Source organism: Monodelphis domestica, chromosome 7, assembly GCF_027887165.1.
Source record: "Monodelphis domestica isolate mMonDom1 chromosome 7, mMonDom1.pri, whole genome shotgun sequence".
Classification (NCBI taxonomy): domain Eukaryota; kingdom Metazoa; phylum Chordata; class Mammalia; order Didelphimorphia; family Didelphidae; genus Monodelphis; species Monodelphis domestica.
In genome coordinates, this window is record NC_077233.1 from 33,871,637 (window position 1) to 33,943,725 (window position 72,089).

Consider the following 72,089-nt stretch of genomic DNA (forward strand, 5'->3'; position numbering starts at 1 on the left):
TAGAACCAGACAGATCATAAGGATTGCCTTTTAAAAGAAATTTATTTTAGAATACTGAGAAATGAAGTGACTCCCTGGTTTCTATCTATGAAAGGGAGAATTTGAAACCAGGACTTTCTAAAGCTGCTCTCTTCTGAAGTCAGACTTCCATCTATTACCTTAGGATATTTTTTGTTATCCTAATAAGTATTAAGGTCCTTCTCCTATCCTATGAAAAATAACCATTTCCCAGTTCCAGGATGCCCTTTTGGACCTGCAATCATCCCTACATGTATTATACTATATCCTCCTGCCATCATCACTTTACATACTACATCTATAAATTGAGAGAGTAAAGGACAAAAAAAAATTGCAGGGCAAGGTAGTGGTCAGAGTGCCAGGGAAGATTCAGAGTGATTTTTCTGCTAATCTGCTTCAATGAACTGGGCTCACCAGACCACATTCATACTCTTATACATCTGAATTCTGATCAGACATAACCAGCCTTTCTCAGTCTCCAATAACAGCTTTCAGTTTCTGAGTGCTAACTTACCAAAATGGTACATCATTTTGAATGGGGAGTCCTGGGCTTGAATGTTCCCTTCATTCATAACCTGTGGAAGTCTGAGCAAATCACTGAACCTTAAGGCTGATAGGTGGAATAATGGCTAGAATCCTGGACCTCAAGTCAGGAAGCTCTGAATTCAAATCCAGCCCCAGATACTTACTAGCTGTGTGATTCTGGTGGTCACTTATCCTGTTTACCTCACTTTTCTCATCTGTATAAAAGAATGAGTGATAGTACTTACTTCACAGGGACTTTTTGAGGATAAAATGAAATAATATTTATAAAGTATATTGCAAACCTAAAGGCACTATATAAATGCTACCTGTAAATTAACTATGTAAATTAGCTATAAGTTAACTCTTCTGTGCCTCAGTATCCTCATCTATACAATGAGTTAAGATTTGAGGACAGCTAGGTGGCTCAGTGGATTGAAAGCTAGCCTAGAGATAGGAGGTCCTGGGTTCAAATTTGACCTCATATACTTCCTAGATGTGTGACCTTGGGCAGTCATTCATCTCCCATGGTCTTGCCTTTAACACTCTTCTGCCTTGGAACCAAAAACCAGTATTAACTCTAAGATGGAAGGTAAGGGGTAAAAAATAAATGAGATGAAATTGCATAGTTTCTAATAGAACCTCTCTCTAGCTCTAAATCGATGAACTTATGATCCTTAAGAAGTTCATTTTCCAAGTGTTTTCCCCTTCTTTTACCTTTTAAATTTATTTTTTTATTTTTCCAGATTACATGTCAATTCAATTTTTAATATTCAATTTCTGACATTTTGCAATGTATGTTCCATTCCTCTTCCCCATCACTCCCTTCTCCCCAAGAAGGAAGGTAATATGATATAGGTTGCACGTACATGATCACACAATATATATTTCTGTGTTTTTCGTGTTGTGAAACAAGACACATTATTGCTTGCACTAGAGAAAAAATCACGAAGGAATTAAAGTAAAAAAATCTGTCAGTTCCTTTTACATTGGTACATCCTTTTTCCTCATGAGTCCTTTGGAGTTATCCTTCCTAAATATGATTTTTAAAGGCCTCCTGCATTGTCTCCTGGGGCTAAAACGTCTTTTTCCTATTAATAATAACCCCTGGATTTTTAGAACAAACTGATGAATCTTGTCCTTCTCTGTCCCCACTTCAGGGGACTCCCAACATCTCCTTCCCATTCTGAGTTCTCTCTCACCCTCCCTTCTTGTGCAGTTTTGACTTTTATTTTATTTTCCAAAGTTTCCTTACAAACAAATGCTTAATAATGAAAGACATAACTCATGCTTAGGCCAGGCTATAATCTGTTTCCTTTTTTGTTCTTGGTACCAGCTTCTCATCCCACCTGGTCGGACCTGCCAAGTTTGCGGGAATTTTTTCTTCTTTCCTAGAGGATATTTTGTTTTGTTTTAATTCAGTCTGCTTGTCTGCACTTGTATACAAAAACCTGTAATTATATCATAGGTGAACTCATTGTTGTGCTATTGTACATTCTTTTCTTTTTATAAACCAGCTAAATTGGTCCTTTTTTAAAAATACTTTTGGTTCTATTGTTAGTCACTTTTATAACTGTTAAAGCTTCCTTTCCCCTTGTCAGCTGGTTCATTGGCATTTCCACAAATAGCTAAGCACTGCTATATAAAGTATTTCAAATAATTTGACTCTTTTTATTTATTGTTGAGACTTTGGTAATCCTTAGTTTTTGGTGATCTGACCAAATATGGAATTTTAATTAAATAATAATCATCTTTCCATAATATGTTTAAAAGTCTTTGTTATGGGGAGATGGTCCCAACCAAAGCCATTCTCAATGAACATATATGAGTATCCACAGGAGGAGGATCATGATTCCTACTCTATAACATTCCTTTCAACTCTTCACCAGCAATCAGTGAATTATTTACAGTTGTTGGTTGAAACAACATGACTGCTTGACTGTATGACTAAACTAAAAGATATACTCTATAGTGTGGCTATTCCATAAAGAACTGTTGAATGAACCACTCAAAATATAACCTTTATCCTCAGGGAGCTTACATATTAAGGGGAGGGGCAGAAATGACCTAATTTCTTTGCCTTTTATGATGCTTTTAAATTATTTTCAGTGGAGATGAGCCCTTTAACAATCCTTTACCATCTAATCAAGTTCATGGCTCCCTTTTCTAGATAATCATCTAGCCTCCTGTGACATTTAATACAAATTTATTTTTTTCCATTATAAAATTCATTTTCACACACATTTTGGTTCCCTCTCTTTCTCCTCCTCCTCTCTTTGCTCTGTCCCCCTGGCTCTATCTTTCTGTATCCTCTCTGTCTCTCTCTGTTTCTGTCTGTCTGTCAATATGACTATCTGTGCATTGATCTCATTTCTCTACATCGGATTTTATCAGTATAGAAAATTCCTCTTGGAAAAATTTCTTCTGCTTATGCAGATCAATAGCTTGTTTCTAAATTATAGTCATAAGGTTACATATTTAGAATTGAAAAAGCCATCAGAGACCAATCGTTTCTACCCCCTCATTGTTGATATGAGGGAAATGAAGCACAGAGTTGATGAGTGAGTTTCCCAAGATCATTCAGGAATTAAGTGTCTGAGATGGGATTTGAACCTGAATCCTTTGATTTTAGCCCTGATGGTCATTGCAATGTTCCACGATGCCTCCCTGAGACTTGCAGCCTTTGGGTAGTGAGCATTTAAGTAATTTACTCATTGTCCTACATTGTGCATCAGAGATGAGACTTGAACTGAAGTCTTCCTGATTCTTATGCCAGCCTTCTATCTGTTATATCATTACTATTTCTTGGTGATTTAAAATATACTTTCTCTTCATTTGTTAATAGATTATTTATTCACAAATTGCTTGAAAGAATAAATAGAAAACTATGGCATACTAGAACCAGCTATTCTGGGAAAAAATACTGATATCTTTGTAAAAAAACACAGTATGTCATTTATTGTTACTGCCACTACCACCATCACTACAATTACTACTACTACAACTATGACAATAATGGTGACAACTAATACTACTACCACAATTAGGACTGTGATTATGACTACTACTATAACTAATTCTACCACTACTACTAATATAATAATAGTGTACTCATGGTCTCCCAGTTATTAATTAATGAATTAACATAATTAATTAATTAAATCAATTTGTAATGCAGATAGATATTCTATCTATTCTTTCATTCAAAGCCCCCAGAAGAAAAAAATAATATGTATGGCTTTAAGTGGACTACAAGACCAGTATGAGGCACTAACATGATATGACAGGTAGAAGAAAATGAAATTTATTCTTGGGCTGAATTGAGAAATTACAACTTCCTTTGATAATGAAGTGATTATACTGCTACTTGACACCTTGATAATTCACATCTGGAGTACTGAGTTCAGTTCTGGGTACTACCTTTTTGGAAGAATATTGATAAGCTAGAGAACAACCAGAAGAAAACAAGAATGGTGAAGGGTCTCGTGCTACATGAGGATCAGATGAAGAAACTGAGGCTGGAAATCTTTAGTTTTTAGAAGAGAAGACCTAAGGGAAATATGTAAGGTGTTGTTAAGTCTTAAAAAAATGGTATTATAAAGAAATTACAAGGAAGTATGCCAATAAATATTTATTAAGCACCTACTACGTGCCAGACATTGTACTAAGTAATGGGATACAAATACGAGAAAAAAGTCAGTTCTTGCTCTCAGAATATGTGTAAGCCAATGAGAAACGATAATATACAATGTCCTTGTAGAATTGCTTTGATCACCAGGACTTGAAGTGATTTCTCCTTGATAGGTTGTTCAAGACTCACACAGTGAGGATGGGTGAGAGGCTAGGTCTTTTTGATTCTGAAATCTGTTCTCTATTAACTCTTCTATACCATTGCTCATACAATAGTTATTCCTATGAAACAATACTTAATTACAGACGACCTAAATAAAAGATTGGGGAAAACAAAAGCCAATCCTGAACTGAAAACTAGAGTAGAATTAGATTCATCAGCCTTTGAGTTTGGAAGTGTTTAGAGGTTGGGCTACTGCAAAGTTTATGTTTTTAAGTAATTTTTTTATAACTTTTCATTTTCCAGTTTTGGCAGGTCGAAAATATGAAATTATGGAGCAAAAAGCTAAAAAATAACATTAATTCGGTGTAATTGATTATACTTTACTATCTTTTGTTTTAAGAGAGGAATAAATTCTACTTTTCTTTGTAACCAAACTCAATTTAAATATTAATAGCTAGCATTTATACAATACTTTAAAGTATTACTTAAAATACTTTACATGTGTTGCATAGTTTATTCTATGAGGTAGTTGTCAATATTATTGACAATTTACAAATAGGGAAACTGAGGTTGGAGAAATTACATAATTTGTTCAGGTTACTCCATGCTTTATATTCTCTGAGGCAGGATTTCATCTCAGTTGTTCACACTAAAAACCAGTGTTCTACCCATTATGATGCCTAGCTGACTATCTCAGCACTGAAACTTAGAGTCTTAGAGAGTTCTCTTGGTCATCAAAAAGTCAAATGTCTTACCCAAGGCCCTATAATCAATTGATTCCAAAGGAAGAACTTGAACTCAGGTCTTTCTAACTCTCACTCTGATTCTCTAGTAAATGTCTATCTTCAAAAAGAAATGAAAAATAGATGATAGACAGATAATAAATGAATAGATCATAGATAATTGATAGTTGATAATTGATGCTTTGTTTCAGATTACAACATTTTGTAAGCTTTTTTTCATTAAACAGGTTAGATTTTATAGATAATGAATAGCCCTGGGATAACTGTAAAAGGACCAATGCTTGCCCACTCCCTCTTACCGTAGTGTTGGTCCTGGTTTTTCTGCACCAAATAACTCAATTCCATTCCATCTCAGTAACTGCCTCCGATATCCCCTTATGTGTACCATATCTGAGATTCTTGATTCATTTTCTACTTTCATCTTTTATGATCTCTTTCCCCAGGATTTTGCCTCCTGAAAGGTGTCAGTGGTTAAGACTGAGTTAATTGGACCAAACCAGTTCTAGTTTTAGCTGACTGTGATCATCCTCCAGGGTGATACAGTGCTTTAACATTTAAATGAAAGTCTCTAGAAGGCCTTGAAAGAATGAATGTATTTATTTGTTTATTGCTCACTGAGTTTGGAAGTGTAATCTATAGTCTTGATACGAATCCCACTGTTGATTGCTCAGAAGTTTAGATTTGCCCTGTTTCTACCCTGTTAATTTGCCCCTTCTTTGGCAAATTGGGTTCCCAACTCCACTCCTAGAGAGTCACCATATTGATGGTGGACCTTGTGAATACTCAATTAGCTTGGTCTACTGCTACACAGAAAACGCCAAACCAAGCAAACTACACCTCTCTGGCTCCCTAGAAAGAAGATTATTATGGATATGAAACACCACACCTGGCTAAGTGATAAATTTTAACTGGAGATTTTAGTTGGCAGAGCAATATAGATGAGGCTGCCAATGGAGAGAGCAATCCAGCACCCTTCAACCTATCATATAAATGGATTCTTTCTTCATCTGTATCTTTAGTAACTCTTTGAATCTCAAGGCACTTCAAAGTAATGAGAAGCTATTTGGTTAGAGTGATAAGGCTGGGGTCAGGAAGACTCATGTTCCTCAGTTTAAATATAACCTCCCCCTTGCTTCACCATCCTGGACAAGTCACTTAACCTTGTTTGCCCCATTTTCCTCATCTGGAAAATGGACTGGAGGAAAAAATGGCAAATCACTCTATTGTCTTTGCCCAAATGGGGTCATAGAATTGAACATGACTGAAGATGATTGAACAACAAGTCCTTGGAAATTAGCCAGTGTATTCTAGAGACACTTTCTTTCTTCTCCCTTCTCTCAACATGAACTATTAAAACATCTCCGCACACTTGAGATAGGTTGTGTTCTCTGTGCCTGTATTATAGCTTCAAGACTAAGATTTGTATCTCTCTAATAATTACTGTTATTCAGTGTCATCCATAGATAATTAGCCTCAAATCATAATAAATTAACTGATATCCTGTTCATGGAAGTGAAATCATTTTATTATTATGTTTTTTTAATTAATATAAAAACACTTTAAAACTTGTCAGTTTAAATAGAATGGACTCTATTGTCCGAAAAGAAACTGGCATGCAGAAAAGATAACCTTAAAGATGGAAGGAACTCGGTCCACACTGGCCACATTCTCAAATGTAAGGCTTCCTCTACAACACCTGCTGCTTCCTCCCTCCATTCTCCCTTTTCTTCTTTTTTCAACAAATTCCATTTTAAAGAGACAGATGACCTCAGTGCTCTCGAGGTGAGAAGGGAATGTGAAAAAAGACTTAGTAGAGATACTCATTCATCTCCTTTATTCCAGGTGACTCATAAGCATTGAAACAGAGACAGATATATTTGCCATAAAAAATTGTCTTGTCATCACGAGATTATTCCTAGTCAGAATCCAAGTAATACATATCTCTCTGTATCATCTATTTTTATGACTTGAATGCATTTAATGTTGTGTATGTGCATGAACTCAAGGTGGAAAGAATTGCAGATCATAGATATTTTCTCATTCACAAGCATATATACAAAATAGCACCAGACAGAATACATTTGGAATTGGATTGAATTGAATACAAAGGGTAATGATAGGCCCTCCCCTCTTCTATTTTTCAAAAAATTTCCACAGTTTCAGCTTTGGTAAAAATGCTCAAAGACTTTGAGTGTTCTAATATTTAGTTACTGTGCCTCATTGCATTACTTTGGAAAATATCTTATCTAAAGAATAAACATACACTTATATATTTTATATGCATGCATATACACATAGTTATATCTATATGTGTGCATATATATGTGTACTTGTGTGTCTGTGTGTGTAACAAGCAGCTATTATAAGGGTGACAAGACTTTGGATTATTTTTCACAACTGGAAAAGCTTAAGACAACAGGCTTCCAGGGAAAGAATCACAAAAAAGGACCTAAAATAATTTTTTAAAGACAAACTCAATTGGTCTAGTACAGAGCAAGGCTGTTGCTTGGGAGAAGGAAATGGTCAGCTGGAGTGTGGAACCAGGGGAGAAAAGTTGCCATCTGGTTACTTCTTATTTTAACCAAGCATTCTTCCCACCCAGGTTCTAAGATCAGTTTTTCCTCATTGCTAAAAGAGAATATATGTTGTTAGTACCCTCTAAGCTTCCATCAGTCAATAATTATTTAGTAAGTTCCTACTGATTCTATACTATGGAGATCAAATACAAATATAAAAAGTGAAACAAACACAAAGATCCTTGTGGCACAGCCTAGATAATCCCATATTCCTTACATTTTTTTTATATTGCATGTTTAAAGTTCATAGCCAATAAATTCTCCTATTTCCAAGGAAAAAAAAACTTTGACCTGAAAATAGGACACACCAAGATATAAGGAGAACGGAGTCACCTACTTTTGCTGAATGAGTTTGATGTGTGTGTGTGTGCATGCATGTATATTGAAGAACCTTCTAGGAAACCTCATACCTATTTAAATAAATACCCAATCTGATATAACTAATCAGACCAGTCAGTCAATCAATATTTATTAATGACCTACTATGTGCCAAGCACTTTAACAAGATTTGGGAGTATAACAAGAGATAAAAGAGTCCCTCTCCTCAAAGAGTCCAAGCTGGAGATACAACAAATAAGCAAATGTGCTCAAACCATCTCTACAAAGGATTTATAGAGAATAAGTAGGAATACTTTAATTTGGGAGAGTGAACTTTTAGATAGTTCTTGAAAATAAAAATAAACTAGGTTTAAACGAGAAAAGTGAATGCCTCTCTACCCACCATCTCTTTTCCATTCTATAACAATGAAATGATGGTACATTGGAAAGGATGATGGACTTGAATTCAGGAAGAATTGGAGTCTTATTGACCTCCATACTAATTAGCTGTGTGTTCCCAGGCAAGTTATGCCATCTCCATGCATCGCAAATATTGTCATATATTTAAAAAAGACGGTTGAACTAGATAGACTTTAAGATCTCTACCAGCTCTATAATCTTATGATACACGACACACAGCTCATAATATTCCCAATACATAATATGATATGTCCCGTGCTTATTATTATGTGCTTTTCCTACAAGTGCCTTAAGGTGGTATCTTGGGAGATTTACATAGTAGAAGACTCCATCAAGACTGAATCTGATAATTTCATTATTTTTGCCTTTGTATGGCCACATTCTAGCAAAACATGGAACACTGAAGGCATTTAATAAATGCTTTTAGAATTTCAGAACTGACATATCACTGTTGAAACACCTATATAATTACATAGTTAAATGAAATTTCTCAGACATGTAGTACACTGTTCATAAAATGAACAATGAAACCTAGGAAATCTTGCCATTAGTCAAAAGTAGCAAAATCATGAAAAAATATACTGTTAATTAGAACTACTTAGAATTAGAATACATTGCTTTGGGAGACAGTTGTTTCTCTGTCACTTTTGGTCTTCAGACAAACTTTTGATGACTATGTGCCAGGTATTTCATAGAGGAAATTCTTGCCTCATTGAAGGTGGGATTATATAGTCTCTGACATCCTTCCTGACTAAAGATTCCATGATGTAGTATCTTTATTTTTTCAGCCCCAAATTTTCCCCAACTGTGAATTTGTTTTAACCTCATGTTAGACTTAACATTTATTCCTATTAAAGAATCATCTTATTAGATTCGGTCCAACATTCAGCCCATCAAAGAACTTTGGGAATCTTGATCAGTGTCATGTTCATTAATCCTCTTGGATTTCTTTCATCTGAAAATATAACAAGCAGGTTATCCATACTTTAATTGAATTCATTGATAAAAAATATGAAATAAAACTGTGTATTATTTATTTAAAAAGTGGCCCAGTATGTGTTTCAAACAGGAAGTGCAGTAAGAAAATCTTGCTAACAACTAGACCAATCCCAAAGTAGAATAGAATACCTTTAGAGATAGTGGTAACTCTTTCATCTGAATTTTTCAAATAAGAATGAACAACTACTTGGTAATTTTATAGAAGAGATTATTTTATTCAGTACAGGTTGTACTAGACAGTATGAGGTTCAACTCAATTCTGAAATTCTGTGATTCTAATGTGTGAAAGCATTAAAGTGTGACAATTAAATCTAACTTTCCCCTGATTATAATAATGAAATTAATTAAATCTTCCCTGATTGTGAAGATTAAATTATAACTCGTGACTATTTTTAGAATACCCTACTTAACACACTACTTAAAGTTGAGTATGGAGATCATCCCATTTTTAGATTTAATCACCAAAAGTATAAACATCCCATTTAATCATTGAGTGGGAGGTCTGTGATTCATGTGTATGATAGTGGGTGATGAATAAGAATTGACTGACTCATATTGCAGAGCATCAACTGTGAGTAGTAGACATAAAATTAAGCGAAGAGACAGGAAGTGACACAAGAGACAATGTCTTTAAAAGGGAGCGACAACTTCCTAAAGGAATTCAATTCTTCATGCTTTTGAGTAGAGGCTGGTGAAGAGGGGCAGAAAGATCTGCTGACTGGACCTGAGACCCTGTTCCTTAGACTGACACATGGTAAGTGAAAAGCTGAATCTTAACTGCTGAATTTTTCTAAAGAAACTTTCCCAGGTTCTGGGCTACAAGGGCCAAGGTATAGCAGGTTGAGAACTAAACTACCCTGCCTGGGTTGAGCCAGGGGGCCAGAGATAAATTACTTGGTGTTTAGGCTAGATAGCTTACCTTATCCTCTCTCTGATTCCTTACTTTACTCTTTCTACAATTTGTAAATAAATTGTAAATAAATCTCTTTGGAATTAATTAAATTCCTGGTAACCTTAAATAATCCAGTCCAACCCTTTTATAAATAACCCCTTCTCCTCCATACAAAAGGTACTTTATGTACCTGGGAAGGCTAAAAATACCTAGATATATGCCAATGCTAACAGTTGTTATTTAGATCACATTAAATGTTGCCTCTTTAGATCTTTCACTCTTCTTCTTAGTCTTATCTTCAGGAGATGATTCAATCCAATTAAGCAAGAATTTAGGAAGTAGAACTCATATGACAAACACTATATTACATTCCAGCAATACAAAAAAGTAAAACATGGAATAGTGCGTGACCTAAAGAAGCTTATTTTGTATTGAGGTAAGCAAAATGTACAGGCATAACTAAATATTTAATATATATATATATATATCAAATATTTTTGAAGGAAAGAACATTAATAATTAGGGGGCAAGTCAGGGAAGGACTTAAACATAACGAAGCATTTGAGATGGCTTGGTACAACTCACTTAACCTCTGAGATCCTTAGCTTTTTCAAGAATGAAGTTTGAATAATACATGTTCTACTTACTTTCTATGGTGGCTGTAAGAAAAGTACCTTGTGTTCTAAAAGTATTACTGTACATATCCATGAGCATTTATTAATATATCTCTTATTCATCACTGGTTTGTGCCTCTTTACACAAAAAATATATTGTAAATTCATTGAGCAAAGCAATAGTCATACTCAGGGTAAATATCACAAAGGAAGTCCTCATTTGGAGAGGATAGAAAAAAAGATTTCACCAAACAGAGCAAATACAGATTCACTGGTATGTCACAGATGAATCAGGGAAGATGTAGAGGAGAAGGGTAAGACTGTTGGAAAGTTCACCTAAGATAAATTATATAACATAAAGAGTCATGAAGAAATGATTAAACTGGCTTAGAGGGTAAAACAAGTATGCGCAGTGAGGTATAGAATTCTATCTTACCCTAATCAGTTGGATATAGAATTCAATCTTACCCCATAGAGATGTAGTAGGAGAATAAGTCAAGGGAAGGGAAAAGCAATTGGAAATAGGGGGAAGTAAAGGGCATGACAAAAAGCAAAATACTGGTGAGGAAGAATGGAGGGGAAAGGAATAGAGCAGAATTTAACAGGGATAATGCAATGGAGGGCAATACACAGTTACTAATTGTAATAATTAAAATTAAATAATATTTCTTGCTACCCAGAGATATATATTTTAATAAATTTATTATAAAGGGTAGACAATCATTCCTAAGTAACCTGACCACAATTAGCCTAACCTGCCAGTTCCTTTCTCATTTCCCCTCACCTCCTGCACTGTCTCTTCTCCTCATGCTTCTCCCCTGGTCTTCTCATCCATCTCTCCCTTTCTCTCATTGGTCTCCCTTTTTCTGCCCCCAACCTTAACTTTTATTGACGTCCAGAACATACACCAACACAATCCTGGCGTATACCTACGCAACCCTGGCTCAACTGTGGTATGTCAGAAATGTTTGGACATGTAAAGTTACTCAGGAAGGGGGGGGGGGTGATAAGCTTCCTTGACACATAATCATAATGCTCAATGTGAACGGGATGAACTCCCCCCAAAAATGGAAGTGGATAGCAGAGTGGATTAAAAAAACAGAATCCTACTATGTCTTGTTTACAAGAAGTATATTTGAGGCAAGGTGACAAACAGATTCAAGGTAAAAAGCTGGCACTGAATTTATTATGCATCATCTAATTTAAAAAAAAAAAAAGGATTAACAATCATGATACCAGACAAATCTGAGGTAGAAACATACCTGAGTAAAAGAGATGAGGAAGGAAATTAGATTTTGCTATAGGGTATTATAAATAATAAAGTAATATTATTACTAAACATTTATGTACCAAATGGTTTAGCATCTAGATTTCTAAAGGAAAAAATGAAGGAGCTCAAGGCGGAAAATGATTTAAAGACCATGCTGGTGGGGGAAGCTAAAACTTCCCCTTTCAGAAGTAGATATATTGAATTGAAAAATAAGTAATAAAAAAGTTAGAGAAGTGAATAAAATGCTAAAAATTAGAGTTAATAGATATCTAGAGAAATCTGAACAGGGATTAAGAGGAATATACCTTCTTCTCAGTAGTACATGGCACATAAACAAACAAGGCCTTGTACTAGGGCTTAGAAATATTGCAAACAAATGGAGAAATAATAAATGCCAATTTTTCAGATCAGAATGTGATAAAACTTATACATAACAAGGGTCCATGGAAAGGCAAATTTAAAATAACTGGAAACTAAATAATCCAATTCTTTTAACCTGGTGGGTCAAAAAAGAAATCATAGAAACACTTATGGATTTCATTAAAGAAAATAACAATGAGGATGCAACATATCAAAATCTATGGGATACAACCAAAGCAGTACTCAGGAGAAATTTTGTATCTCTAAGTGCCTTTATCAACAAAATATAGTTGGAAATCAATTAATTGGGCTTGTAACTTAAAAAATTAGAATGAGAACAGATTTAAAATCTTCAGATAAAAAGTAATTGGGAATCCTATAAATTAAAGGAGAAATTAATAAAATTGAAAGTAAAAGAACTATTGAATGAATAAATAAGACTAGAAGCTGGTACTTTGAAAAAACAAATAAAATAAATAAAGCACTGGTTAATTTAATTAAAAAAAGAAAGAAGAGAAGCAAGTTAACAGAATTAAATATGAAAAGTGAGATCTCCCCTTTAATGAAGAGTAAATTGAGGTAATTATTAAAAACTCTCTTGCCCAATCTTATGACAATAAATATGACAATCTATGTGAAATGGGTGAATATTTAAAACTATAAATTGCCTATATTAACAAAAGAAGAAATAGAATACTTAAGTAATTCCATCTCAGAAAAAGAAATTAAACAACTCATCAAAGAACTTCCTAAGAAAAAATCCCCCAGGCCAGATGAATCCACAAGTGAATTCTATCAAACATTTAAAGGACAACTAATCCAAATATGATGAAAATTATTTGACAAAATAAGCAATGAATGGGTCTTATCAAATTATTTTATGACACAAATATGATATTGATTCCAAAGTCAGGCAGACCAAAAACAGAGAAAGAAAAGTACACACTAATCTCCTTAATAAAAATAGATGCAAAAGTCTTGAATAAAATACTAACAAAAAGACTACAGCAATTTATCACAAGGATTATTCACTATGACCAGGTATGATTTATATTAAGAATACAAGATGTTTTAATATTAGGAAAAAGCATCCACCTAATTGTCCATATCAATAATCAAACCAACAGAAATCACATGATTATTTCAATAGATGCCAAAAAAGCCTTTGACAAAATACGACACTCATACCTATTGAAAATACTAGAAAGTATAGGAATAGAAGGGCCCTTCCTCAAATAATGAACAGTATATATTTATTTTATTTTGTGAGTGAATAAAAATTTAAGTTCCTACTCTTTGCCAGGCATTGTGCTAAGTCCTGGAAATTAAAAAAAAAGGCAAAGGGTAGTTCTTACCCTCAAGGAATTTATAATCTAATAGGGACACAGTGCATGAAGCTGGGTCTAGAGTTAGGAAGATTTGAATTCACATCTGGCCTTAGACACTAGTTGTATAATTAGGTAGAAGTCATTTAACCTGTTTGCCTTGGTTTCTACAATTAGAAAATGGGAATCATATCAATCGCCCAGGATACTATGAGGATAAAGTGCCTAGCCTAGTGACTGATGCACAGTAGGCATTTAATAAATGAACTGTTCCTTCCTTCCTTCTTCCTTCCTTCCTTCTTTCCTTCCTTCCTACTTTTCTTCCTTCCTTCCTACTTTTTTCCTTCCTTCTTTCCTTACTTCCTTCCAATTTACTTCTTATCTGGGAATTTTTAATTTGTTCTTTTTTCAATTTTTTTAAGTTGCAAGCCAAATTCATTGATTTCCTCCTCAATTTCATTGCTATAAGCACTCAGAGATGTAAAATTGGAACAACTTAAGGATCACAGGTTTCCTAAGGAATATATAATAAAAGTAAACAAACAAATACCATCAGGTAAGAAATAATACAGAAAATTGTCCAGAATTTTTTAATATGTATAACAACCCACTAATCAAAAGATTTTCAGGAAAATAAATAAAAACTCCATATATAAATTGAAAGAAATATAATAGTTAACTATAACAATGAAAAGGACAAACATTCTACATTGACCAGCAAAAAGCCTTTAAAACATAAATGAAAGGAAATTTGATGAACATATTCTGTACACAATAAAAACAAGTAACACAATGGAAGAGTGGATTCAAAGCAGTAAAGGAAGTCAAGTTGCAACTGAGTTTGAAATATCCTACCTTTCTTAGACTAATAAGAAAAATGTTAGTATTCAACAAAAAAAAGTAATTTCAGGTTTTCCAGCAAAAAGCACCAGAATATCTAATATCTAACTTGCAAATACTGCAAACAACAGTACAAGAAATATAAACAAATATAACTGAAGAAAGAAATCATGTTTAGATGTTATCTTTTAAAAAAGAAAGAAATAGAAGATTTTACTTATGGCAAAAAAAAACAGATGCAAATCAAGGAAATAAGGATGTAAGAAAAACTTAAGAAATAAAATTGAAGAATGAGAGGGAAAAGAGTTTCAATAAAGAGCATTCTCATGAGGCTTGGGATGTGGTAGGACTTTGCAAAAGTTTGTTGACTTAATCTGGTAGGAATTGGTGTATTGGGAGACCACATCTCTAAAATAGTATTGTACCTCAATGGTTAAAATCCTGTTCCAGGAGAAGGAATACACCAGCTCTTAAGCAAAACTAGTATCTAAAAGGATGGCAGAGGTGGAGTCCAAAAGGTAATGGGAATAATATAATCATGGAAATAAAAAGGCACAACTCAAAATGGAGAATGATTATGGGAAGGGAGAGAGGATAGAATTGTATTGCAAGAGGATAGATTTAGGTTGGGGGCTAATTTGCATGATGAAATATTTCTTTAATCTACGTTACTTGTTTCATGAATGTAGGTATACAAAAGTGAGACAACAGAGAAAAGTAAGGTGTGAAGCTTTGGAAACTATTATAGAAATTACTTAGAAGAGGGAACTGAAGCCTAGTACTTCTGACTCTTTAACTCCATAAGGAATACAAATACATTAAAGAAGAAATCAATGAGGATCTAGATATGAACATAAAAAATGAAATTTCTAAAGAGAATCAAAGGAGTATACATAGTAGCAATGCCTTTCTTAGAAAAAGGTGCAGAAAAACTACTGACAAAGGAAGGTGAAGGGGAGAAGGAAAAAAAGGGAATTTTGGATTATTGAATGGATATATATAGAAAAGAAGGGCATAAAAGAAAAGAAAATCGATACCATGATACATAAAAGTAAGTAAAATTTAGAGAAAAATGAATCAAGGGATTAAATTAAAAACTAAATAAAGTTTTTATAAATGGAAGTATGAGTGTAGAAGAATGAAGAATATATATATATATAATAGCATTGCATCAAAGAAGTTCAAGCAAAACTAATCACATGAAGAAAGTGTTGATTAAAGAGGACCTAAATAAAAATATTTCACAATGAAAAATTATGCTGGAAATAAAAACAGAGGAAAACACAATTTTAATTCTCATAATTAAATGTAATTTTCCTAGTTAGTACAATAAAATGAATGAAAGAATGGATTTTTTTAAAACTCCACAAATTGTTGCTTACAAGAAACACATCAATAAAGTGAGACATAGAATCAAAATTAGAGAATGAAACTAAGCTTACTATTTAGAAAATTTTTATTAAGCAAGATTTGGAAACATGATTCTAGACCAAATTAAAATGAATATTCATAATATCTATAGATATGGACAAAGAAACTATATTATACTTTAACTAATTATAGAAAATGAACAAATGGCAATGTTTGACATGGAAGTATAAAATTGCTGAGCATCTAATATCATAAAAGAAATATTAAATGATCGATCCAATTTTTGGCCACCACAAAGAGCGCAGCTATGAATATTCTTGTACAAGTCTTTTTCCTTATTATCTCTTTGGGACACAAACCCAGCAGTGCTATGGCTGGATAAAAGGGCAGGCAGTCTTTTAGCGGCCTTTGGGCATAGTTCCAAATTGCCCTCCAAAATAGTTGGATTAATTCACAACTCCACCAGCAATAAATTAATGTCCCTACTTTGCCACATCCCCTCCAGCATTCATTACTTTCCTTTGCTGTCATGTTAGCTAATCTCCTAGGTGTGAGGTGATACCTCAGTGTTGTTTTGATTTGCATCTCTCTGATTATAAGAGATTTAGAACACTTTTTCATATGCTTACTAATACTTTTGATTTCTTTAACTGAAAATGGCCTATTCATGTCCCTTGCCAATTTATCAATTGGAGAAGGGGTTGATTTTTTTGTACAATTGGTTTAGCTCTTTATAAATTTGAGTAATTAGACCTTTGTCAGAGGTTTTTGTTATGAAGATTGTTTCCCAATTGGTTGCTTCCCTTCTAATTTTGGTTACATTGTTGGTTTTTTTTTTGTACAAAACCTTTTTAATTTGATGTAATCAAAATTATTGATTTTATATTTTGTGATTTTTTCTAACTCTTGCTTGGTTTTAAAGTCTTTACTTTCCTAAAGATCTGACAAGTATACTATTCTGTTCACCTAATTTGCTTATAGTTTCCTTCTTTATATTCAAGTCATTCACCCATTCTGAGTTTATCTTGGTGTAGGGTGTGAGATGTTGATCCAAACCTAATCTCTCCCATACTGTTTTCCAACTTTCGCAGAAGTTTTATCAAATAGTGGATTTTGGTACCAAAAGCTGTGATCTTTGGGCTTATAATATACTATCTTGCTGAGGTCACTTACCTCATGTCTATTCCACTAATCCTCCTTTCTGTCTCTCAGCCAGTACGAAATTGTTTTGATGACCACTGCTTTATAGTATAGTTTGAGATCTGGGACTGCAAATCCTACTTCCTTTGCATTTTTTTTCATGATTTCCCTGGATATCCTTGATCCTTTGTTCTTCCAAATGAACCTTTTGTGTTTTTTTCTAATTCAGTAAAAAAAAAGTTTGGTAGTTCAATAGGCATGGCACTAAATAAGTAAATTAATTTGGGTAGTATGATCATTTTTATTATGTTAGCTTGTCCTACCCATGAGCAATCAGTGTTTTTCCAATTGTTTAGATCAAGTTTTAATTGTGTGGAGAGTGTTTTGTAGTTGTGTTCATTTAGTTCCTGTGTTTTTCTCAACAGATAGATTCCTAAGTAATTTATATTGTCTAGTATGATTTTAAATGGAAGTTTTCTTTCTAATTCTTGCTGCTGAGATGTGTTGGAGATATATATAGAAATGCTGATGACTTATGTGGGTTTATTTTGTATCCTGCAACTTTGCTAAAGTTGTTGATTATTTCAACTAGCTTTTTGGTTGATTCTCTAGGATTCTTTAAGTATACTATCATATCATCTGCAAAGAGTGATAGCTTGGTCTCCTCATTGCCTATTTTAATATCTTCAATTTCTTTTTCTTCCCTAATTGTTACACCTAGTGTTTCTAGTGCAATGTTAAAAATAGAGGTGATAATGAGCATCCTTGTTTCACTCCTGATCTCATTAGGAAGGCTTCTAGTTTATTTCTATTCTATTGCAGATGATGCTTGCTGATGGTTTTAGATATATGTTGTTTATTATATTTAGGAAAGGCCATTTTATTCCTATTCTTTCTGGTGTTTTTGGAATGAGTGTTGTATTTTGTCAAAGGCTTTTTCTGTATTTATTGAGACAACCAAGTGATTTTTGTCAGTTTGCTTGTTAATATGGTCAATTATGTGGATGGTTTTCCTAATATTGAACCATCCTTGCATTCTTGGTATGAATCCTACCTGGTCAAAGTGGATAACCATCGTGATCACTTGCTGGAGTCTTTTTGCTAGTATTCTATTTAAGATTTTTACATCTATATTCATTAAGGAGATTGGTTTATAGATAGATTTCTTTCTCTGTTTTTGACCTGTCTGGCTTTGGAATCAGTACCATATTTGTGTCATAAAAGTTATTTGGTAAAACTCCCTCTTTGCTTATTATGTCAAATAGTTTGCATAGTATTGGGATTAGTTGTTCTTTGAATGTTTGATAGAATTCATTTGTGAATCCATCTGGACCTGGGGATTTTTTCTTAGGGAGTTCTTTGATGGCTTGTTCAATTTCTTTTTCTGATATGGGTTTGTTTGAGTTGTCTTTTTTCCTCTGTTCGTCTAGACAATTTATATTTTTGTAAATATTCATCCATATCACCTATATTGCCATATTTATTGCCATATAATTTTGCATAATGTTTTTTAATGATTCCCTTAATTTCCTCTTCATTAGAGGTAAGGTCTTTGTTTTCATCTTGGATACTATCAATTTGGTTTTCTTCTTTGCTTTTTTAAATTTGATTAAAAAAACAAATAAAATAGACAAAGTACTGGTCAAAATACCAGACTATAAGTCTTATTTATTAAATCAATAGTCCTTTGACTTTCAATTTTATTAATTTCTTCTTTAATTTTTAAGATCTCTAATTTAGTCTTCATCTGAGGATTTTTAATTTGTTCACTTTCTAATTTTTTAAAATTTGCATGCCCAATTCATTGAATTCTGCCCTCTCTAGTTTGTTAATATATGAACTCATGGATATGAATTCCCCTCTGAGTACTGCTTTGGCTGCATCCCATTGATTTTAAAAGGATGCCTCATCATTGTCATTTTCTTCAATGAAATTATTAATTTTTTCTAGCATTTGTTCTTTAACTAACTGATTCTGGAGAATTGTATAGTTTAATTTCCAATTAATTTTGGTTTGCCTCTCCATGTACCCTTACTAATTATTATTTTCAATGCATTGTGATCTGAGAAGGTTGCATTTATTATTTCTGCTCTTTTTCACTTCTTTGCAATGTTTTTATGCCTTAGTATATGGTTGATCTTTGTGAATGTACCATGTGCTGCTGAAAAGAAGGTGTATTCCTTTTTGTCCCTACTTATATTTCTCCATATATCTACTAACTAATTTTTCTAAGATTGGATTCACTTCTCTTACATCTTTCTTATTTATTTTTTTGTTTGTTTTATTTTTCTAGTTCTGATAGAGGAAGGTTCAGGTCCCCCACTAATATAGTTTTTCTATCTATTGCATCCTTGAGTTCCACTAGTTTTTCCTTTGGAAATTTGTATGTCATGCCATTTGGTGCATACTTGCTGAGAATTGATATTTCCTCATTGTCTATACTGCCTTTTCTCAGGATGTAATTACCTTCTCTATATCTTTTAAGTAGGTCTATTTTTACTTTGGCTTTGTCAGATATCATGATTGTGACTCCTGCCTTCTTTTTATCACTTGATGCCCAATAGATTTGACTCTATCCTCTTATTTTTACCATATGCATGTCTACCTTCCTCATGTGTGTTTCTTGTAGACAGCATATGGTAGGATTTTGGTTTCTAATCCACTCTGCTATTCACTTGTTTTATGAGTGAGTTCATCCCATTCACATTCAGAGTTATGATTACCAGCTGTGTATTTCCCAGCATTTTGATTTCCACTCCTAGTCCAGCCCTTTCTTCTTTCACTATTTCCTTCTACACTAATGTTTTGTTTTTAATCAGTCCCCCTAATTCTCACCCTTATTTTACTTTCCTTTCTACCTCCCCCTCCCTTCTTATGCCCCTCTTATTTTCTTTACAGTCTTTATATACTACACCCCGCCCTCTCCCGCCCTTGTACTGCTTCCCTCCACAACAGTTTGTTTCATACCATTCTAATTCCCTATAGGGCACAAATCAATTCTTTGCACCAATATATTTGATTGTTCTTCCCTTTTTGAGTCAATTTCAATGCATGTAAGAGTTGAGTATTTCTTAACTCCAACCTCTTTACCCTTCTAGTGTATTGATGTTCTCCCCACTCTTGCCATGACTTTCTTGGTGACATATAAACTTACCCCCTTTTGTTTCTTTTCCCGTTTCTTTTAGTATTAACCTCTTTTTTTAGCTCTAGTGTATATATGTACATATATGTATACATATGTATATATTTATGCACACAAATGTCTACATACATATTTATGTCTTGACATGTCATCCTATACAGTTTGACACTCTTCCCTCCAAGTTTAATTCTTCTAGTTGCCCAGGTGATCATAACATTTTTAAGAGTTACCAATGACCTCTTTTCGTATAGGGATACATATCATTTTAACTTATTGGGTCTCTTTTAAAAAAGGGATTTTGTTTTGTTTTTGTTTTGTTTTTCTTCTTTCCCTCTTTCTTAATTACCTATTGATGATTCTCTTAAGTTCTGTGCTTGGGCATCAAATTTTCTGATCCGGTCTGGTCTTTTCTTTACAAATGCTTGTAATTTTTTTGTTTTGTTAAATGTCCATACTTTCCCCTGTAGGAATATAGTCAGTTTTTCTGGGTAATTGATTCTTGATCATAGACCTAGTTCCCTTGCTTTCTATGCCTTTCTGTCCTTCAGTGTAGATGCAGCCAGATCCTGTGTTATCCTCACTGTGTTTCCATGGTATCTGAATGACTTCTTCTTAGCAGCTTGTAATATTTTTCCCTTGGTTTGATAGTTCTTGAATTTGGCTATAACATTCTTGGGTGTTGTCAGTTGGGGATTAAGTACAGGAAGTGATCTGTGGGTTCTTTTAATCTCCACTTTTCCCTCTTGTTCTAGAATATCAGGGCAGTTTTCTTGGATAATTTCCTGGAGTATGGTGTCCAGGATTTTTCTTTTGTCATGGTCTTCTGGTAGACCAATGATTCTTAAGTTGTCTCTCCTGGAAATATTTTCTAAATCTTCTGTTTTGTGAATGAGGTGCTTCATATTTTCCTCAATTTTTTTTCATTCTTTTGGTTTTGTTTTATAGTGTCCTGTTGACTTGTGAAGTTGCTTGCTTCTAGTTGTTGTATTCTGGATATTAAAAACTGGATTTCTTCTCTGGCTTTTTGGTCATCCTTCTCCTTCTGGTCTGATTTTCTTTGGAGGTCATCTTTCATCTTCTCTGCCTCATCCTTTATTTTCTTTGACTAATCTTGTATCTTCTTTGCCTCATCTTTTGTCTCCTTTGCTTCATTTTCAAGCTGATTAATTTTGGCTTTTAAGACACTGTTTTCTGTTTCCAGATGATTCTTTTAAGTTATTTTCACAGTTGTCTTCAGCCTCTCTTAATTGTGTTTGAATTGTATTTTAAGTTCTTCCAAAGTCTGTATTCAATTCACTGGAGTTTCTCTGTTTTTGCTTGGTGTTCCTTTATCCTTCTCTGTTCCTTTTGCTCTTTGTTCATTGCCTGTATAGAAGCTGTCGATTGTAATTTCTGTTTTCTTTTTCTGTTGTTTGCTCATATTTAGCCCTTCTTTACTTCTTGCAGTTGCCTCTGCTTTTGCTCCTTTCATTTTTTGTGGGTTTGGGCCTTTCTGTCAGCCTTCACTCTTGGAGTTTTGTCATCAAATCTCTCAGCACAGTCTGTGGAGGAGGGGTGTTGGAGTTGAGCTTCCCTGCCCTCTGTAGACTTTGATGGAATTAAGTCCAACAATATGTTGGGTAGGGGTGTTGGAGCTTGACCTTCCCTCCCCTCTGAAGTTTTTGATGAGATTAAGCCCAGCTGAGTTGCAGAACTGGATGTGCCCTCAGGTCAAAACCTGTGGGGACAGGGGCATTATGGAGTGTCTCTACTGCTGCAACTAGGCTGACCACTCTGTACTTCTTCTCTAACTGTTTTCCCACTGCCTGTTTGATACTCTGAACCTGGCACAGCTTTGCCTGCAAGGTACTCCCTCAAGACCAATACCCTTTCCCACCCAGGGGTTCCAGCTACCATTGGAGGTTTAGTGTTCTAGGTGGGGGAGGGGTCCTGGGACCTTCCTTCTTCCTTACTCTTAGACCTGAGTGTTCTCCAATTCTGGATTTTAGGGGCATACCTTTTAAGTTGAGTCCAACAGGAGGGTTCCTTGACTCTGTCTTTTGTTAGGTTTGATTTTCAGTCCCCTAGGAGCATTTAGTTTGTAATCAGTAAGGAAGGGTTTTCAGAGGTCTGAACTTTCACTGCCTCTATGCCACTATCTTGACTCTGCCAACAGAAGTTTTTATAAAACATAAAGTCAAGAAGCATATTCAAAATCAATAAAACACAGGAAATATTTTTAAATTGAGGAGAAACAAAAAAATAATACTTTTAAAGATCTTTAAATAGAGGACCACAGAGACAAAAATAATAATAATACTTTTAAAGATCTTTAAATAGAGGACCACAGAGACCAGGAGATAGATCAAAAAATTCTGACTCAGAGTTGGACTGGAGGATCAGTCTCTTGAGGTTGGAATGAAGAAGAGTCACTTGAAGGAGAGACTGGAAGACATATACTTAAGAATAGACTGGAAGACAGTCTCTTGAACTGGGCTATGGAACTGGATCCTGGAGGAGCTCATACAGGAGACCTCACACTGCTTTCATTTTAGAGGGTCACCATGTTGAGTGTAAAGGATGACTTAGTTTCCCTGCCTTTCTAGAGGTGTGAACCTCTGAGAAAGGTCCATCTTCTTGAGACTCCTTTCCCTGATTGGCGTCTTAGAATTTCTACCTGGCTCAGAGGAAGCTGGAATTTTTTTTTCTCTCTCTCTTCATTAATATCTTCTTCCTATTATAAATAAACTATCATAAATTACACTTTAATTTAGTAATTCATTTTGAGATTTAGAAATTAAATCCCTGGTGACCACCAATTTAAATATTCAGGTTCACATAAAAAAAATTTAACAATATAAAGATCTTAAATAATTCAACTTCAAACACAGAAATGGAAATCTGTATATTGGAATAACCAAATTAAAAAAAAAAAACTTTAGTTCTGATAATATTGAATATAAAATTCTGTCAAACTTTTAAATTTTTATTTAATGCTCATACTACATAAAGTCTGAAAATTTTAGAAAAAAAACACTTCCAATGTCTTTTTGGACCCAATTTCAGGAAGATCTGAATTCAAATATACCCCTGGGACCTGATGACTTATATGACCCTGGTCAAGTCACTTGACCTTTTTCTACCTCAGTTTCATTTTTAAAATAGAGATAATAATAGACCTACCCCCATGGATTTCTGAAAGGTGAAAATAATATTAAAATTTTAAAGTCCTTTTCAAACTTAACTATGCAACAAATTCTAGCTATTAAAAATAGTCCTGATACCTAAACAAAGGAGGAATAAAGCCAAGAGAAATGGACTAATATCATGAATGAATATCAAAATTTTAAATAAAATTAATGGAAAGAGGCTGGAATAAATTTTAGAAATCAATCACTATAATCAACTTAGATTTGTAGAAGGAATGCAATGACAGTTCAGCATTTTGAAAACAATCAGCATAATTATTTTTTGTTATAAATTAGACCTTGATCCAGAAAAATAATTGAATCTTTTGTGCAGGAAAAAAAAAAGCCTTTGACAAAGTCTTTGGTTCATTTATGCTTAAATCCCCTAGAAATTATAAATAGGTATAAAATTGCAATTTTTATGTGATAAAATATTTTTAAATCAAAAACTAGCAATATGTGAAATAGAGAAACATTTGTAGTTTTCAAAAAATATAAGAATAAAATGCTTGTTTTCCTGTTCATTGTTTGAAAAGGGCATAGGAATAATATTAATGAAAACAAGAAGAGAGAAAGAAACAAAAGGCATACATCTAAGCAAAGAGGAGAAAAAATATCCCTTTTTAATTGATGTCATTATGGTTTAGGAAATCCTAAGGAGATACTAATAAATTAATTGGGATAATAATATTATCAGTAAAATTTCAGAGAATAAAATAAACATAAATATTAATAGTATTTCTATATATCAATAATAATATCATGGGGGCAATAATAGAAAGAAGAATTGCAGTAAAAGTATCTACAAAATGCACAAAATAATGAAGATGATGTATCCACATATAGTGTTTTCAATTGGGGGAGGGAAGTGTGATAGGAAAGAGTATATGCTTGCTAATTGTAAAAAAATTAAAATAATAGTGCAAAAAAGGAATGCATAAACAGGAGTTGTCTTCTTATTAAAGTGTATTAGTTTTAGTATAAATGCAAGAGAGGTGGCCTATACATCTACCTCAATCAATGCAACTATAACATGTTCTATACCTTGATAACTTTATCAGGTGAGATTGGGTTTTTATTGAGTTATAGAAATAAGCAGTCAAAGATGTGAATGCTGTGTGGCCATTGCCTAGATACCTCAACTGCATCTTTTAATTAACGAAAGTATGGAAAATTAATATTGAACTGCAATAATTTTCATACAAAACATTTCTTAAACCTTTGATTTAGAAGGTCATGTTCTAGATTAAAATAACTTTTTCCCAGTCTTCAGGGTTATGAAGTCCTCTCTTAAGTGATAAAGTCAACAAGGTGTAGCTTCCATTTGCTAGGTAGCTGCCATTTTGGATTTCAGTGACCTGGCCATGGTGGCCAAATGAGTTGGCATTTTCCGAGTCTATTCGCATCATTAGGGCACTCTTCTTCATGTGACAAAGTAATGAAGGAGGAGTTGTGGTCTGAGTCAGTCCACTTCCTCTGTGACAGTTTTCCAATCACAGATGTCCTGAGGTGATACTGAGTGACAACATTATGAGGGGTATTTATTGTTGTGTGGAGCAAGCTTCTTTCTTACCTCTCTCCCTTGCGCTCTCTCTCTCTCTCTCTCTCTCTCTCTCTCTCTCTCTCTCTCTCTCTCTCTCTCTCTCTCTCTCTCTCTCTCTCTCTCTCCCCCCCCCCCAACTTTTATGCCCAGCTACTCTCCTTTCCAATCTCTCTCTCTCGGGCCCCACATTTTCCCACTCTTGTACTGTAGTCTCTGTTTTGACATTAGAGGGAGTCCACTGGCTTGTTAGGTTTACTTGAGTGGTCATTTAATAAACTAATTTTTAAAATTAAAAAATATACCCTCCAGAGAGTTTAATTCATTACAAAAAAAAAACCTATAATCAATCTGAGTAAACTGTTTTTAGCCATTGGTTGAAATCTAATGATATTGTGCAATAAATGGGATGAAAAGAGACACATTTCTGGGCATATGCATACAGGAGAAAAGTTCTGAAGAAGAAAGCATTCAAGTTTTAGCACTACCATGAAGATTCAGATCACTTGGTTCTATACTAGGTGACAACAAGGGGGAGAGAAGGCCATTGAAAATACCTCACTCTACTGCTTCCCTACCACCACCTTTAGCATGCAATTCATCACAGCCTGGGCCATTATCAGGCATTATGACCTTTTCCAGATGGAGATGTTGCAACTATGGAGTCTTCAAAGCCTAAACCCACTCAGAGTCCAGCAAAGGATTAATCATAAGGGGAATTTAATGAGGACTCCATGGATGAAGAGAGGAATTGCCAATAATTAGAAGCAGTGAATTTACTCTTTGGTTTTTTTTGAAACCATTGTTTCAAAGAATTTTGTTTAGAAGTGGAGATTCTGTCCCAGATTCTTAGGGGAGATTGGTTTTGTATGAACTGCACTTATTATGCCATCTTCTAGTAAATATTACCTTCTAAAAGTAAAATAGCTCTGCCTGATTAGTTGACAAGCAATGGGTAAATACACTGGATGGGGGCTTGTGAACAAAAGTCACTGAAAAATCCTCTGTTCTCAGGCTTATCCTTAGAATTCAGAGGACAAGAGCATTCAATCACCCTCCTTGGGGCCAGTCTGACAGTACAAGAGAAAGTTGGTAAAGTAGTCTCCAAGGCAGTATTACATCTGAATTGGAGGATGTCCATTTTGGTACTTCAGGTGCGTTTATATTTCCTTCCCTGTTCTCAGCAGTGTTCAGCTCTACAGGGTGGCCAGATTTCCAAGTAATATAGGAGTATTTACTGTATTAACAGAAGCAAAGCATTATAAAGACAAGAATGCTAGATATGGAAGAAGGAAGATTTGAGTTTAAACTCTCTGAGCTTTAATCACTTCATCTTCAAAAGAAGGAGAACAATACTTGTACTTTTTACCTCATAGGATTATTGTGAATCTCAAATGGATTAAACAACCTTTAAAATAATGTCTATTATTATTTTTAATATTGATGATGATGATGATGATGACCACAACTGCATTTTCAAGTAACTGAATATTGCTATTTTTTTTGGTAAAAAGGATTTATTAATGAATCTGGAAACGCGAAGAGGCTAGGAAAGCCTGTAACAAGCACATTGGGTGGACCTCATTGTGGTGAACTTATGGAAAGACTGGGATTGGAGTGACAGATGGGTTTGTGATCTGCATTGTCAGCAAGGAGCTTCCAAATTGGTGGTATCACCATTCCAATGGGATAACAAGATTTTTCTCTCCACACTTTTGCTGGCATCGTATACACTTAGCTCTTTGCCTCTCAAATTATTTCAAAACTTGATTTCATATTTCTGTTGTCAATCCCTTCATAGATCACTTCCATTACAATCTTTTCAGGGTTCTTCACCCCATTTCTTGTTCTAATCTCCAGGTATCTATATCCCTTTTTAGTACCTTTTTTTAGGTATTTCTTAATAGAATAGCCTCTGTGTGATTACTGAACATCAAACACTACCTACCCCCTTCTTCACCATCCAAACTCATTTTTCTTTAAGGGGTCTGGAGACTGAGATGATAAAAAAAAAGCTCAGCAAACCTCAAAACTCGGATTCCCCTACCTTCTCTGCCAGGGGCACTATGGCTGATTCTTTTGGTCTATCTATCTTAGCCTATAAGCCCTTTGGGCAAGAACCCTGTTCCTTTCCATGTCTGATGCTGAGTCAAGTTCACTGTTGATACTCAACATTGAAAAATAATTAGCAATATGGGATTTACATACTTAATTCCCCACACATCAGGATGAAATTGCACCACTCTAAATGAGCTTGTGCGAGAAGAAAGCCTTTGATGTACCTTATGAGTTGATGGCTAGTTCTAGTTGTTTCCCTGCAAAGGGCAGAATTCTATGCAGCACCTTAAGGACATTAAATATGGGCTGCTTCACCCTGCTATTCACCGGAGGACCTGACTCTGCTTAGTACATTTTAAAATAAAACCCTCCCAACCCAAAGTCTTATTCCTGTTAATGGACTTCTGCCCGCATCTATCTCTCCAAAGATATACCTAGTGATTTATCTATAGAGAATATAGAACTCGATTATTCTTGGGGAAATTCGTACATTTCATTCCCGATACCCTGTATTCACTTGTAATCACATACTTTCTAATCTTTTGCCTCCTAGTCACCAGATTTTTGAATTCAAATTTCCTCCTCTTTGTCTGTATTTAAAAATAATAATAATCATTTTACATCTATTACAAATAACAATACCTCGTCCCTGATTGCATGCTCAAGTTGTAATTCATTCTCAGGGTTCAGCTGCCACTCATCCATCGTGCCGAGCTGCGCTCCCATTATTTATGACATCAGCAGAAACTCTCCATTGAATTGCAGCCTTTTATTTAATTAGGGACTATGTATTATTTGGTATGGAGTATCCAGAATTAAAAATAGCCCCTTCCACTGTGTAATGGGAAAAGCAGAAAACTTTGAATATATATTCTAATTGATATTTCGAATGCTTACTGTAAAAAGCAATCAAAACTGATGTTAAATATTAATTATAATATGTTTCTGCTTTGTGCACCTTGCTTTACTGCTGCCCCTTCTGGGTTCCCTTTTAATTACATTGCGTGAAAACAAAGGGTATTTGGAACAGAAGAGTTATTTAACATGGACAATACTTTCAATGGCGAGGAGGTCCGGGAGGAACTTTATATTAAACTTAATTTTCGAAAGGCATTTTTAACACAGTTTGCAAGTTTTTTAATTTTTTTATTTTCTCTCCTTTCACAACATGTCTCTCCAGTCTCTATATTGGAAATCAGGGACAAAGCTCATAAAGGAACAAAAGACCAAAATCAGGGATGGCCTTTTAAAAGAGGCACATTTTCAAAGAGGCCTAAAGATATAAATCAAAGCGCTTTTGAATACAGAGAGTATTCGAAAAGAATATTGAACTGTTTGCTTAAAATCTCACATTATTTCCTGCTTTTTAAACCCTCTTCCTTTTTGAAGGCTAACACCAGATAGGGACAAAAGGAATATTTTCATGCAAAAATCAGGGCTAGCTACAGAGGCACAGTCAGAGCCTATTTCAAGTGGGCACAGGAATTTAATTCAAGTTATTCTCCTCTTTATTCCACATTTAACAGATTTGAAGGATTTCTCCACCTCTCTGACACTCGCACAGACATCCCTAGGTAATGTGTTTCACCAGGAGCAGCCACCAGGAAATCTTGGACTGGAATTTCACATTCCCTTGAAATGGACTCAAAGCAGATGAAGGCTGGAATGTGTCTGATCAAGTCAGGTGAGGATGCCTGCTTTCAGCTTCTATTCAGTGGGACTTCCTGTCCTCCCTAAGAGAGAAAATAAATAACCGGGTTCTTTTTCTCCTTGCCAACAGGTGGGCTTTCTCCTCCTTGCACTCCATCACCTTCAGGCTCCTCCTCACTATCACACACAGATGGTTCTTGAAAGGTTGCAAAACACTTTCTATTCCTTCTCTTATTTGAACCCCCACATAGGATCACCCCTATTTTACAGATGGAGAAACTGACTCTTGGGGAACTGACGGCACTATTCCCAGATCCAGTGATGAGGAAGTATCATGGAGGGGATTGGAACCCAGGTCTAAAGGACCCCAGGTCCAGAGTTCTGTCCACTGCCCTGTCAAGTACCCAGAGAAGAGGAATTTTTCTTAGGTTGTTCTGGATTTATGCTTTCTTTTCCAGGTCATATTTCCTCTCTGTTTGCTAAATCATGTATGAACACCATGGCCCAGAGTCATTTCCCTAACCCTTTCATTATGAATTGTTTCCCCAAAGTTATGACCAAGCACAGAGCCTGAGCCCCCATGATGTGTGTGTTTCATTAAGAAGGTGGAACACCATACCTCAGCATAGGGCAGGTATCTCTGATTTTTCATGTTACCATAGCAACGGGTAATTTTTATTGAACTGCAGAATAAATAGGCAAATAAAACATGCATAAAATATTGATGGGTCTATGGTCGGCTGTCCAGGGACTTCCGTAACTTATAGTCACTTTTCTTCTTTCTTCCCCCTCCCACACTTTTCATAGACTGTATTTCTAATTATGATGTGTTTTTATTGCTCACTCTATTTTTCATGCCACATGGAAAGTACCTTTCTTCTGAAGCCAGTTTCCAAATACCCCTTTGCAGTTTTGTTATTGTTCAGTCACGTCTGACTCTTTGTGATCCCACAGACCATAGCTAGCCGAGGGGTTTTCTTGGTTGTTACCATTTCCTTCTCCAGGAGATCCAGGGGAAACTTTTGTTGAGTAATCAGAAATTCAGTGACTAACCCAGGGTCACACAGTTACTAAATGTCTAAGACCAGATTTGAACAAAAATTAACCTGGCCCACTGCTCTATCCATGGAGTGTCCTAGTAGCTATCCCCTTTCAATAGCACCATAGCATATCAGCCCTTGGAAGGCACTGGCCAATCCACCATCTTTATTTTGTAGACTTCCTTTCAGAGCTCAGTTCAAATTCTACCTGCCACAAATGTTCTTTATGATTCTCCTTCCTTTCTCCCTCATTGACAGAATCTTTCCTCTGCAATTATTTTCATTTGTACTTATATGTATCATATACAAGTATAAATATATAATATATTCTATATATATACATACATAAAGTTTTTTGCACGTTATCTCCTCTATTGGAATGTGAGCTCTTTGAAGGCAGCTTTCTCATCTTTCTTTGTGATCCTGTTGTTTAACTTAGTGCCTGGAACCTAGTAAGCAATGAATAATTCATTTTGACTGATGGATGAGGAAGTCAACCTTAGTACCTTGGTGAGGGACCAGCCCAAGCACATGTGGCGAGTCACTGGCAGAGCTGTGAATGAAATTCAAGTCTTCTTGACTTACACATCCATGCTTCTTCCACTAGTCCATAACGGAGGGCTAGCCTCTCGCTTCAACTTGTTCTTTCATCTTCCCAAGCATAAAGGGGCACAAGGGAGTGATGAGTGGGTTGACAGGCTCTAAACCTCCATTGTCAATCAATTCCACTATTGAATTTTCTATGGTCAATAATTGGTCCTTGAGTAGTCTGTCTATCCCCCATATAGTTTCTTCCCCATTCCCATGCTAGGCTTTACTGAGCTGACATTCCATTTTCTTCTTTTTGAAGGACTGAGGAAGCCAAGGTTTCATGTTCCAAACTACAAAAGAGTTCCAGGTATTCATAACTACGATATGATATCTATTTATTTATAAACCTTTCAAAACATACAATACCCCACTGCTATGGCTTTCAACACTAGGAGAAAATAGGACAAAAAAGAAATGTTACTACAACTCTGATGGAACTTAATGTGATTTGTTATTCTCAAACTTGCTTTTGTTTAATTAAACATTCCTTTAATGTAAAGATAATTTCAAAAGATATCTACAAATGTACTGTTTTGTAGGCTTCTTGACACTTCTTCTCTACTACAATTTCATAATGGCAGCCATAGGTTTCAGGACTTGGAATAAAAGAGCAGGATTCAAATCCTTCCTCTGAACATTTACTAGTTATGTGATCCTGGATAAGTCATTTAAGTCCTCCAAACCTCAGTTTCCTTATCTGCAAAATGGAATGGAGACATGTATAAGTGGACATTTTTAAACTTTGAACTATGTTCCCCAGAATTCCTCTTATATTTCCCAGAATTCCTCTCTTCTTTCCACCACATTAAGTGATCATGTTTTGTATATAGTTGGCTGGAACTCTGCCTCTCTCTCTTTTCTCTTGTGACCATGACTGACTTAGTTCCCTTTTCACTCTAGTTTTTAAAACATTTTTGCTATTATTAATGAATATTATTAAATATAGTATTTGAATATTGATTTTTAAATCTATGACTGTTTGGATTAGATGACCTCAAAAGTATACCTTTAATCTCTAATGATCCTATTCATTGCCCAGACTACACAAGACCAGAACAATGAGAAATCAAGATATACCATGGGATGTTTTTATTGTCAGTTGGATCATGCCTACGATATCATGAAAACACCAAATTTAGCCGAAATTTCCTACAGGAATTTTAGAGCCCTTCATCCTATGCCATCTCTGCTTCTTAAATCTTCTTTTTAATGGGCTTTATTGATGCTGTTTGTTTTAAAACCACAGGCATTTCCATTCTGCTTCCATTTCAAATTGAAACTATACTTTGTGAGAAAGAAAAGAAATTAAATAAAAACATCCATCACAAATGTGTAACATCCTGCTTTTGTAGTTGTCTCTTCTCTGCTGTAGATTTCATTAATTCTTCTTTTTTAAACCCTTTCCTTCCATCTCAGGACCAATACTGTGTAATAGTCCCAAGAAAGAAGGGCAGTAAGGGCCAGGCAATGGGTGTTAAGTGACTTGCCCAGGGTCACACAGCTAGGAAGTTTCTGAGGTCAGATTTGAACCCAGGACCTCCCATTTCTAAGCCTGACTCTCAATCCACTGAGAAACCCAGCTGCCCAAGTTTTCATTAATTCTTCTTAGAGACCTTCCTTGGTTTTTAACCTTGCTAGTGGACATGCTTTTAGTCATCTTTTTCATTTACATTTTTGTGATCTTTATGTTTAAGTCAAGAGGGAATGAGACATAATAGACGGGAAGCTGGCCTCAAAATCTGAACTTGGGTTCAGGTCATGCCTCTGACATAAAGACTGACTGTCTGACCTTTGGGAGGTCATTTAACTTCACAACCCTATAGGCAAGGGGTGATAACACATGACCCACACAACCCATGTGTGCCTTTGGCTGACCCATGACACCCCTGAGTGTAGCCCAAAGCAGATGAAAATATAATTGAAAAATACATTTTTAAATGTCAACATGATAAACTTGGAAATATGTGTTATATGATAATATATGTACAATCTGTATCATTTTATCTGCCTTCTTGGGGAAGGAAGAGGGGGAGAGGGGAGAGAGAGAACACGGATTCCAAAATATCAGAAAATGAATACTTTAAAAATCGTATTAACATATAATCTGGGAAAAATAAAAAATTATTATAAGAAGAAGTAAAATAAATTTTAAAAGATAAAAACAAATAAATCAAACTGTAATAAAACATAGGTAAAATTATGTTTTAAAACTGTTAAGGCATATTGGTGACATAATGGATAGACTTTTGGAATAGAGGCAGAAAGATTTGAGTTCAAATGTGGCCTCAGATATTTCCTGGCTGTGCTACCCTGGGCAAATCACTTAATCTCCATTGCATAGCCCTTACTCTTATTCTGACTTGGAATGCAGACTAGTATCAATTCTAAGACAGAAAATAAGGGCTATTAATAAATTTTTAAATGCTAAAAGGTAGATTGTAGGAAAGAAATAAGCATTTATTTTTGCCTAATGGTGGTACAGTGGGTGGACTGTCTAGCCTGAATAGGAAGACTTTTCCTAAATTCAAAGTTGACCTCAGGAATTAACTGTGTGACCCTGGGCAAGTCACTTAACCCTGCTTACCTAGCTCTTGCACTTCTGTCTTAGAAAATGAGTTAAAAAAAACTGAATTAAAAAGTTATTTGCTGAGAACTATGTATACAATTAAGTGACCCCTGTTTTTGTTTGAGTTTGACAGCTCTTTCCTATAGTATTCAAAACCTGGAAGATTCAGAGTGGGTTCTGAACTGCATTGAAAATGGGAGTTTCTTCACCCAAGAACTGCTGGTAACAAAGAAATCACAAGCCCAGTCCCTGTCATTTTGTATACATCATTGTACTTAGGTGTGCCTATTGTTCTTTCCTCTATGCTTGTTTTGTTCTCAGAGTTCTCAGGATTCATCATATTCACTTTGTATTCTATTTCTATGTATTTTTTCTGCCTTTATTAGGGTTTAGGAGGAAGTAAACTCATCATCTCATAGGTGTGAACTCCTCTTACCAAGTGTCACAGCTCCTTCATAGTGATTTATTTTGTATTGATTTCATTAGAGAACACCCAATTAGAAAACTGCACCAGGGTAGACTTTCACCTATCTTGTATCTTATGTATTTGTAAAATTCCTTAAATCACTGCAATATGGACTGATTTACCTGAACTTAAACAACCAGGCTGTGCAGGGGGAGTAATTCGACCCAGTTATCCACTATGTTGCCACTGAGTCTCCTCTCTGGCTACAGAATAATCTTCTAGTGTAGTCATGTATCAGTGGGTTTTTAAGACATTTTCTGAGAAATGGAGATTTCCAATTCTCTCCCACCAGAGTTCCATTATAAATCTTTTGATCTATAAAGAGGAGAATAAGCTTTTCAAGCAAATATGAGGTGCCAGCATTTTTAAAAATATCATGTTATTTGATTCTCACAACAACCCTAGTAGGTAGATGCCATTATCAGCCCCAGTTTCCAGTTGGAGGAACTGAGGCAAACACAACTGAAGTCCCTTGCCCAGTCTAACTGATGATCAGTTTCTGATTTTATATTTGAACTCAGGTCTTCCTGATCCCATACCCAAAGCTCCATCCATTATTCCATCAGCTGCCTCAGCAGCCTTTGCATTTGTTGCATCTATGTCTTTGACTGTTGAAATACACCATCTTTGACTGATTCACAGCTTAATCAAGTGTGTAGCAGTGTGCCTGTCTCTCCACACTCCTCCCAGCATTGCTTGGATACCTTTTCTCATTTTTGCCAATGTTCATAGCATTAAGATGTTACAGATAGAGCTAAGGCACTCATTGACCATTCGACAATTAATAACAGAAATAATAGTTAATAAAATAAAGTTTACTTGGCCATAGCATAGAAAAGATTTTCAACAAAGATACACTCTAGTATGTACTGTGAGTAGATGTCCATCCCCCCCTCAAACTTTCTCCTGCCCCACCCCTGCTGCCACACACATTTCATTTCCATCTAGAAACTTGTCTTGTCAAGAGTCTAAGGCTTAATGACTCATTGTGGTCTTGGGATATCTGCCAAGTCTGAAGGGCCCCAACTGCACATGAATCATGCCCTTAGGTGACCAGGAAGCCACATCAATAAAGCCAGAGACTACTCAGAAGCTACATCAAGGGAAGGGCAGCTTCAATCTTAGCCTCCTGGGTCAATCAAATCCCAGGGACATCAATGTCATGTTTTGTGGGGGAAAAAAATTAGCTGAACTCAAGTTGGAGAGAGTGGGAAGAGATGGAAGAATCCTGGAAAAAGGAACCCTATCACAGAGTCACATCTCAGAAATATTTTCATTTCCTTCTATTAATAGTAGTGATTTACAGCATGCTTTGATGTGAAAAATTATGCTTTGCAAATGATTTTACTCAGCATTTAGTATAGTTGGTGGCCCACAGTAGGAGCTAAATAAATGCTTGTGAACTTGCCTTCTTTTGAAGTGATTTGTTCACATCCATTGACTGCTTGTCTATCTAGACATGATTCAATTCTGATGTCAATTCTTCATACATTTTTAATAGTAGAATTTTGTACATGTCATTCTATGGAAATATTTTCCCAATCAACCATATTTTTAAAAATTCTAGTAATTTCATTGATTTTCTTTAATTTTATGAAGGTAATTCATATATTTCAGATTCTTTTTAGTAAACTTTAAAAAATCTTATTGACAATAACTAAAGAAGATTTATAATATGAAGTATTAATAGAATGAGGATATTGAAAGTAAAAAACATTTTCTTACAAGAGAATCCCTATGTAAAATACAAAGGTTTTAAGCAACATGAATGGCAAAATATAAGCATAAAAACATAAAACATGAACAATAAAATATAAAAATATAAAAAGAACATAAAAACCATAAAAAGAAGTGGGAAAATATAATTTATTATCATTATCATTTCAACTCTGTGTGTGTGTGTGTGTATCCTCTCTAGCATAAATCCTTGAAAGTTCTGTCCTGTTCATATATTCATAGGCTGAAAGAATGTCATCTGGTGATATTTACAAATATGCTAGGATCATGAGAATACCATAATCTGAATAAGAAGATCAGATTTACTCAAAGGTAATTCATATTATCCCATTCAAAATTGTCTGTTGAGGTTTTATTTTATTTAAATAGTAACATTATTATAATGTTTAGAAACTATGTTTCTGACAATTATCCTATCATAGGATTGTACAAATTTTAAACATTATCTTCAGAGGCATGATTGAGTGATATTGATTCCCCGGGATGAAAATGGTATTCTAAAACTTCAGGTTAAAACTTTTCCAAATATTTTATGTCAGGATGCAGCATTCTACAGTCAATTATTTATTGAAGGAATTTGTTATTTTGAAGTAAGAGCCAAAGAGTATTTGTTCAAAAAACAGATAATAAAATATTACTTTTATTTTGACTTTGTTTTTATTAAGAGTAATATTACTCCTTGATTATTGGGTTGGCACTGAATATATCACCCAAGGGAGTGAGATGGTAGGGGAAGTTCCAAAGGTATACAATTCTCTCATTGTCTATTTAAGATTCAAGACACACTAAATTGTGTCCCATGCTTCAAGACACTGTGCTAGGAGCTGGGGATACAATGACAAAATGACAAAATGCTATTGTCCTCAAGAAGGTTAAACTCTACTCTATAAAATATAACAATACTAGAAATGGTGGTCATTTTTCTTATTTAGATGTGCTGAATACAAAAAGAAGGAAAAGTGCTGTGTTTTGTAATACACTACCTCTTAATTATCTTTTGACACACAATAAACACAATTCAACCAACACTTACTTGCAATCACTCCCAGATATCAACATATTAGAGCAACAAATGGTTAATTATGAACCCTGCTATATACCTTTATTCCCTCACTCTCTCATGAAATATATAGAGAGGTTCATCAAGCAACTAAGTAAAGTATAAATTGAAAGCTGGACACTTCTAAATTGTATGGCTATATTACAGTTACTTCAGTAATGAAATTAATCTATTCATTATATTGAATACTACTAAATTTAAAAAAAATAAAGAACTGCCACCTCATTAATCATCATGAAAAAAAATAGTTCTAAAGTTATCAGGTGATGGTGATGATGTCATTATGAATCTCTGGTTTCTATGTAGAATTTGCTATAAAAATGTTAAGTGATAATCATCATATCATCTACCTTAGTATAATGTACTATTACAAATAATGTAAATAATTGTGTAAATTCCAACTAGCAAATAAACAGTGAAAAACTTATTTTTGTTTTGGCATACATAAATGAAGAATTTTTCTTCATTTCTAAAGCTTCTATTCTGAATTCAATTCAATTGAATCAAAAAGTATTGATAAGTCATTTATATATATGTATTACTGAGTTAAGTACTAGTGATTCAGAGGAAAAAAATCAAATAATCCTTGGATCTCAAGGAGTATAAATTCTTAAGGGAAGCTACAGTGGTTATGTGGTTAATTCAATCTAAGATAGTTTGAGGAGGAAGTGAGCATTAATAATGAAGAATATAAGGAAAGACCTTCCATGGAAATTGGTACAGAATATGAATTGAAGAAGAAAATTATTTTATGGGGCACAAGTGATAAGGGAATGTATTTCAGACATGAGGGGAAAGTCTTTATAAAGTGGAAAGAAATAGAATTCTCCTAATGTATATGAAAAGAAATAATATGAAAGGTCTGGACCTGGACTGTGAAGGTCTTGAAATGCCAAGCTTGTATTTTCTACAAGAAGCAGTATTCTTCCATCTGTGAAACAAAACAGTGGGCTTACAATGGAGAAAAATTCATGGAGGAAGTAAAGAATGATATGTTTCTTTTTATTTTGCTCTCTTTATTAATTTATTGTTATTATATACTTCATAATCAAAACCACCAAGAAAAAAATTTAAGTGCCTAAAATTATTAAAAATGTACAAAACCACAAACTCCATATTATTTACAATATAAAATTTGTAAAATTTTATATGTGTGCTAATATAAACATATTTTGAATTCCCTTTGGATTTGTTATCTTTGGACAGTTTTTTTCTTTGATTTTATGTCTTTTTAAAAAATATGATCATGGTAGGCATTATTCTTATTCTCTTTTCATTTCTTCACATATTTCTCTTATTTAATTTATATTTACAATATATATCATTTCTAATAACACACAATAATCTATTACATTCAAATATCATGATCTATTCATCCATATCTCCCTATCATTTCATTTCTGTTATCTCCAGTTATTTTGTCTTAACAGAGCTTCCATGAATATATTCTTATATACACAGCTTTTTATCCCCTCAATAATGCCTTTAAGACCTAAAACTATGAATGGAATCCCTATGTCAATGAGCATAAACAGCTTTACAACTCTTAATTTGTATATTTCCATCTTGTTTTCTAAAAAAAAAAAATTCACACCTGCTCTAGCAATGTAATATTAGACCTGTTTCTCCATGTTCCTATTATCATTTTAAATTAGTTCACTTTAACCCTTCTGGTTTTCAGTTAACATATATTATCAGGGCCATATTTAGCTAGATTGGTCCTTAGGTAGCAGATACAATCTGTTGCCAGAGCCAAGCTCTTTCCAAAACAAGTCTTTCCAGCTTTGTCATGCTCATTGAAACTTTTGTTCCAATGCCACCACTCCTCAAGGAGGCATCCTTACCACTATCATATGATGAATATTAAATTAAGACTTTTATATAGTATTTGTGCTCTTGTAAACAATTGTTATCGCACTGGAAACTATATTTGGATTATGTATATGCTCAGGCTTAAGTGTACTACTAATCTCATACTGGTATGGGGAACTCTCCAGATAGCTATTTTATTTAACTGATATAATATTCTTTTTATCTCCTTAACTCCTTTGTTAATTACTTTTTTGGTTAGATTTATCTAGATCTGAGGAGAAAAATTTAAAGTCCTCTACTATTATTAATTTTTTTTCTTTTTTGATCTGTATCTCATTTAGTTTTTCCTTTAAAATTTGGGTGCTATAACAGTATATGCAGGACCATTATTAATAATGCTTCATTATCTTTAGTAATCCACTCAACATAATATAGTTAGCCTGTTTTTCCCTTCCAAATATATACATTTTAGTCACAACTGTGTCAGAGATCATAACTGCTACCCCTGTCGTATCTGGATCAGCTGAGACTTAGAACATTCTGTTCCAGATCCTAACCTTCACTCTATGTTTGTCTCTCATTTTCAGTGTTCCTGGTAAACAACATATTTTCAGGTCCTGCTTTTTTTTATCCTTCCTGTTTTCCATTTTCTTCCAATATGTGAATTCATCCCATTTCATTAAATGCCATAGTTACTACTCATAAATTTCCATCTACTCTGTTCCTTCTCACCGTTTGTCCCCCTTTTCCTTTATTTTCTGCTGTATCCCTCCTCAAATGTCCAATTTGCTTAGACCAATATCTCTCCAATTCAAACCCATTCCAAAAATCCTTTCTTATCCCTTTGGCCTCCTACTTCCAAATTGGCCTTTCTTTCCAAAGGTCTATCCATTGTTGATCTGCCATACCTTTTCATTCTTATTCTATCTTTATTTAAATCCCTTTCTTATCCCCACAACTGTGCCCTCCTATTTCTTGATATGAATTTGATTCAAAAAATCCTTCTCCTGGCTTTTCCTGAGTCCCTCCCTACCCCCTTCTCTTATCCTTCTTCTCTTAATATGTACTTCTCTCCCCAGTCCCTCCTTTATCCCATCACGCGAAAGCTTTTGTCTTTCTAATTGTATATGTTGTATTCTCTTTATCCAAGATCTGATGAGAATAGGCTTCTAGTACTACTAGCCCTCCATTCCTTCTTAACCATCCTGTGGCAATTCCTCCATTCATTAACCTCGTTATGAGAGAGCCATTCCACCCTATCTTCTCCTGATCTATTCCACAACCATTTTGACTCATTTATTTCCATTCACCTTGACCTTAAGTCTTCCCTCCATACATGCCCTTTTACAATACCCAGGCAATGATGCCTTTCCTAGGGGCCATATATGACATTTTCCCATATAGGAATGACCTTTTGGGTTGCTTATTAGTCTTTCATTATTTTTGTATGTTTCTTATAGATATAATTTTCTTCTGAGTTCTGGGGCTTCCCCCAGGAAGAATTGAAACTCCTTTAGTTTATTAAATGTCCATTTTTTTTTTACCTTTTATAATTATGTTCATCTTTGCTAGATGTGTGATTCTTGGTTTTAAACTCAGTTCTGTTGCTCAACAAAATGCTACATTTCATGTCCTGAATTCTATTAATGTTGTGGCTACTAGATCTTAAATTATTTTGACTATATCTACACTGTATTTAAATTGTGTTTTTCTTGTTGCTTGAAGTATTTTCTCCTCAATCTGGGAGCTACAAAACTTAGCAATGATGTCCCTATGCATTTTGATCTTTGGGTCTCTTTTAGCTGGTAGTTCGGTTGATTCTTTCAATTTCTACTTTTACTCTCTAATTCTAGAATTTCTGTGAAATTTTCCTTCATGATTTTCAGTAGCTCAGTGTTTAAATTCTTTTTTATCATAATTTTCTGGGAGTCTAACTTTTCTAATATCTCTCCTTGCACTATTTTCCATACTAGTTGTTTTTGTGGTAAGATGTTTCATAGTATTTTCTATTAGTTCATTCTTTTGATTTTGCTTTATTATTTGTTATTATCTCAGGAAATTATTAGATTCCTCTTGTCCAAATCTATCTCTCAATGCATTATTTCTTCTGTGAGTTTTTGGATCTCTTTTTTTTCTATTTTGGTGATTTTTTTTTTTAATTTTCTAAGATTGCTTTTATTTTTTTCCTAACTTTTCCTCCACCATTATTATTTGGTTTTTGGTAACTTTCTAAAGCTCTTTCAGAAGTTCTTTTTTGAGTTTGTGACCATTTACTTATTTGTATAATACATATGGAGTAGGTATTTTTACTTTACTGTCCTCTGAGTTTGAGTTGTGATCTTTCTGTCTCCAGAAAAGCTATCAAGTTAGATTCTTTCTCCTTTGCTTGCTCAGTTTTAAAACCTATTTATTTATTTTCAAAATTTATTAGGCAAGCTAATAGATTTGATAATTTGCTTTTTTTGAACTCTCAAAGTTCCTATTATACCAGAATATTTACCTTAGTTCTCATTTTGTTGTTGTTTTTAACCTATTTCCTATTTAGTTATTCCAATTTTTATAGTCCAGGGACTGATGTAATCCTGGGTCCCCTGCTCAAGCCCCAGTCCATGATCAAGCTCAGGTATTATGACCAGAATCAGTGGGCAGTTCTGCCAGTGATACTCAAAGTGGCTACTCTGCCTGCCCCTGTGCCAGAGGACTCACTCTTCTGGGAGTGACCACTGTAGTACCATACTCACCAGTACATCATTTCTCCTCTCCTAATGATATAGCCCAGGACAGGACAGACATTCAGCTAGCATTTCCCTAGCCTCAGAAGTCCATTATCAGCAGCAAGGACTCCATCCTGCCCTTAGTACCCAGCTCTCTACAGACTCCATGGTGTCCATCTCCTCAAACCCGAGCTTTGGAACAGCTGGGGTCTCCGAAGCCCAGGCATCAGCAGACACAGCTGATTTCTTGACCCTGTGACTGAGGATACTACTGGTATACTTGGGGATATAGGCAAGGTGAGATTGCGAATCCTGTCCCCATCAATTACCCTATCAGTTCTACTCTGTGTACTCTGATGAAGTTGCTATTGATGACCCCATCGGTTATCTTGTTGATTCTACTCTGTTTTCTCTGTTCCTGTCCCCAGGGTCTATGGTGGTGAGACTGAGGCCAGGAAAGTCAGAAACCTTCATCCTTAATTTTCCAGGGCTGTTCAGCTTCACTCCTAACTCTTATCACTTTGCCACTTTAAGCTTTGATTCTGTGGAGTTAATTTTGGTTGTTTGTTGGGGGGCAGGTGTTAGGACGATTAGAAAAATTTAGGACCTACTCTGCCATCTTCCTACACATTTGTATATCTCAAATATTCATTCAGTCTCTCTCTGTTCCTTCTATGGTGGTGGATATCCTTCTTTTCATCATGAGTCCCTTAGAGTTGTCCTGGATCCTTGCCTTTTGGATAACAGTTGTCATTCACAGTTGGTCATCATACATTTTTGTTATTACTATGTACAATGTTCTCCTGTTTCTGCTCACTTCACTTTGCATCACTTCATATGTCTTTCCAGTGATCATCTAGTTTGTCATTTCTTATGACACGGTAGTATTCCATTATAATCATAAACCACAAATTGTTTAGTCATTCCCCAAATGACAGATATCACTTCAGTTTCCTGTTCTTTGCCACCACAAAAAAAGATCTGCTATAAATATTTTGAACAAATAATTTATTTTCCTTTTACCTTGATCACCTTAGGAAATAAACTTAATAGAGGTATTCCTAGGTCTAACGGTATGTACAGTTTTATAATTCTTGAAGTAAAATTCAGAATTGCTAGAAAGGCCCTATTGAAAGATACCTACAATGTCTTTAATAATCAGGTGAAATGAAATGGAAGGAATGAGGTATAAAATCAAGGTAAATTAGTCCATGTATCCTTTCTTCTCATTTAAGTTCCTTTTCATTTACTTATTCATTCATTCATTTAGAAAAAAATACATTATTAAAGAATTCTGGATTTAGAGAAACTTGGTTTGAAACCGACCCTTTCACTTGTGAGCTGTGTGATGGTGTTCAAGTTGCTTTGCCCCTCTGTGCCTCAGTTTTCTTATCCATACAATGAAGGATTAAATTTTAAGGTTCCTTCCAGATATAAATCTATGTTATAATTATCCAAAGGATCTACTTGGAACAAGATTACTATACCCAGTTCCTAGTACCTAAAATAAGTACTGCTTATTTTTGCTTAAAATTGTAAATGCTTAAATTCATAAAGATTCATTCTTGGTCCTTTAGGAATGTATAATCTAATAAGGAGGGCACTGTACATCTGAAATCATATAAGATAAAAATAGAATATAATTGGAGTGATGGAGAGACCCAAAGAGAAAGTGATTTGGGAGATTTTTAGAGTAGTAAAGTAGCTTTGAGCTAGGTAATTCAGGAAAACTTTTTGGAGGTGGTAACACCTGAAAGAAGTGAGATTTCTATAGAAAGATGTGTAGGGCATTTGTTCCAAACATGAGGGACAATCTAAACAAAGTATGGCTATATGGAGAGAGGAAAATAGATCAGAAAGCATCTAGTGATGCAGTTGGGCTAGAACATTGAATTTCTAAAGAAGCTTAGTGTTAAATAAAGCTTAAAAGGTAACTTGGAAAAAGATTGTAGAGGGCTTTAAATGCTAGAATGTGGACATTTATTTTATCCTATGAGCAATAGAAAATTTTTGAAAAAAAAATTTTTGACTAGGAGAATCACATATTTATATATAGGTCAGCTCATTAAGAATATTGTTTTGGCAACTGTGTTAAGAATAAAGAAAAAAGGAAGTGGTGAAAATAAGACCAATTAACTGGCTATGAATAGTCCACTTGAGATAGGCAATATAATCTTTTTTTCTGATTTTTAATTATTGATATTCTTTGGAACGAGGTGGGTAGCAAAATGGATGGAAATGGGTAGAGAGAGGGCTCCAAACATGTGGAAATAGAATCACTTGGGACTGACAATTGAATAGATGAATAAAGTAAAAAAAAAATAAAGAAGACATTTGGATACCAGCTAATATTTCATTTTTCTCAACCAGCAACATAACCATGAATTTCCAAACTTTTAATTATACTGCAAGAAATATGTTGTATATGTATAATTATGTGTTTGAATATATGTGGATATGTACACATATATATGCAAATCATATACACACACCAAACCAAATCAAACAAAACAAAACATTGATTTGCATGGTATAGAATTACTCACTAACAAGACCAAAAGACTGGAAAATACCAAAAAGAAGATAAAATTGTTTAAATCCAAAGTAGCATACCTGAATATCTGTACATATTTCTATCTAAAAAAATGATGGAATTCCAGTAGTATCACAAACCTTTAGTAAACTGTCTTTAAAACAGTTTGAAAGTGTTTTTAATTAGTAATTCACAAAGAAATGAAATAAAGAAGGAAAACCAACAGAGTATTAATAAATGAATGAATAAGTATTTATATGCTACAAGAATTTTAAAAACATCCTTAAAAGTTCTAAATTGAGGATCATTGAGAGAATACAGATATGGAATTTCTGGGATTAATCTGACAAAGTAAGATGAACTAGTTGGGAGAGTTGGAAATGATTCACTTAGAATCAAATTGTTGGGAAAAGAGAAAAAGAAAAAAAACTAATTTAATATAATGAAAAAATATAGTAAATATTCAAAAGTTAACATACTAAATTATATACATACATTGGACTTAACTATGTAGAAATATGAAATAATTTTCACTGAAATAAAGGAAGACCTAAACAAGTGAACAGATAATAAATGTTCATGGTTGGGACATGTCAATATAGTTAAAATGATAATGGTAGCCAAATTAAGCTAAAGATTATCCTATTTTTACCAATCAAATTACAAAAGAAAGGTTTTATATAATTATCCAAAGTAATAAAATTCCCATAAACATAAAAGATCTAGAGGATAAAGATAAAAATGGGGGGAAAAGAATTGTAGAAAATTAGTTTTATCAGATAACAAAATACACCATGAATTATTTACTATAAAAGTTACTTGATATTGAATGAGAATATTAAAATAGAACAATGGTGTAAATTATATTAAAATCTTATAACTGTTTAATTTATTTGTGTACCCGACTTAGAATACTCTTGTTCCTCAATTCTCTTTCCAGATTTTCTTCAATATCAGTCTAAATTGACATCCTGCAGTTCTTTCCTAATTCTCCCCTCTCTAAGCTGCTAGTGTCTTTTCTTTAAGATTATTTTCTTTATACCCTTATTCATATATAATTTTCCCCATTAACATGTCATTCCTTGAGAGCAAATATCATTTTTGTTTATTTGTTTGTCTCTTTTTGTTTGTGTGTTTCCCAAATATTTAGCACTATGTTTGGTATTTGATTAGGCATTTAATAAGTGTTTGATGACTGAGAAACTACTCAAGGTAAGTGACATGAATTTGTTCAAATTGAAGAAAATAACTAGAAACATTGGATAGCAGTTTGGAAGGAAACATATCATCATCTTGTACCATATTCCACAATAAATCCCAAGTGAACAAATTATATCAATATTAAAAGTCAACACATAAAAAGTTAGAGAGGAATAGATTATACCTCTCACAAATAAGAATATTGGAACAACTTTTAATCTGTTGTGACAGAGAATGTATTATAAAAGATGAAGCAAGAATTTTAGTCATATAGTAATTTAAATCTTCCCTGTTATGAGAGTAAACATTATGAGCCTGGTCTTAATTTAATATATATGATATATTTAATATATAATAATTTACTATAAATTATTTTATGTATTTAATATAAAAATAAATAATAATAAATGAATATAAAATAATATTTAAATATGCAATTAGATTAATAATTTAAATTAATCAAAAGTAGTAGAAGGGAAACGATGGAAAAATAGGAGAGAAATATAAAAGGTACTTTCCTTATTGCTCCATTTAGCTTGCAACTGCCATTAAGGACCCTCTAGCTATGTTATACAAGCCAGTCTAGTCAGCATCAAACACAGAAGAGAACAAAGTCCACTCTTGCCTCAGTTTATCAAACCTCCTCTCTGTCCACTAACTCTTTCATGTCAGCCAACTATGACTTTCTATTTTGCTTGTACTGACAAGTAGATTTTCTTTACAATGTAAACAAAATCAATAGGTTTAGAACATGAAGGAAAAAATGAAAAAAAAAACTTTAAATTTATCTAATTAAATCAAATGACAATTACTGTTCAATTAGGAGCCCTTACTATATGTTGACTAAACTTTGGAAAAATAAAGAAAGACAAAAAAAGTTCCTGCCCCAAAGGAATTGAGATTATAATGGGAAGACATCATGTAAATGTTGTCTGTGTTCTGGTCCTAGTCTTTACTCAACATTGCAGGTTGTAGCTCTCAGGCACTACTGGTTACTTCCTTCTCATGGTTCTAGGATGCATTGAGGGAACTGGAGTATGAACTTAAAACTTACAAGGCCTTCTCTCATCTTTTCCTCAAAAACTATCTGTTAAGAACAATTATTAAGCCAGAATTAATTAGCTTTAAAAGAGCTTGGTGGGGGAAAAGTCAGTGATACAGTTTCCCACAAGTATATAAGATAATTCAGGGGAAAGTGGCCTCAGGTGGAGAGCACACGGAACCATGAACAGGTGTGGCAGAACACAAAGATAACACAGCTCCTGGGAATGTCTTCAATGGAATTCTCAGGATGTTCCCCTCAGGCATCATATGGCTTTCTGCTGGACTTTTTATAGTCTTAAAACTACCTTTCTTCAACGTATTTAGTGAATCTATGCTTTCAACACAGACAATGTCACCAATCATTGATGCTCCCAGGACTCTGCTGGAAGGCCAATGAGAAGTCCAAATCCTCCCAATCTCCTAAGGTGATATTCTAGTAAAGGGAGTTGGAAGAGAGGACATAGATCCCCTCCCTTAGCAATATTCTTTAAGGGTATTGAAATTGCATCTCCTCACTTACACTTCAATTGCCAGAATCTGAATGGTTTTCTACTTTATACAAGTTCCACAGTGACTGTTCCCAGCCCAGCTCTGAATACTTTCAGTGTGATGTCATCTTACTCAGACTTGACCTTCATCCATTAGTCCAGGTAAAAGGTAACCTTTACTGTGTTTATCATCTAGGGCTAGGACAGGTAAATTAATTGAACTAGAGTTGTGGCTATATAAGTAGGGAAAAGTGGATGTATTAAAACTCTTTCAAATGTAGAAATGAGAAGATTTGGGAATGGATAGCTAGGTAGCACAGTAAATAGAGCATTTGGCTGGGAATCAGAAAGACCTGAATTCAAATTTGGCCTCAGATACTAGATACTGGTGTGGTTGATCAAGTCACTTAACATTATTTGCCTTACTTTTTTCATCTACATATTTTTGGAGGAAAAAATGTTGAGCCACTCCAGGATCTTTGCAAGTAATAGCCCAAATGGAGTCACAGTCAGAAAATTACTGAAATGCCTGAATAACACTAAGTAAATTGTCATTGTAAGGCTGAGTGACTGGGTCATGGTGCCCTCGACAGTAATACAGAGGTCAGAAGAGCAGGGGATTTCAGGGAGAAATAATTATTTCTGTTTTCAAAATTCTGAGTTCAAAATGTGTATGGGACATTCCATTTAAGATGTTTACAGCATTGTATCTGAGAGCCTAGACTAAAGTTGATGTTGATATGGGAATCATCTACATTTAAAAGATAATTGAACCCATGAGAAATGATGTGATCATTGAGTGAAAGAATATAGAGGAAAAGAAAAGAGAAGTCATGGCAAATCCTTGAGGGACATCCATGAGGACTGGAAGGTGAAAACAAACAAACAACAAATCCTTACATTCAAATTAGTTCAGGTTAAGCATTCAAGAAATGCCTTATATATTCTAGGCACGGCACCTGCTAAGCATTGGGGATACAAACACCAAAATGAGGCAATGCTTAATCTTAAGAAATTAGACTAGAACTCTACATTGAATGTAGGACTTGGTAAATCAGCTAATTAGTTTAACAGAACTGTTTTATCCTTTCATTCATTGCTTGTAATGCTATGACAGTGAACCTATGGCACACATGCCAAAAAGGGCACACAGAGCCCTATCTGTGGGCAAACTTTCAGTTGCCTGGAAGAGGTTGTTACTAGAAAGTCAGAGGGACTGGAACAGAGTTGTTTCCCTCCCCCTCTCCTCTCCATGTACCTGAAGATATTCCTTATTTCACCTACCCCTCTGCCCAACCACCCAATGGGAGCACTCCCTCTCTCTTCTGATTGGGATAAGGGAGGGGTTGGGGGGAGACTCACATGCTGTGTGAGGGCACAGAGGGTAGACTGTTGAGTCAGTGGGGAAGGAGGTTCCTGTGGTAGGGTTTGAGAGGGCCTAGGTTTGAGGGGAACATAGCTCACAGTGTGGCACATAGCTGGAGGGGAGTGGAGTATTGGGGCCATTCCCCTTCCCTCTCTACACACACTTCTCAACATAAACCCCTCTTCCCAGCAGGTCAATTGGAGTGGTTCCTTCCTCTACTGTCTAGGTTAAGGAAGGGGACAGGGAGTGATATGAGAAGAGATGGAGCATGGCATTTGATCTCTGGGGGGTGAGGATTTGGGGGTGGGGTCTGATATTCCATCTCTAAAAGGGTTGCCATCATTGCTTTCTGTTAGGGAAAAGTAAATATAAAGAATATTAAAACAAACACATTAGTAAACATTTTTTGGGAAAAGAACCTACATTCTATTGGTCCCCAAAATCTTTAGAGAATAGATATAAAACGATAAGTTTAAAAACTATTTTCTAGTATATAGATATTTCAAAGAAGAAATTCAAATTGAGAAACTATCCAAAAATCCCTAATAATTAGAGAAGTATACATCAAAACAACTAGGTATAGCCTCACACCTGTAAAATTAGCACATATAAAAAAATCAAGTGCAGACTTGGAAGGCCTATGGGAAGACAAGCACATTAATTCACTGATGGTGGAACTGGGAAGTGGTCCAATCATTCCAGAAAGAATTTGGAATTATGCAAGGAAAAAGAATAAATTCTTTATACCCTTTGACCCAGTGATCCTACTATTGGGTTTATGCCCAGAAGGTTATTGACAGCAACATCTAGCATGTGTATAAAAATATGCATAGCAGTCCTATTTATAATTTCAGAAAGCTGGGAACAAATTATATGCTCAGTTATTGTGGAATGACAGAAATTGTGGCATGTGATGAAGATATAGTGATAGGGATTGGTATAGGTAACTCCTTCAGCCTATGTAGGTCAGCACCTTTGGTGCAACTTAAAGTTTCATAGAGTCACCTAGATATTAAGGAACTTTCCAGGGATCACATAGTAGTTAATATATGTCAAGGGCAGTTTTCAATAAAAGTGAGATAGAATATTATTGTGCTATAGGAAAATAGGGTAACTTTGTAAGACTTTTAGGAAGTAAGGCAGGGTAAAGAAATCAGAAAGCAAAGAGTAATATAGAGAATCATTATGGAATTGTAGATGAAAACCATACCAATTGGCAATAATACTGTTGTGAAATACAATGAATAACATGGGTACCAAAATAATATATTAAGGTATACATGCTCACTTTCTGTTAACACTGTAAAATGTTGTCCATGGAAATACCAAATTCTGTCCATTGAAACTCTTCATGTTTATAGTTTTGCTTTTGTGTGGCATAGGGGAGATTGTATTTGTCCAGAAATGTCTTCTACATGTTAACTCCTAAACTTATACTTGGATATTTTTATATACACAATGATCCCTCAAATTCCTGTCACCCAGTTCATGCTCTTCTCCAAATTCTGAAATTTACACTGTCCCTGCATCTCAACTACTCATTGATATTTAAGTACCTAAACTCTTCATCATCTCAAATTAGTCTACCTCCATGCCAGAATTCTGAAACTATTTCCAATCACAATCCCCGTGCATCTTTTCTTCTGAATCTATTCTTTGTCTTCATCAAGTCTTCTAATCACTCCACCTTTCTCAGGTGGAGTGATTATTTCCTCTTTTCTTCATCTTACCCATATAGTTAACTATTTCAATTATCAACTGTCTTCTATCAAAACCCAAATCATGCTAATCTTCACCTCCTGCATTATCTATTTCTCCTTGGTTTTTTTTTCCTGAATATCACTAGATTTAGTAATTAGCATTATGGATTTGTGTCATCTAAGGTAAACTGAGTCTTCACTGTTTCATAGAAATTCCTGATTAACTCTATGTCCTTCCTAAATTTCTTCACAGGCCAACTATACTACCTCTTTATTCCCTAATCGGAAGAGTAAATATTAGACAGTTCACAAGAGTAAAAGTTTTGAGGAAAGGAAATGATTTTTTGTTTTGGAAAAGATGAGCTTAAGGTGTTCATGAGATATCAAATTCAAGATGTCTTCAGCACTTTTTCTTATGAGACTTTAAAGCTATAGATCTGTGAATCATCTACATATAAAAGATAATTGAGCCCATGGGAGATGTTAAGATCACTGAGTGATCTTCCTCTTCTACTTCACTGGGAAAATTAAAGCTATCCTTTATGATCATCTTATCAAATCAAACAACATCAACCCCCATTGTCTCTTTACTTGTTCTGGTTTCTGAAAAAGACTAAATTCTTCTTAATAAAACACTCAAGGCCAGTCCCTTCAAACTCCCCTCTCAAACTTGATTTTTTCTTTTCCTCTTTTTTTTTCTCATCACAATTCTTTCCTTATGTACTACCTTTCTTTCTCTACTACCTAGAAACACTATAGGTTTATTCTTTCAATTTCTGTAAGCCAATGTTTACAAAAATAAAGACATCTAAATAATTTGTAATATATTATTTGCTTCTGAATAGGACAAATGAATATGATAAAAATAACAACCTTGTTTAGATCAATTTTGTAATTGAATACCATAATTTTTATTACCTGGCTATGCCAAATGGCCAAAAGATTAATATTTAAAACTAGAAAAAATAATAAAATTCATACAAAACAAAAATAATAAAAATCTCAAGAGAAATAATAAAAGTAAGTGGAGGGAAAAAAGGGTATTAGTAGTGCCTTATCTTGAACTATGCTGTAAAATAGTAATTCCCAAAACTATTTGGTATCACTTTAAAAAAATAGATAAATCATTGGGAAAGATTAGCTATACAACATACAGAAGCAAATGTATCTAGTTCTCTGGTATTCAATAAATACAGACCCCAGCTCCTGGAATAAGCAGCCATTACTTGCCAAAATGTTCTGGGAAAGAAGTATGGAAGAAATTAGATTTAGACCAATACCTCATACCTAATGTCAAGATCAGTTTCAAATAGATAAGTGACTTAGATATAAAGAATTCACATCATAAGAGATACATAGAAAAATTACCTATAAATAAGATCTATCTAAAGGTTCATGAATGAGCAAGAGATAGGACCACATAATGCTGATTACATATAACTAAATTATTTGTGCAAATCCAATTCACTTCAACTTAAAAAGGAAACAATTGGAAAATATGCACAACAAATTTATCTTTTAAATATGTAATTTCCAAGATATATAAAGAACCAATTCAGATTTATAAGAAAAGGAGACATTTACCAATTGATAAATGGTCTAAAGTTACAAACAGAGAATTCTCGGGACAAGAACACAAGCTAACTACAGTCATATAAAAAATGCTCCAATCTCTACTAATTAGAGAAATGTAAATTAAAGCACTTATGGTATCCCCCCTAATACTCATCAAATTGTTAAATATGACAAAACCAGAAAATGCTAAATGTTGCTGAGGAAGTTGGAAATATCAGTACATTGACGAGAAATGAATCCCGACTAATACTACTTCCTCAATGAAGGAAAACCAAGGAACACTGGTGGGAGTTTCAGAGGGGCATATTTTGACTTGATATGTGGAAAACATCCTAAAAATCAGAGCTCTCCAAAAGTGGAAAGAGCTACCTCAAGAGGGAGTTTTCTGTCATTGAAGATCTGTCAGAAACTACATGGACTATTATTTTGTTCTTTATCTTTTATTTTTGAAGAGTACCAATGATATTGAAAGGCGATGTCTTGATTTGCTCATGAACTACATATAAGTGAGGCAGAGTTGCAAAAAGTCATTAGCATCATTCTCTTTTCCAAAGTCATCCAAGTCGAGTGACAAGAAAAAAGTCTTTCCCAGGATGCAGTGGATGACGTTGGCATCTTTGTTGTCTTTCCAACCTCTAGGCACTCCACCCCCAAGTTACTGATGGGTTTCAGGCTTGTCAGTTACCCTCATTGGTTGAGCCCATGTGCCAAGATGGATTTTTACCAAAGTGTGGCCCATTGTGGATGCTACAGCTTTTTGGAGCCAAAAGTGAGAAAAAGACAAACACCCAAAGTGGAGGAACAACCCTGAAAAGGGCTCAACAAGTCCTTATATCAGAAGTGCTAGTCTTCCCAGAACATCCACATGGAGGATATTCTTAAACATGGATTAGATACTCTGAAAGTTAAAATCCTTTAGGTATATCGGTGCTTAATAACTGTTTGCTCCTAGAAACATACAGGGCTAGAAAGGAACTGAACATTCATCTCATTTAATGCCATCATTTTCCATATGAGGAAATTGAAGCCTTTAGTGTCTTACCAAGATCACACGAGCAATTAGGAGCAGTTAGAATTTGAACCAGAGACCTCTGATTTCAAATCTAGGTTGGTTTTTTTTTTCTGTTATGCTAGAGATATCCTCACCACTGATATTCTTTGATTGAATTACTCTATTTGAAAACTGTCATTTTCCTACAATGCCTAAATAAGATGTTTTTTCTCCTTTTTCCTAGCATGCAGAGATAGCAGTATAATTATCAGAACTTTCCCTGACCCATTTAAAGTGCCACACTCCCTTTTTCACTATTGAGTGGGAGCAACTATCCAATTGAACAGCTAAACTAGAGTGCATAAAAGATCAATTGGGTTTTCGAAAAAAGAAAAGTCAAGAAAACAGCAATTCACTTACCAAAATAAAACACATTTTGAAAATCATTTCTCTAGTATGGAGGTGGGATGGTGGTGGTCATGATTCATCCTGGCAACATAGGTCTCAATTGCCACCTATTCCTCTACTCCTTAGCCTCATACCCAATGCCCTCCCCAATTTTATCACAGACCCCTTTTCAGCATTTTCTGATAGTATTCTTTTTTGTGCATATCATAATCCAAAATGAGAGAGGATATCCCAAACTTCTCACCCCATATTTTCTGCCTCCATGTCTTTGTTCACATATTGCCCTCTTCTTGGGTTACTAGACAAATTATCTTTTCCTCTGCCTGTCCAATTCCTCCCCTATCCTTGAAGACTCAATGCAAAGACCATCTACTAATCAGAACACTATTGTTAACCTACTGTCTATAAACTTTAAATATATAGAGATATATACCTAAATAGCTATGGATGTCTATGTAGATAACAATTTCAATAGAATTGAATTGCTCTGCTACCCAATATATTTGATTTTAAGCATTTAGAAATAATCTCCTGAGAAGTGGCTAATAGATTTCACCAGAAGGCTGAAGGGGCCCTTTTCTCATAAAGAAGTCAATAATCCCTGGGCTAAAGGAAGCCTTCTCTGGAAATTACTTTCTCCAATCTCTGTATTTTCATAAAGTGTTTGTACATCTCTCATTTAATTTTAGTGATCTACTTGGGGTTGTTCATATCCATCCCATACCTTGCTTATTAGTCTATAAACTCACTAATGACAGGGACAGTGTCTTATTTGCTTTTATTTCTCACATTATCTCTGGCACAAGACTTCATACTTGAGACCCTCTCTCAAAATATGCTGAGTTGAAATAAGAATATAAGTATTTGATAATAAATGTTGGAAGGGATGTGGCAAAATCAGTACACTAATGCATTGTATTGCTGATGGAGTTGTGGATTAATCCAGCCATTCTGGAAGGCAATTTGGAATTATACACAAAGGGCTTCAAAAGAATGCTTACTTTTTGATCCAGTCATACCACTGCTGGGATTGTGCCCCAAAGAGATAAGAAGGAAAAATACATGTACAAAAATATTCGAAGCTGTGCTCTTTGTGGTGACAAAAATTGGAAAATATGGGGGTGTCCATCGATTGGGGAATGGCTGAACAAATTGTGGTATCTGATGGTGATGGAATATTATTGTGTTGTAAGGATTGATGATCTGGAGGCTTTCCATCTGAACTGAGAGAACCTCAATGAACTGATGCAAAGTGAAATGAGCAGAACCAGAAGAACATTGTACACAGAAGGTAAAACATTGTGGAAAAATCCAATGTAATGGACTTTGCTAATAGTAGCAACACAACAAGCCAGGACACTCCTGAAGGACTTATGTAAAAGAATGCTATCCACATTGAAAGTAAGAACTATGGGAGTAGAGATGCAAAAGCAAAACATATGACATCACTTATCACATGTATTTATGGGTATGCAATTTGGGGGTCAAGACTTTTTAAAAAATTGCTCTACAGCAAAAAAGAATAATTGTACAACCCTTTATAATTGCTTGTGGGCTCTGGAAGTGGGGAGGTAAGAGAGGAGGGAAAGAACATGAATCATGTAAACACCGGAAAATATTCTAAAAATAAATAAATATTTTAAAGCATATATGTATTTGAAATGGCATTGCCCTGTCCAGCCTTTCCCTAGTTAGAGTTGATGTACCTTGTCAAGAACCCTGAAACTTTAGGTCAACCAGCTGGACAGGGGCAGGTTAAAAGCTGGATTGTCTTCAGAGCAAATTAACAATGCATGAACTAGATCAGAGTCTTAAAGAAGACTCGAAATGGTATAGCCATATACCCTAGAGAAAAGGACAACATTTGGGGATATGGAAAAGGTAGTGATGGGGATATAAGGCATAGGTCTTAGCCAGAGGTTAAATCAGTCAGATGGGGAAAAGGAAGACAAAAGGAGACCTAAACAAGTGAGAAAACAAATCAACAACAACAAAATATATAGAAAGCCAGGGTGTGCTGGAGCCAATTACTAAATTTTCAGTGTGAGAATTTACAGCTCGAAAATTGACAAATGCTACATATCATGCCTTGATTTCTGTTTTGTTGATTTCCAGACTCAAGAAATTGATGGACAAAATGTTCATGATATGGATCAAACTTCAAAGTGTGTCATACTTATATTTGGTTTTTGGAGACCTGAATGCTAAACATTTACCAATATATTGATGAATATTCACCTCACAGAGGTAGTTCAGAAAAAAATGCTCACAGAGATTAGAGTGTTATAGGAATTTTAATGATGGTGATGATGATGGAGGAATTAGCATGGATAAAACCACAAAAACAGAGAGGGAAACTAGCAAACTCAAGAGAGAGCAAAGAAATCAACCGGAATAAAGCAAAGGGTACACGTTGGAAGAAATATAAAAAAGAAAGGTGAATATATCAAGGAGTGTATATCATAGAGGATCCTGAAAACCAGTCAGAGTGAGGATTTTTTTATCCCAGCAGCCATGTCGCATCTATGTAACATTTTAATATCTACAAAGAGTACCATATAACTCATCTCATTGAAGCCTCCCTCATCACAGCCCTGGCTGGTAGAGACTATAGATATTAATACCTTCTTTTTACAGATCAATAAACTGAGGCTGCATACAAATAGTTAAATATGAGAGGCAGGTTTTGAATTCAAATCTTATAGGCAATAAGTCCAACACTCTCATAATCAGGAAATTATTTTTTAATTAAATTCTAATTTTAAAAATATTTAATTTTTCAATTATATGCAAAAACAATTTTAACATATGCTTCCTGAAATTATAAGATCCAAATTGTCTCCCTCCTTCCTTCCTATCCCCCTTTTCCAAGATGGTAAGCAATTTGATCTGAAATATACAAGTATGATCATTCAAAACATATTTCTATATTGGTCGTGTTGTGAGATCATACCCATATACAACCAAAACCCCAAGATAAAAAACCACACACACATACACAGATAAAAATAAGGTGGAAAATAGTATGCTTTGATCTACATTCAGTCTCCATTACTTCTTTCTCTGGAGACAGATAGCATTTTTTGTCATAAGTCCTTCAGAACTATCTTGGATCATTGTATTACTGAGAATAGCTAAGTCTTTCACAGTCAATCATCATACAATATTGCTATAACTGGGCACAATGTTCTACTAGGAAATTTTTTTTTAATTCAAAAAGCTGTGGGTTTATATTCCACCCCTGGCTATGCATATGACTATGTGAAAATCACATAACCTTTCTGAAACTTACTTTCTTTACCTAAGGAATGGGTCGAATCATAGTTTAATGTCTGCTTCACATAGTTTATTCAAAGGATCATATCTGATTTTTTTGAGAGGAGGACAACCTCTGGTTTTATAGGTGAAGTGAGGTCCCTATAAGGACTTTCCTTGATCAGTGTAGATTGAGACTCTCTCTGTAACTTAAGAACACTTCAAAGAGTCATCTGAGTCACCAAACAGTTAAGATAATTTTTGAGGGTCAAAGGAAAGAGTAAAACTGAGGTCATTCTGACTCAAAATCCATCTTCTCATTTACTATACTAATATCTTCTCCCTTGTGATAATAGGTGAAAAGTACTTTAGAATTTTTAAATGATTATATAAATGTCAGTTATTGTTGCATCATCATCTTCATCATCATCATCATTATCATTATCATCATGCTGTTCTTCTGTGACTTTGAGCCAAAATATGGAACGATGAAAACAGTGTTTAGAGAAGAAGAATATCGGAAGAGGATTGAGGGTTGGCATTAGGTGACAGGCTTAGGTAGAGGCTATTTCAGCTACCTGAATGTGAATGGATGAAGACTTCAGCTAAGGAATTCTGTTGGGAATAGAGGAGAAATGGTGGATACAAAATGAAATTATTTGTAAGCATTGTATGAATCAAATGGTATTATGTGCGTTTTTCCTTCAGAGCCCCTCATCTCAAAGAAAAAAAAAAAACAAAACTCTTTGCTTAATTGGAAATGGTGAATTGAGAGTCCAGAGGGTAGGATTTTGTCCATCAAGTCAATCAACAGAAGAATCGGAATGTTTCCCAGGTAGGGCAATTTACCATGAAGTCAGGGAGCAACAAGGGATAGATTTGGGAGTTTAAAAAGTCTATCCAGGCCATTGTTTCTGTTTTACTATCCTATAACTATTTGTTCATCCACTGCCTTCCACAGAATCTGAGTTTTATGGAGCCATAATATAGGATTCTCAGGATCTCAGGCACAGGGAATGCAAGGCTGTCGATGGCACTGTTAATTAATGAAGAATTCTACTTAGGGAGGGAATGGGTGAGTATCATATTTTTCTGAAAATGAATCTTGAGTGCCTCCTTGATTATACTGTACATCTGCTTCCATAATCATTTAGAGACTGAGGCATGAGATGGGTCTAGTGATTATAATGATTTAGGAGGAGAAATAATGTGTCAGAACCATCAGAGATTCTACAATTTCATGGTCTGTAGCATAAAAAAAAAAACTCTGACTACCTCCCATCATCAAATCTGGGTGTGTTATACTAGAATATTGGCTATTGTGATACTTGGAGCAATATAACTGATTGCAAGTTTACGCTGCCCTCCCCTGACATTCATGTCATATATATCCACGTTACTAATGAAGAAAAGGGGAAAGTAATATATTTTTATTAGAAATTTCTTTCAGATCTAGGCCGTTATGGCATATTTGAAGGAGGGAAGGAGATTATTCATTAAGTGTTTCCCAAGAATTATTCATAATTTCATCTAACAATATTAAAGACCCTACAGACCTCTAGGATCCTTCAGATGGTATTGAACAAGGCTGCCCAGCTACTTAATGAGGTTAACCATCTGGAGCACATAATTACACCTACGATCTGAAGTTGGAAATAAAGATCTTTTTGCTTTCTGATGTAATTTAAGGTTCTGACATCGACTCACAAACTCTTTTGTGACTCAGGGGATGGCTTAGTGAGTGTACTAAATGCATATTATCTTCATTATAGCGGCGAAGTTCAAGAAAAAGCTGAATTTAGGTTTTTAGGTTATTTCTCTAGGAAGTTCTGATCCAGAAATATGAAAAACAAAATCTTTCCACATGGATCTGATTCAACAGCTTTAAGGATCTGGATAGTGGATGGATTTCTCATCCCCCTCCATTTTGTTCTACAATCTCTTATCACCATACTTTTCCCCATGCTGCCTGTCCTCCACACTCTATATCTTGGCAATGAGCTCTCACAGAATCAATTATCATCTCTAGGTAGATGACTCATGAATCAATATACTCAGATCTAATCTAGCTCTGCATTTCCAGTCCTACATTCGCAAGTGTTGCTTTCTCAACATTCTCTACCTGAATGACATGTGCTAATCAAACCCAAAATATCCAAAAAAGAAGTCAGTTTTGCCCTTAAATCTACCACTCCCAAATGCACAACCACAGAATATGGGCGCCATCCTTTCCAACCGCTTAGGTTCACAAACTTGTAATCATCTTCAACTTCTTTCCCTTCACCCCTAAGACTAATCCGTTGTAAAATATATTGATTCTACAGTCTCAGAATTTCTCCCATCTGTCCCAAAGTCTCCATTCATACAGCCGTCTCTGTGGTTTTGGTTCTCATCACCTCTCCATTGAATTATTACAACAGCCCCCTAATTGGTCTGCCCCTTCAGTCATTCACACTCCACATAACTATCAAAATCATCTTCTTAAAGCATATGTCTGGCCACATCTCTTCTGTTCAAAATTCTTCAATGCCTTCCAGTTGCTAATGAGTTGAAATGCAAAGTCCTCCCCTTTTCATTTATGGTCCTTAAATCTTTCTGCAGCCTACTTTGTTATAAACTTCATAACATTCACCTTTCTCACCCTTTACATTTCAGTGAAACTTACCTACTGTTTCCTAAATTGAGATGGCACTTGAATAAAAGCAAAATTCTAACAGTAAATGTAATTAAAAACCATTTATACATGTCCAGAATCGGAGTTGTGAGAGATGGAAGTCTCACTGTGCCATATGGCTCATTTTGGACTTGAATAGGAAACTCCTCTAAAACTCCCCTGGCAGATAGACAACCAAATTTGGCTTGAGGGGATCCATTGAGTAGATCCTATTGCTTCTTTTAAAAAAAAATCCTCACTTTCTATCCTAGAATCAATGCCGTATATTGGTTCAAAAGCAGAGCAGTAAGGGCTAGGCAATGGGGGTTAAGTGACTTGCCCAAGGACACTCAGCTAGGAAGAGTCTGAGGTCAAATTTGAATCCAGGACCTCCTATATCTAGATCTGGTTCTCAATGCACGAAACTGCTTTGTAGCTTTGTAGCCCTGATGCCATTACTTCTGAAAACAGCCCTATCCCCTATTCCAATACTTTTAACCTATTCTCATTGTTAAGGCTTCCATCAAGCCTTCCAGTTTAGTCTTTGGAAAGCTAGCAGAACAATTTCACTTCCTGTGCAATATTATCCCCCTTCAAGTCTTCTCTAGATTAAATATATTTAATTTTTTCAATATGAATGGTGTGATTGTTAGCTCTAGTCAAATCCCAAAATTTTGAATTAAAAGGGACTTTTGAGCTTGCTGCATTTTTGTTGATAGAGTCCCAAGCCTAGAGTCAGGAAGATCTGAGTTCAAGTCCAGCCTCTGTCTGTGTGCCACAACCTCCATTTTTCTCAGCCTCCTTATCTATAAAAGCAAGATTATAACAACACCTACATCCCAAGGTAGTTGTTTAGTAATTATTAGGCACTTTGCACAGTTCCTGGTGCATAGTATATATATACATATATGTTAACTATTATTATTGTGTTTGGGGTGTGCAAGAAGGACTGGCATCTCTGGCATGGGGGCTTGGTGACTTCTTCTCATGCCTACGTATCTACCTTTGGTATCTAACTATTACCCAACTCTCAGTAGGGTCTCCAAGAAGCTGTGGCAAGCATAGAAGCCACGTCCTGCTAACTGTCTCCACAAACAGGCTAAAACAGGTGAAGGGTAACTGATAAGCCTCATTAGGGACTTAGTGGGGTGTCTACTCCAAGTGGGTAAAGACTTCCCCAAGTCAAATGGGCAGATAAGAACAGTTTGTTCCAATGGACTTGAAGGAAGTTGAAACAGACACTGTGGAATGCCTAGAGCTTGCTTGGTTAGACATCAAAGATGCTAAGGTCATCCACTGCATCCTGGTCCATTGCCATTAATCCTGACCTCTGACTTTTTACTAGAGGTCTCTGGAAGAGAGAGCGATACTGAGACTTTGGTGAAACTGCCTCATTTCAACCTAATCCATATGAGTCCAGTGCGACCGTATGATGTCATTGGTCCTCTTCAAAGTGAAGGATAAATGAATATACTTATTGTTGTTGTTGTTGTTGTTGTTGTTGTTGTTGTTGTTATATAAGGGAAAAAGTAGTAGAACTATAAAAAAACTGGCCAAAAATTACCAGTTCCCTCTAATTCTCCTAAAGTTGCCAAATCAAATTCTAGGGTACTTTGGATGACATTTAGTGCTAAAAAGGAATTTATATACTCCATTGTATATATTAAGTGGGCCATATGGAGTATGTGCCAGTAAAGGGGGAATGAGGTTGTCCCAAATATGGAATTTTATTTATAGGATTTTTTTGTGTGTGCTGCCTAGAAAGAACTATGGTCCTAATTAATAATAACAACAACAATAATAAACAAAACCTGAAATAACCCTGGGCATGTATATGCCATTAAAACAATGTATATGCCAAGAAAACTCGCATGCATATGAGTTGGGAAGGATAGAACATCAGGCATGGGGTCAGAAAGACTAATAATCCTCATTTCAAATCAAGCCTCCATTTCTTATTAGCTACATGACCTTGGGCAAGTCACTTAACCCTATTTGTCTCATCTGTAAAATGAACCTGAAAAGAAAATGAAAATTTTGAAAATTATTTTATTTTCCCAATTATGGTATAATAACAATTTTTAACATATATTTTCCAAAATTATAAGATCTAAATTATCCCCCTTCCTCTTTTTCTCCCCCTTCACTTTAGAATTTCTATCAAGAAAACCTCAAATGGACTCATGAAAAGTCTTAAATGTCTGAAAAACAACATTTTGTCAACATTTAAGCAAAAAATTGGTTGTAGAGGAGAATTCAATATTGCTGATCTTATCTGAATAATACAGAGTTCAGTGGTATTATAATTTCTTTCATTCTGGACACTATGCATCAACAGATGCTGAGGAAAATAGAGAGAAACATTTTTCTGATTGTTTTTTATTTAGACTACTTCTGATCACGAGAGATTTATCTCATTAAATGGAGATGATGATGATGAATGAAAGAATTCTGGCCAAGAGGGTTTTCAGTTCTTCCAAAGTGATAATGATTGCAATTTTGTTGCTGTTTTAACATTTAAACAAATTAAATGAACCAATTCTATACACTACTAATGTGACACTTTTAAAATGTGTCTGTTATGTTTTTTTTTAATGGACTCATTCTAGTTCAATTTAATCTTTACATTTTGAAAGACAAATGCACACATTCTTGTTCAAGACAAACCAGAAAAATATAATCTACTTTTATATCTATATCAGCCAATAGTAAATTGGGTGAAATAGTATCAAAATCACAATGTGAATGGAATGAAAGAGGGTTTTTCCCCCAGTATACTAGTTCACATATGTCACAACTAGATAAAGGTTCTCTTTGTGCTAGTTCATTTTATTTATTTATTTTTTTGCTGTAAGTAATGTCATGTCAGTTACAGTAGCCAGAAAGTATTGTTCCCTTGAGAGATGATATAGTGGAGCTATAAAGGGACAACTTACACCAGGCAGCTGAGGTATAATGGTGTTATCTCCTAGAAACACCCATGTCTTTTGGGTAGATTTTTCTCCCAAGGGACAGCACAAAACCAAAGCAAATACGTGAGCTAGCTTCTTCTATAGCTTCCTGCTAAGTCTTCTCCTCTCTGGCATAAATTAGATGCAAAGATGTATAGGCTAGGAAGTTTTCCAGACTTATTTTTTTAAGGACAGCATCTCCCACAGCCTCTATTCTAGCAGGGTTTCTTTTATCTGTCAAAAGGGGTTTGCTTTGTGCCAGCCAGAGTATTAATTGTGTTCTTGGAGAGGGATGGGTATAGAGGAACTAGAGACTATGCACCGTCAAATGAGAAGCCAAGTAGAGGTTGATCAGTTTTATCCACATCACACTCACACACACACACACACACACTCACACACACACGCACACCTATAAAAGATTATTCAAAGTCCATATTGTTTCAGAATCAAACTAACCACTTACACATTCCCTAAAGTGAAAATTCTGAAGAACACCTAAGAGAATTTCCACTTGTAAGCAAGTCTCATTCTAGGAAGTTGAACTTTAAAGCATTTTTTATTAAAGAATAGCATCTTCACTCTTCTTCATTCTCCCTCTTACCAATGATTATTTCTTTGATCTGTCTATCTGGAACAGAAACCATGCAACAAAGAGAAAAGGAAGGGGGAGGAAAAGGTTAATTTTAAGATTTTAGTCATTTTAATCATTAAGGTTTAGAGTTAGAGAAGCTATATTCAGAACCCTGCTATACTTTTATGATCTTAGGCAAGTTCAATCAGTTATCTGATTCATATAGGAAGAGGTCCTCATATATTAATTTAGAATTTAGATCGCCTTTAAGATCTCTTTAAGTTATGATGATGATAATTAAAATTTATGTAGTATTTTAAGTTTTATAAAGTTCTTTCCACGTATTATCTCATTTTATCACAGTTACCCTCAGAGGTAATTGCTATTCTTATTTGAGTCAGACGTAGAAGAAGTGAGTGACCAGTGTCACACAGATAGTTAGTGTCTGAAATTAGATTTGTATTCAGGTGTTATTGACTTCAGATCTAGTTTTCTATCTGCTATGCCACCTAGACACCTCCAAAGCTATGGTTGTGTGATCACATATATAGGTCTTAATTAGCTATGAAATAGCATCAACTAGAAAAAATAAACCAAAGGATTACAAGTGAAGGCTACTTGTACAACAAGTAGAACAAATATTCTTATGAGGCCAGCATTATATTGTTTGAATTAAATATGAGGGTAATATAGTAAAATGAATGGTAAAAGCACTAGGCTTGGAGTCAGGAAAAATGTAGATTCAAATTTTAGCTTTAATATTGATTGGTACTAAAACTATGAACTCTCTAAGCCTGAGTTTCTTCATCTGTATAATGGGATAATAGTAAAATAGCAGTAATCTCAGTGATGTGAAGATTGGATTTAGCTTTCCCCTAATTGTAACCATGAAGGTACTTAGCTCTTCCTTTATTGGGAAGATTGAATTGTAATCCACAATCTAGTTTTAGATTTTAATCCCCAAAAGTGGCAACTCAGTATTTTAAGTAGATCTACCCATTTTAACTACAAAAAGGTGTTAACTAAGTACAAAAGGTGAACTAACCAAAAAAAAGGTGTTAAGTAACCAAAAAAAAGGTATAATCTAACCAAAGAAGGTGTGAACCAAAGAATGGGCAGTCCTGGAGAGGAGCATCTGCTGTGATTTGTAGATGTGAAATTTAGGGGAGGTGACACAAGAGAAAAAGATCTTTAAAAAGAGGACCAGAGGCCAGAAGGAGATTCAATTCAATTCAAGTTAGATTGAAGAACTCTCACTTGGAGGAGAGACTAGAAGATGGACACTAGGACTTGACTGTGGAACTGGAACCCTGGAGGAGCTCATGCAGGAGACCTCAGACTGCTTTCCTTTTAGACAATCATCATTAGTGAGTGAAAGGTTGACTTAGTAACCCTGCCCTTCTTGGAGGTGTAAAGTTCTGAGAAAAGGTCCATCATATTGAGACTTTTTTCCCTGATTAGGGCCTTAGAATTTCTACCTGACTCAGAGGAAGTCAGATTTGTCTCTCTCATTCCTTAATATTTTCTCTCTATTGTAAATAAACTACAATAAATTTACATTTTGCTTTAGTAATTCATTTTTGGGATTTAGAAATTAAATCCCTGGTGACCACCTAATTAATTAATTCAGAGTCCAACTGAAATAAAATTTAACAGTGATTAACTCTAAAGTCTCTTCCAGCTCTGATTCTATACTTCTCTATTGGTAAGCATACTATCCACAGTCTACAGAAGGCTTCATAATATTTCCTCATACTAGCTGAGTTTTAGGACCTCAATTCCATAATCATTTATTTTCATAAAGACAGATTCTTCCAGGAACAACCTAATTAAAGAAGGTGTCAACATTTAGTGAAAAGACAGATCAAGCAAGCAAAGAAATATATAAAATATACCCATATCGCTCTTAAAGAAACAAAAAATAATTTGTAGTGTGATAAAAGCCCTGGAACTGGGAAAGTTTTGGTATCAGATATTCTTAGGAAGCAAACTTGTTCAAGTGAGATTAAATATGTGTTGATTTCTATAATTTTATATGCATCTAATCCATTTTTATTTTTTTCTTTATAGACTTCTATATGATACTTATGTAAAAAGGAAAGGGAAAATGTTTGGAGGGTATAAGGATAGAATCTGGTTCACTTTGAGAAAAACATCTTCTAAGGAAATATTCCTTTGAGCATTCACTTGTGGCCAGTAGTTTAGCTGCATTTTAAGCTAGACATTGATTTTGACAATGTTCTCTCCACAGATGTGATTCAGAAGGTATAATTCTCTAAAAATAAATTGTACATATATGTATGTATATATATGTATATATAAAAATGTATCCCTCAAAATCAAGAACTGTAAGATTTGTGTTTACAATATTTGAAAATTCAAATACCAAGATAGTAAATGACTCAAAAAGGTTATCTCTCCTTCCTCTGAAGCACTAAAGCATTCATTTTATCACAACTGGCTTTATATTATCAGTTTTTAAGGTTTTTAACTTTTTTTCCAAATAAATTGTAAGTACTCTAAGGAAAGGAATGTTTCCTAGAGCCTTTCAGAGCTGAAACTAGCAAGAAATTATAGAATCACGACTGTAGAACTGAAAGAGACAGTCCAACCGTTTCATTACACAAATGCAGTAACTGAGACCCAAGGAGGTGAATTAACTTGCCAAATATTATGTAAACATTAAATGAAAATCCAGATTCCTTTATTATAGGTTTCAATCAATTAATCAATAAACATTTATTAGCTTTATTTATTAATTAATAATTGATAATAAATTAATAGAAATATTGATATACTAATTAATAAATTAGTGTGAATTATTTCTTATTTCTTATGTGTCAGGCACTGCGTGAAGCACTGAGTAAACAAAAAGAGTCCCTACCTTCAAGGAGCTTTTAATCTAATGGAGGAAAAAACAAATAAACATATAAAAAGTAAACTATATATAGGATAAATAGGAAGTAGCTAATAGAAGGAAGATCCTGAAATGAAGTGGCATTGTATAGGATTCCTATAGAAAGTAAGATTTAACTGTGACTTAAAGGAAGCCAGAGAGTTTAGTAGCCAGAGGAGAGGAAGGAGAACACCCCAAGCATAAGGGCAAGCCAGATAAATGCTTGAAGCCTAGAGATCAAGGATCTGAGTCAAGAGTCCCTGTCAAGGAATAAAAGAATATATTTTAGGGAGTAAGGTGTAAGAAGACTGAAAAGTTCAGATGGGGCTAGGGTACGAAATAATGCTTAGAGTCATAACTAAAATTTGTTTTCACCAGGGGCACAAACAACTGGGAGGTATCCAAGGTAGTTCAACTACTGGCTCAGTTGCACCAGGAAAGGGATGTGTTGAACTCTTGTCCCAAGAAGGAATCAGACAGGGGCATTTCAAAATGACAGCTCTTGTGAAAGGTGACTGAGAGTCACAATATCCATTGAGAATTGTTAGTCCAAGTTTTTTTTCCATTCCATTCAATTTAACTTGATTCAACTCAATGGTTATATAGTATATATGCTCAAGATATAAAGAATCATGATGATTCTCTCTTATAGAGTTTATAACCTAATAAGGGAATAAGGCAAGCACAAAAATCTTTTAAAAACATTAGAGATGGAAAGGACAAGATTTGGCATGGATTATATACATAGGGTCAATGAGAGAGAGGAATCTAGGGTAACACTGAAGTGGTTAACAGAACACTGAAAGGATGGCGGTGACCTCAACCAAAAGGAAGAAGCTTGTAAGGGACATCGTTTTGGGAGAGAGATGATTCTCTTTGGGAAATGCTGAATTTGACCCCTGAGATTTCAAGCCTGAAACAAAATATTTATATCATCTTCAAGGAGACCAAAGTGGGGAGGAGACATCATTTCAGGAAAAATATGTTTAAGTTTTAGACACATTATAGTCTATGTGTGGTTCATATACAAAGCCACTGGGAGATAATTCCATCCCCCTTTCCTTTATTGAATTCTACCAATATTTCTAAAGTATCTACTCTGCCCATGTCACTATGTTACATTGGGGAATACAAAGACAAAAGCTAAACTAGTCCTGGCCCTTAAGAAGCTTATACTTTACGAGGTCCATACAACAGTTAAATAGATAAGTTAATATAATGCAATTTTGAAATGAAACAAATATTAACAAGAAGATTTAGAAGGAGTACTTTTATCACAGTAGATGATCAGTAATTCTTAAATCTAGGAGTCAATTTACATGAAAACACTTTCTTAGGAATTCTAAAAGCAATGATTACTATTTAGTATATAGCAAGTTGGATACAACCTCTTTCCGGGAAAATGTGATGTTATGGAAAGAGAATATAATAGCATAAAGAAGCTTTGGGTTCTAATCCCAATTCTAATATTTACATGTTTTATAACCTCAAGTAAACCCATTAATCTCACTGGACCTTAAATTCTGCTCCTTTAAAGTGATTTGGTTTAGAACATATAATTTCTAGGACCCCTTTGAATACTAGAATTTTATGATTCAACAATATTTTCCTCTTTAAAAAAGACTCATAAATACTCAGCCTTAAAAAAAACAAAACTTCCCAGCCTTTTGGCATACCTCTGAAATTATTGGATACACTAAAATACACTGACTAACTTGTCAACCTTACTTTCCCCTAATTAAATGGTTGTTTTCCTCACTTCTTATAATTTATTTTCCTCTAGATAACAGGAGACTATATCAGTCTTGTAATTGTATTAAATATTTCCCTCATAACATATTGTCAACCCAGTCCTGTTGAATTAATGAATTGTGTGCATGTTTGAAAATGGGGTTGTACTTGTCTAATTGTGGCATCAGTTGTCATAGTGACTATCAGCCAATCAGTGAATAAACACCCAGACTTGGCAGTGTTTCGGTGAAGAAAGCTATGTGCGCAGTTGTCAGCCACAGCTCTATAGTGGTAAAAACTATATTTGGCAGCTAAACCAATGTATTGACCACTCTTTGTGTTTCTACCCTGATTTCCAGTTAAATCTTGGTCTTCTAGCTGAATATTAAACAGCCATCTATATTTGAAGGAGCTTTGTTATTAATAGGTCACTTTTTATAAATCATAAGTAGGATGAGGAGCTATTTGCATACGTGTCCTCTGAATACAACTCCTGAGCTATACACATATATGCATACACATATTATACATATAAATACATTTGTAGTTGCAAATGTCAGATATTTAAAGAAAATGGGTCTTAAAGGAAATGTTTTTATGCCTACTATTAAAATATGTCGAGTGATCTATAAATTACCCCATGTAGATAAACAGTGGATTAAAATTAGGCACTCTCTGTCTGTCATCACCGCAATATTAATCATCAGAGTTTGGGTCCTTAATGCTAATATGTACCTTTTAGCAGTATATGTCACTACATATTAAATTACATGATGGCTGACAGATTTTTAAATCAAAACTTACATTCATGGTTATTTTCTTTCCTTAGCATGTCATAATATGATAAGGAATGGAGCCATTTTACTTCCATGTAAAACAGTTTCCCCTCTGAACATTGTGTCTATACTGTTAATTTCTGAAATATATAAAAATTCTCAAGGAAGAATTCTCCCAGATGAGTGGACTTGCTCTCCAAAGTGGGCAGCAAATATGCATTTCTGAATTGCCCAAGACTTGTTCCAAGAAAGTTTCAACCGTTCCACAAAAATGCATCTGGGGCAACAAATATTTCTAATATAACAAAAGAGATGTAAAATGCTTAATCATCTTTGCAATATCTATTCTTTTCACAGAATTGATTCTGTTGGCCGAAATCACCCCTCTGGAATTATTTTAGAGGAAAGGTATAATAATAACAAATTGAAAGCCATCATATTTGTCATCTATCGACAAGGAAATTAGGTTGCCTTCCTGAATCACAGATTAACAATTTTTATGAGTAAAATTAACAGACTATCCATTTAGTTAGAAAACATGATATGAAACATTATTCTTCTCCATATCGCCTAAATGAGGGAAGTAAAGACAGTCAGTCCCAGAGGCACATGTGTAAGGTCATTCTGATGGGAGGACTTTTCTGGGTCTGCCAAGAATCAAAGCATAATCCTGGTGATTTTCACAATTAGCTATAGCATCTTTTAAAATTAACCATATTAAAAGCATTTATGTATGAAACAACACCTGTAAGATCACCTTTCTCCCTCTAATGACTCCTTAATGAAGTGAGAATTTCCCTTTTCTGGATTTGAATCTTGGCACTGGCTGAAATTCGTAGTTAGTTGATCGAGCTATGCTACATACACTCTGAGGTCTGGATTTTGAAAGGCTCAAGAGAGCTGGAAAGGTAAAAACCTGAAAATTTCTGTATAAAAACATAATCTTTGTTTCCTGTATTATTTGCTTTTCTGCTGAATGATCACATAAACCACCTAGTTGGAATTATGAGAAATTAGAATGATCACTTCCACAATCCATTTTCTACACAACTGAGTAAAGCATCTCCTGGAAAACCACACTGACAATCACATCTCTCCTCTGCAAAAGAACCTGCTTTATGTGACTCTCTTTTGCCTTAGATAAACTAGAAACTCCTCTCCTTGCATTGGCTTATTTAAAACTCTTGACTTCATGTTATCTCAGAATTAATCCATTTTTATTCTCCTTTATGTGCATTACACTACAGATAAATGCCCATACTTGTTATTCCCAAAGAATTCCATTTCCCAAATGGAAAAAGGCATATGCCTGGAGTATGCTACCCTAGCACATCTTCCTCCTGGAAACTTTCTTCCATCAAGATTCAATTCAGGTAGAAATTCCTATGGAAAACTTCTTTATCTGTTAGCACTTCCTACCTTCGGAATTTACCTTATATGGATTCATCGGTACTGATGCTACTTCTACTTCAACCCCCAACACGCCAACACACATGCATATACACACACTTCAGGCAAGCAGGAAAAATATTTTAAGGAATTTTTAATTGTTGCCTTTTTATCTTCAGTATCTAGCTAGTCTCACTTTCATACAGTTTATCTATTATCCATATATGTTCAGTTCACTTTTTTTACTAGTCAACTCTGTCTAAACTTTCTGAAGCCCTTCCCATACAAAAACCCATTGCTTGGATTAAATGACATTCTTCACTGTGGGCCAATGGCAATTGCCATCATAATTTTCCATGATTTGATACCTAATAGTATCAATGGGACAATGTTGGCATTTTAAAAGATGACTTTTGTAGCAACAACGACTTGAGATTAGAGCCATTAGACAATCTACTTTGGGCAACTGGGAAACAAGAAAGACAAATAAGTCCATAAGTCATACCTCTATGAATTCTACCTGGTTGATAGATTTAATTTTAAATCAAAATGAACAGTAAAAAAAAAAAGATGGAAGAAAATGTAATGAGGATGAATTGTTTTTTTTTCTAATTAAACATTCATTTCTATATTTGTTTCACATATTAGGAATTTCCAGTGAGGAACAGATTGGTTTTCAAGGCAAATTGGAAAGTTCTACACCTCAGTCTTAGAGAGTAGTCTGGGGCTCTAGGAAACTAACTTATTTGCCCAGACCACACAGCCTAGCATGTATAGGAGACCAGAATAAAACTCAAGTATTCCTGAACCTTAGGTCTTTTTTTCTCCACTATAGCAAGACATTTTAGAGACAAAAAAGATGGTTCTGTTTTTTTAATCTGGAGAATAATAATGAATATGATTTTTAAAAAGAAAATAAATGAATGGAAGAGATATTTATTATGTATATGGTAGATACAAACAAAATCAACCAAAACATGTAACTTGCAATCCAAAATATATAACACCAGATGTCAATAATCATTTGGAAAAATTATCAAGTGCATTAATAATAATATAGATACAAATTAAGGTAATATGGCAACTGATAACTTTTAATTTGACAAAAATGATTAAAAGCAATGGCATTTAATATTGGAAAATTTAGAAACAAACAGGTACATTCTTTTGTTATCGATGGGATTGTAAATTTGTTCAATATTTTTTAGGGAAAAATATAGCAACATGTAAGAAATTTGCAAAATAATTACAGACTTTGACCTGATCATTTCAATTGTTGTCTATATCCACTAACAATTAAAACCAAAACTAAAACAAAAATTAATCAGTTTCATAGAACATCATTTGTCATTTAAAAAAAGTGGAAGTCAGCTAAGTGTCCAACAATGGGAGAAATATGAAAGTAAATTGTCATATGGATATATTGAATAAAGCATAATATGATTAAAACTGGCAAGTATGAGGAATTAAATAAAATACAGAAAGACTTTTTTTCATAAAATAAAACAAAAGAATACAGACTAAGAGCAACCCATATGAGAAGGAAAATGAATGGGCAAAGAATTCCATTGAGAAATTAGAAGGGGTAACTAAAATGTTAAATTGTTGCATAGATTGGAATTAGTTTATTTAAATGTTAATAGTTTGGGAGCAGCTGGGTAGCTCAGTGGATTGAGAGCCAGGCATAGAGATGGGAGGTCCTAGGTTGAAATCTGGCCTCAGATACTTCCCAGCTATGTGACCCCAGGCAAGTCACTTGACCCCCTTTGCCTAGCCCTGACCACTCTTCTGCCTTAGTATTGACTCCAAGACAGAAGGTAAGGGTTTAAAAAAAACATTAATAGTGGCCAAGTATATAGTTGTATTAATGAATTATGTTGTCTACATTACATTATTGTTTAAAAAATTTTAATTTGCAATTTGATTTGAACCAACCAAATGTATGCTGCCACAAGAGAAAATGATTCCTTTGAGTAGTGGATAAAAGCATAAATTACTTTAGTAGAATAAAAAGGGAAATTAACAGTATTATCAAATTGGTTAGTTTTTTTTTTTTATTGGAAGGAAATTTCAAGATCATATGATCCAAAAAGCCATGTTTTTTAAATGAGGAATATGAAACCAGGGAAAAAGGAACTTCTCTGAGATCAAACACTGGGTAAAGAGCCAAGCAGAGAATTCAAACTCAGGTCCTTTGATTCAAAATGCATTGGCCTTCCCAATACACTTCTCCATCTCGAGATGGTTTTAAAAGGCATTTGAACGATAGGAAACAGATGGCCATTGACACCAGAGAAGTATCTCACACATGAGTCTAAAGATCATTCCTGTTTCATGAGGAATAAAATGTCTTGGGAAAAAGAAGTTGCATTTTTTTCAGAATATTACCATTTTTATGGTAAGGTCGTTAAACAAAACCTCAAATCTCAAGGTCCCTGTTCACAACATATTGATAATAACCAATAGAGTTGTCCACCTTGGAAATAACAAATGCACTAGACTGTAATGGACTTTTAAAGTTATACTTCGAGTGCCGTGCTCCTAACTATATCACTGGGAGCAGGTACCTGGCACAAATGTCTCCATCAGAGCATAAACACCTTGGCCTCTAGCCTCAGAGAGTTTATCAGTGCCAGGGGAGAAATTTGCTGCTCCTCCACAATGAATGAACAGCTTGCTGTTACATATTAATCTACTTGATGACCTAGAGGAAGAGCATGGGAAATAATATTGATAAGTCACTTTTCCCCAACTGTGCCACCTTTCTATTATTATTTGATGGCCCCGATCCTTTTATTTGTCTTTGTTTCTCACATTCTTTTTTTTTGTTTGTTTTGCATTTCATTTTAAACATGAGATTCCCTTTCTTTTTTCTTCATTCTCACCGAAGTCAAACTTGACTTGGAATCTAAGAAGCAGATTATTAACATTTCTAAAAGCTAATATATGAGCATTTAATGTGGCTTATCGTGACTGTGGCAGCTGGTATGTTAGCAACCAAAATATTCTTTTCTAGTAGAAAATTCTCTATTCTTACAGCTCCTCCACTTTGCAATGCCTATAGGTGCTCTGTTGGATTGATGCTCCCTATACAGTGTATGTAGATATGAGCCAATGTGGCTGGAGTCAATATATAAATATATTTTAAAAAGGAATTCTAACCACCTTACTCTCAGATGCTCTGTGGATACTAACTCCTTCTGTTAGTCCTTTATCTCTATATAAATATTAATATAATGATATGCTTATATTTATTAAGGATGACATCAGTCAACTTTGCTTATTATCCTATCTGGATAAGTGCAAGTTGAAATTTGTAGAACTTCTTTCATTTCTTTCAATATAATCTGTATTTAATAATAACCAGTAGTAATATAATTGCTAAATTTAACAGAATGTTCATCTGCTATTCTGGGAGGCTCATGAAATTTATATCTCTGTGATTTCTAATAAGGAACTCTACCATCCCTGTCCAAACAAAAGCATTGATGATGTGTGATAGAAGGCTGATTTTTGTATAAAAATGTTAAAAAGAGAGCTCTGTTCCATAGGAATTACATTTAGGTCTCTTTTTCTGCAAATGATGAACCTTGTGAAGTGGTTGCATTATTCAAATTTGCACTGCATATTTCCATTGGGCTGGAACCAATTATCATATTTTATATAATTACAACTTCGAATAGTGCAAATTCTAATATGTGACCACTTCACAGGATTCATTATTCACACTAATCAGGACTTAGCTATTAATATATATCTCAAGTAAACGGTAAAACTGATCTATCTTCCCCAAATAAATTCAAAAATCATTGTCA

The 72,089-nt window shown here is 34.6% G+C and overlaps 1 long non-coding RNA gene across 1 annotated transcript; it reads right to left on the minus strand.

The window, feature by feature from the left end:
- Nucleotides 1-28,495: 28,495 nt before the first annotated feature.
- Nucleotides 28,496-41,628, minus strand: LOC103101512 (uncharacterized). Its single transcript, XR_470688.3, has 3 exons — nucleotides 40,772-41,628; nucleotides 37,087-37,149; nucleotides 28,496-28,841 (listed from the first exon to the last, which is right to left on the minus strand). It is a non-coding gene; the product is annotated as an uncharacterized LOC103101512 (long non-coding RNA).
- Between the last annotated feature and the right edge of the window lie 30,461 nt (nucleotides 41,629-72,089).